Here is a 61,695-nt window from a genome sequence, read left to right on the forward strand (position 1 = left end):
CTATATAGAGAATTAAACCTATAGAAAATCTACCAATTAATAATGAAAGGAATACCATTTCTTTTGCCATATTTAATCATTCTCTCCAAATATCTGTTTGCCTCTGGCTTTAGTTGACCTGACAGTTTTTTCTCTGTGGCAACCAATGTGTCAAACACATCCTGTCTCATGCTTTTAATAAACAAATAGAATATAACGTCAGCATACATTATTTATACACAGAAGCTACCAAGTTTTAACTTCTTATTGTTTAAAGAAGTTTCTAAATCATAGGTACCCATTTTTGTATACTGATGTAATCTATATAATGGGTAATGACTTGTAAGTGATTCCAATATTTATTTGTAAAATCTCTTATAACAAAATTTGTAAACTTTATTATATAAGCTGTAGGGGCTAGAGTGTTACAGTACTAGTAGTTCTCAAATAAATACTTGTCAAGGTGTTATTCATTATAAAATGTAAAAATTCTTTTGAATATTGGAGGAATATGAAAAGGGGTGTTGTTATCATATCATTTATTTATTATAAAATATAGAAAAATCATTTTAACATTATTTTTTAAAAGGAATACACTGAAAAGGTAGGTTATATGAAACACATTGTTCTTAGTGTACAACGTCTGACCTAGAGTTGTATCCCTTTGAACAGATACTTACCTCATTTCTACATCAAATTCTGATAGTTCTTTATCAGCCTTTACACTGGCATCTCTCAGGTCCTTGTCAGATGATACATGTTGTAAGAAATCTACATTGTTTCTGTTTACTGCATACACACAATCATTGTCTGCTAAAGCCTAGGAAATCAAGGAAAAAATCTATGAAAAGAACATGTCCTGGCATACATGTATGTCAATGACACAATAACCAAATGACAAAAAATTACAAAACGTCTAGAGTTGAGAATTATCTAATGCAATAAATCTACCTTTTCCACTACATTGTCACCAAAATGAATTGGACAAAAAATAATTGCATTGATAAAAAAAATACATTAAAGGTGATCTAAGCATCACTTTTATAGAATTTCTTCATATTTTACACTTGGAATTAAACAAATCTAATGGAGGAGACTGAAATATCAAGATTTTAAAACAGATTTTAAGAATATCATTTTTTGATTAAAGAATCCTAACTTTTGAATCAGACAATAGTTTTTTCAACAATGTTGAAGAATAAATTCACATGATCTAAATAAATAATAGAAAGATAGATTCCTCCACTGCAACAAGTGTGTTATGATATTTCTCCACTCGAGACAGTTAAATTTCATTTTATAAAGCATGAGGCTTGCAGAGCTTTTTAAATTATTAAAATTTAACTGTTGAGAGTTGTGAAATAATGTAATACACAAGTTATAGTGTAGGAATCTGTTTCTCTAATGATTTTAAAATTTTCAGAAAGTTGTGTTCTGTATATTGGACGTCATAAGGCATTGTCGCCTTTTATCATGACCTTTTTTCATGAATTCGAATTCACAATAGAAAATTTGAGAAGAAATCAAGAAATTTGGAAGTCACAATCAAATTTCAACTAAACAGATATTTCACTAGTGAGGAGAAATGTTTTCTCACACCGCTCAAGAAATGTGAAAATAGCATAAAAATTAGAGAACAATTCTTTTCTATTTGAATAGTTTTTTAGAAATTTAAAAACATTTCCAATGAACTAAAACAAAATTAAATAACTAACCTTTATCACATTATCATAATTGATTTGATCTGGAGAAAGTTTTCCCACAGATTCATAAGCATGTAATGATGACTTCTTCAGATCTTCCACAGTTTTAGTAATCATGGCCTGATCAACTTTCCATGTTAATTTGTTTCCTGGGGTAGCTGCCATTGTGTCTCGTAACTACAAAAATAATTAAAATTGTTAATTTTCTAAGAAACCCAATGCAATATGCTACTTGTCTCATTATCTAAATTTCGATAATCCCAAAGCTACATGTATTGAACTTGAACATGTTGAAATCCAAATCTAATGGGCTCCTGCAGGGTCAGAATACACTTACAAATGTAACTGATCAAAGCTTATATATATATATTTCTCTAATTCTTTGCCAATTTATCCCTTTCTGCATCAATTGTATAAAAAAAATTTAATCAACATGTGGTTCATTTGATCTCAGTACTTCATTGGTTAAAATCTGATTATTACTGCAAGCCTCACATTTTAAATTTGAAAATTTAACTGTCTTGAGCTGATAAATAGTGTATTACACTTGATGCAGTGGTAGAATCTATATTTATATATGTGAGAAGGTATATAACAAATGTCAATTAAAATCATATTAAACAGTAATATCTAAGATTAAAAATCTGGTTACAATGAGTGTATTTGTTAATCTTTCATATGTTGATGATGCTGCCACAACCAAATTCTAAACAAAAATTTAAAAGGATTCAATCATTTTTTTTATGGAGTGACTGTGCATTCTTGTAGGGCAAAACCAATTTGAATAGCCTCTGGATCTGGCCAGGATACTGTAGATGTATGAGATGGTTTGTGAAGTAGGTAGGGCAATTCATGTCAATGAAATCCTCTATGGAATCTATCCTTCAACGCTTCCTTCTAGGTTTGGATGGAGTGTAGACTGTGTCCCTGTCTTGTGTCTGACAGAAGTTGTCTGCTTTTGTGGTAGGTATAGGAGAAGTAGCAGAAGCAACAGCTTTTTTGGAATCAATCCACAGGGTGAAATGCTGTGCATTTTCGTCTCCTGGTCAATGGAAGTTGCTGTTTTCTTTGCAGGCTTGCTAAGGGTTCCTGTATGTGGTGTCTGGAAACATAATTATTTGGACTTGCCCAACAGTGGCGGATCCAGAACTTTTCCTAAAGGGGGGGCCTGACTGACCTAAGGGGGGGCCCCGCTCCAGTCATGCTTCAATGACTCCCTATATAATCAACCAAATTTTTCCCATGAAAGGGGGGGGGGGGGGGCCTATGCCCACATCAAGGATTTGTATCTTGTCCAAATGTGTGGAAAATTCAAGTTATAGCATTTATCATGTTTCAATGGGGAGATAACCAAGAAATCGAATGTTAAAAAAGTTCACGAACTGGTGACATTTTGAAAAAATGCCAATTAAATACCTATTGTAATATAACTTCAGGTAAATGGGAAAATAAATTTCAGACAAGTGCCAGTGGCCAGCCGGTACCGTCCTATGTGAATTCACCTGAAAATTTAGACAGCAGTGGGATGTTACAGAAAACGAGCGATGTTGAAATTCAAAGAAGTTGCTAGGTTTAATTTTATCGACCAAATTTCCAGACAGTAATGCGGGTATTCTTTGAAAAACTTTTATCCCAGTCCAGAGAGTTTTCATGTGCACCTCTTCTGTTACTAAAGCTTAATATTTAATTACAGGGCACCAGTTTTGAGTATATGTCTAAATACCAACGAGTATATTACAGAACTATGGACTAATATTCAGCTCATTAAAAGTCATTACCTTCAAACCTTTTTTTGCTTTTCATATAAATAAATGCACATTAACTTATCAATAAATTTCTGTGAACAAAAATTAAAGTAAGTCATCCGAGGAACAAGAAAACCCTCATTTTCAATACATTCAATTTTGTCAAAACTTTAAACAAAGGAGACATTACTTATTTTATTATTTACTTGCAAATGAATAATTCGACTTCATTAAAACCGTATTCATGTGAACTTCAATTCAACCTCTAAGCTAGAGAAGGATTATGCATGAAAAAAGAGACATGTTTACCTAGTCAAAGGAAAACTGAATCACTGTGTCAACATCGAAAGTGAAACAAGGGTAAACCTTTTGATTGACTGATTCGATGTACAAAAAATCAGGTAAAATATTTATGAACACAGTGTTTTAACTTATACTATACTAGAACACACCCGCGAAATCGCGGGGAAATAGAGCGTATGTAAACTGTAAAAAAAATTAAACTGACTGGAGAATTTCAGGAGCGATATCAAAAGTCAAAGGTACTTAGGGACTGGGCACATTTTTTGCCCTCCCCCTATTTTCCAAATACCGATTTTTATACCTTCTGTTTTTCTGTACTCTATGAACATGCATATATACTTTAATTACTATACAGAGAATTTCAGGAGAGGTGTCAAAAGTCAAAGGTACTTAGGGACTGGGCCCATTTATTGCCCTCCCCCTATTTTTCAAATACCGATTTTTATACCTTCTAGATCTGTTTTTCTGTACTCTATGAACATGCATATATACTTTAATTAAATTACTATACAGAGAATTTCAGGAGAGGTATCAAAGTCAAAGGTACTTATATATATATATAACATCTACACACGCTTAAAAAACACGTGTCTCATGTCTATCTCTAGATTAGCCTTCCGTGACAAGGTAACACTACGACTATTGAAGTTATATTTTTATATAGCGGATGTGGTCGAGTGGTCTAGAGCGCTGGACATGAGGCTAAGCGATTGATGCTGTAGTGTATCAAAGGTGTGAGTTCGAATCCCGCTGAGGGACGAACAAAAAATTGTCAGTAGAAAATCTAACTCTAACACTGTTTGGAGTAATTTTCAGACTTATATAAATATGTGTATTAACCATGTATCTCTATCACTCTGAGATCCAGTGGGCATATATATTGTATGGTTTGTCACTTGTTTAGACTTGTTTGTATGATATACTTATTTCTAGTGACTGTATAATGAAATGTATCATGATCCCATATGATATATAAAAATTGTTGAGTTAGATTACTGACAAATGAAAAATACATTGTGTATAAAAATAATAATATAACATCTACACACGCTTAAAAAACACGTGTCTCATGTCTATCTCTAGATTAGCCTTCCGTGACAAGGTAACACTACGACTATTGAAGTTATATTTTTATATAGCGGATGTGGTCGAGTGGTCTAGAGCGCTGGACATGAGGCTAAGCGATTGGTGCTGTAGTGTATCAAAGGTGCGAGTTCGAATCCCGCTGAGGGACGAACAAAAAATTGTCAGTAGAAAATCTAACTCTAACACTGTTTGGAGTAATTTTCAGACTTATATATATATATATATATATATATATATATATATATACATCAGTGAACGCCATGAATAGTAAAGAGCCCCCCAAGATAACCATTGGAATTTATAGTAAATTATAACAAATACAGTTATTCATAGTAAATGTATGTATACAGAAATATATCCACAGTGACCGCCGTTGATAGTAAACCATAGGCGGATCCCAGGTGGGGGGGGGGGGGCGTTGAAAAAAATTTGTTGATTATATGGGGAATCACTGGAGCATGAGAGGAACCCCCCCCCCCCTTTTAGGTCAGTCAGTTCCCCCCCCCCCCCTTAATGAAAAGTTCTGGATCCGCCACTGTAAACTAATTGATAGTAAATAGCCAATATTATTCATTTTCGTTTTCCTCCCAAAATAACCAAAAATGAAACACGTTAAGCAAGTATGATGAATGCTAACTCAAAATGATAGCAGATAGCGAATTTATATACTTTATTCATAGTCTTTGTATGTTCAAGGTACAGAAAAGGAATTTATAGTAAATTATAACAAATACAGTTATTCATAGTAAATGTATACATGTAAGTATGTACAGAAATATATCCGCAGTGACCGCCGTTGATTATAAACCATTTTGTTGATTATATATATGGGGAATCACTGAAGCATGAGAGGAACGCCCCCCCCCTTTTAGGTCAGTCAGTGCCCCCTCCCTTATGAAAAGTTCTGGATCCACTGTAAACTAATTGATAGTAAATAGCAAATATTATTCATTTTCGTTTTCCTCCCAAAATAACCAAAACTGAAACACGTTAAGAAAGGATGATACATGCTAGAACTCAAAATGACAGCAGAAATAAAATTTATATACTTTATTCATAGTCTTTGTATGTTCAAAGTACAGAAAAACACAAACCGGAAGTCTAATCTGACTTAAAGTTTTGTCCAATGACGGGAAAATGACAGCAGAAATAAAATTTATATACTTTATTCATAGTCTTTGTATGTTCAAAGTACAGAAAAACACAAACCGGAAGTCTAATCTGACTTAAAGTTTTGTCCAATGACGGGAAAATATCCGGACGCATTCTTTTTCGTTTTTATCCCAAAATAACCCCAACTGAATGATCATAAGAATGGATGACAAATGCGACTATACATGTTACCTATAGGACACAGAGGCATGATGATTAATTTATTGTGGAAGGAGGAGAAGCGACACCCAAAATGAGGTCTTCTCGTTTAATAGTATAGATAAATTTAAAATACCCTAGAAAAACCCAATTGCACGAGTTCGCTATCTATTTTTCTGTAAATATGGCTTCAAAAAGTGTGGTATGAAAGTAATATTGATTTCAGAGTCATCCAAGAATGGTCGCATATATCATGTGGATTCTGTTTAATTGTCATGAATGACACCAATTTGTCATCTACATTGATAACCAGTATATAAATCAGAGAAAAACGTCGTAATGTAACTAAACATCAGTAAGTAAAATATATTGGGATGCTAAAATGTAAAGAATAGAGAAAGAATTGTGAGTACGATAAATGAAATCTGAGACTACTATAATATATGTGTTATAGTAGTCTCAGATGAAATGTAGAGAAAAGTAACATAACAATTTAAAGAATACAGAAATAAACAACACCCCAATCCGGACCCACATGGTATACACTAGAATCTGGATAGATGCACAGAATATAGAATAATAGACAAGGACAGTAGAGAGTGATGCATTGCTAAAAAAGAGAAAAAAAATAATAATTGCTTAAGAATACAGACATGAAACACCCTGGGTGCGAATCCGAATCCGATGTACTCATATTGGTGACAAATGCTAGACGTTTACATGCGGACAATTCAGTGCAGTTCTCCTCTGCACTTATGTAGAAAGGAACTAAACGGAATAAAATGAGTTAAAACTTAAGATAACCAAATGTAGCTGCATTCGCTCCTTTCCATTTACTTCTTTAGAATGGTTTATAAACAACAGATGATTAAGTAATAGAAGAAACGAACCAATTGGACGATGCTGACGAATTAGGGTTAAACGTCCAGTGACAAATATCATGTGCATATGAGAACGACAACACGTTATATGTATCCTGTGTTGTATTAGAAAGACACTTTCAGTCGGATTTGAGAACGTGCTACTTTGAACAGACACAAATATTAAGGCTAATTGAAAACGTTACTAGTAATAATAAATTCATGCATATTCAAGCGGCCAATCCATATCACGCTATATTGAAGTGACACACCCTTCAATAAAATGCAAAGAAAGTCAAAATAAAAATGCTCTTACTAGAAGGATACTGTTGCACCGTATTGTCATTTTTTTTTTTACTCAAGAACATCTCATTCTTACCTTTTTCAATGGGAAAATATAAAGGTAGTAAAACTAGTGTCGTGGCTAAATAACTCTTAACTGACACAATTTCAAATGTCCAACCCATTAACAGACTTTATTCCCATAATTTTTCACTAAAACGTGGTATTACTCACGCTATATTACAATTATAAAATATTTACTAATGTCAATTTATGTTTTTAGAACCAAAGTACTATTTTGTGTCCTTTAAATGACATCTAAAATTGTTTGTTTCGCCTTTTATTGAAAAAAAAATGCTATGCGTATAAGCATAATACTACATACTAATTGTCTTGCGCGACGCCTTTTAGTTTTACTGAAAACTGCGCAGACTGTGAAATGTTTTTACAGGTGGAAAATGTTCTATGATAGATATCATTTGTCAGACACTTTTCTTTTTTTGATTTCGTTCTTATAATATGCCAAAAATCTGTATCTTTAATAGAGTTTAACTTTTAATTGTTCGTTTTACTCTTAACCAACCCGATTAACAGACCAATTGCCAATATAGCCGCATACTCAATATAGATTAACCGACCAATCTCTCGGTTAGCCGAGTGTCGGCCGTGTATGCGTTATGGGCTTTGCTCATTGTTCAGTGAAGGCCGTACGTTGAGCTATAGTTGTTAATTTCTGTGTAATTTTGGTATCTTGTGGAGAGTTGTTTCATTGGCAATCATACCACATCTTCTTTTTTTTTTTTATTTGTTTAATAGAGTTTAACTTTTAATTTTTCGTTTTACTCTTAACCAACCCGATTAACAGACCAATTGTCAATATAGCCGCATACTCAATATAGATTAACCGACCAATCTCTCGGTTAGCCGAGTGTCGGCCGTGTATGCGTTATGGGCTTTGCTCATTGTTCAGTGAAGGCCGTACGATGAGCTATAGTTGTTAATTTCTGTGTAATTTTGGTATCTTGTGGAGAGTTGTCTCATTGGCAATCATACCATATCTTCTTTTTTTATATTTTTGTCGTCTATAATAATCTTTTGGAAGAAGAAGAAGAAGAAGAAGAAGAAGAAGAAGAAGAAGAAGAAGAAGAAGAAGAAGAAGAAGAAGAAGAAGAAGAAGATAGTAATGTTTTTGTTTGCCTTTATCGATGCATACCAATGGAGGCAAAAAGACCATACAATTTGCTTGAGTAGGTATAGTTTTTTGTTTTTTGTTGTTTTTGTTCAAAGAGCATGAACTTAGAAATCAATTTTCAAAGTAGTTCCATATATATATCGTAACTGTGAATCTTATAAAAGAAAAAATATACAAACCGTAAATATTTTGTTATTTATATGTTATTAAGGTGTAGCATGTAAAAAGTGTTTGATACAATTAAGGTTGCTGTTAAAATCAGAATATCGATTTTCCTTTTCCCGCTGGACGTTAAGCAACCAACAATCAATCAATCAATCAATCGATTCTCCATTCGTCATTTGTAAACAGGCTACAAACATTTATTTTACTGTTGATTCCTAAAATAATTGAAACCGTATTCGCCTTGACCAATGAGCAACCAATATCGCCAACTTCATCAAGTATCAGTATGTGCAAAATAATTACAATGTAGATCAAATTTATTTATTTGTTTATTAATCTAGCAATATCTTTTCATTTATTTATTTGTTTGTTTGTGTTAATTTACTTATTTATTTACAGTTATTTCTATGTTTCAAACGTGAGTATTTGTGTGTATAAAGAATTAGCATTTCTAAGTTACCAAACTTGATAATCTACAGAAAACTTCGTGTGTGTTTTGTATCGTTTGGTCAATCAGCTTCATCAAAGTTGTCATAAAACAAACAAGACATAAGCTTTTATTGGTTCATCAATGGATCTAAATCGAGACCACCCACGTTAATCTGATAGTCGTGTCGCTGTATATTACCTTAATTGTTTTCTAATAAAATAAGACGTCTGGTGTGTGGTTTAGTATGTTAAAGAAATGTGACAGATACAGTTTAACATAATTTCAAATAGTCTTGTTTAAATAATCAAATCAATAGTTCGCATTATTATAATTTTACAGTTGATGGCATAAAAGAACTTCTTGTTTTTTAATTTGTAATTTCAACTTTAAGATATTTATTTATATTACAGAATGTTTACGGTATACAGATCAGCCACCCAAGATCATACTTTAAATAAATAACAATTATAGATTACATGCTTGTAGTTAGACATTAGGCAAACTATCTAAAACAATCAATTACTGATAATAGTGCATTATGTTGACCTAAAGTATCGCCTGGATTATCTGAAAACTTGATTCATTAACTGCATAGTGAAAGCAATGATATTCACAGACAGCTAAAAGTTCTCTCTGAATTGTTTACTTTTTAGAACCTCTGAGATGAGTTTTATTCTAGCAATCCACCGCTTCACTTCGAAAGTTTTACGGACACCACCATATGTCGGTTGACCGTTATGAAATGTCTCTTTAACAGATAACCAGTCCACGAATATGTCATAATTGTCACAGCACCTCTCACGAGAGAAGAAGGATCGGTCACCAAAAATGCATATCGTACTGCAACTAGAAAAGCTGCTACCCAGAAGAACAAGCCAAAGACTGGTATTTCTGTACAATGTGGTTGAAAGTTTGGTCCCAGCTATCAAACCTGACAATTTTTTGATAATAAGCAAAACCAAAAGGATTATCAAGCAGAAACTATTTGTAAACTTTAAAAGCATTAATATAGTAAACAACTCGATTAAGAACAACTCATAGGCAATCGAAACAACATAGTACAAAACCGAGCACTTTAAATACTCATTATCCTTAAGACTGTGATCCATTGGAATCAACCGGAAAATAATAGAGTGTGCGCCAATCAAAGCTAGAATTGGTACCTTCGACGTAACGATACAAATACAACACAGATACAGATTTACCGAATACTTTTATACTGCCCTCCTGAGACCTGAAACAAGGGATCCATATAACCACTGAATACTTTTCTACTACTTTTTATCGTTCTGACCCAAACAAACCATGTTTACTGAATATTTTTCAACTACTCTCCACAGTACTGACACAAATTATCCATATTTAAGTTGCTCTTCACAGTTTTAACACAAGGGATCCATATATCTACTGAATACTTTATCTTCTACTCTCCACAGTTATGACATGCAGAAATGATCCTTATATCAGTACTACTTTTCTACTAATCTCCCTGTACAATCCTGACACAAGCGATCCATATATCTACTGAATACTTCATCTTCTATTTCCCATATTTTTGACACAAGTGACCCATGTATCTACTGAATAGATTCTACTATTCTCCGCAGTTATGACAAAAGTGACCCATGTATCTACTGAATAGATTCTACTATTCTGCGCAGTACTGACACTAGTGATCCATATACCTACTGAACTCGTTTCTACTGTTTCCCACAGACATGTGATCCATATATCTACCTCTTTTCAAAGTGATCCGTATATAAATAAAGCCAACAGAAGTATACCGCTGTTCGAAAGTCATAAATCGATTGAGAGAAAACAAATCCGGTTTACAAACTGAAACTGGGTACTTTATCTACTGTTCTCCACAGTTCTGACACAAGTGACCCATGTACCTACAGAATTCGACTACTCTCCACAGTTCTGCTACAAGTGATTCATATAAATACTGAAAATTGTCTACTTTTTACTATTCTCCACAGTTTTGACAGTAGTGATCCATATAATTATAGAATACTCTTCCTATATGTAATTCTTTTCATAGTTCTCAAATTAGTAATTCAGAACACTTTATCTACTGCTTCCTATACTTCTCATATAAGTGATTCAGATTTTTACAGAACACTAAAATATCCTGCTTCTCATAGTTCTCAGATAACTGATTCAGGTTCCGACAGGACACCTTATCTACTGCCTCCAATAGTTATCAGATAACCGATCCAGATTTCTACAGAACACCTTATATATCTACTGCTTATCATAGTTCTCAAATAACTGATCCAGATTTCTACAGAACCTCTTATCTACTGCTTCTCATAGTTATCAGATAACTGATCCAGGTTTCTACAGAACACTTTATCTACTGCTACCCATAGTTGTCAGATAACTGATCCTGGTTTCTACAGAACACTTTATCTACTGCTACCCATAGTTCTCAGATAACTGATCCAGGTTTCTACAGAACAATTTATCTACTGCCTCTCATAGTTCTCAGATAACCGATCCAGATTTTTACAAAACACTTTATCTACTGCTTTCCATAGTTCTCAGATAACTGATCCAGGTTTCCACAGAACACATTATCTACTGCTACCATAGTTCTCAGATAACTGATCCAGGTTTCTACAAAACACTTTATCTATACTGCTTTCCATAGTTCTCAGATAACGGATCCAGATTTCTACAGAACACCAAGTATCTACTGCTTCCAATTCTTCTGAGATAACTGATCCAGGTTTCTACAGAACACTTTATCTACTGCTTTCCATTGTTCTCAGATAACGGATCCAGGTTTCTACAGAACACCAAGTATCTACTGCGTCCCATAGTATTTAGATAAGTGATCCAGATTTCTACAGAACTAATTATCTACTGCTACCCATAGTTCTCAGATAACTGATCCAGGTTTCTACAGAACGCCAAGTATCTACTGCTTCACATTCTTCTCAGATAATTGATCCAGGTTTCTACAGAACACTTTATCTACTGCTTTCCATAGTTCTCAGATAACTGATCCAGGTTTCTACAAAACACCTTATCTACTGCTTCCCATAGTGATCAGATAACAGATCCAGATTCCTACAGAACACCTTATATATCTACTGCTTATCATAGTTCTGAGATAACTGATCCAGGTTTCTACAGATTACCTTATCTACTGTTACCTATAGTTCTCAGATAACTGATCCAGGTTTCTACAGAACACCTTATCTACTGCTACCCATAGTTCTCAGATAACTGATCCAGATTTCTACAGAACGACAAGTATCTACTGCTTCACATTCTTCTCAGATAATTGATCCAGGTTTCTACAGAACACCAAGTATCTACTGCGTCCCATAATATTTAGATAACTGATCCAGATTTCTACAGAACACCTTATCTACTGCTACCCATAGTTCTCAGATAACTGATCCAGGTTTCTACAGAACACAAAGTATCTACTGCTTCACATTCTTCTCAGATAATTGATCCAGGTTTCTACAGAACACTTTATCTACTGCTTCCCATAGTTCTCAGATAACTGATCCAGGTTTCTACAGAACACCTTATCTGCTTCCCATAGTGATCAAATAACAGATCCAGATTCCTACAGAACACCTTATATATCTACTAATTATCATAGTTCTGAGATAACTGATCCAGGTTTCTACAGAACACCTTATCTACTGCTACCCATAGTTCTCAGATAACTGATCCAGGTTTCTACAGAACGCCAAGTATCTACTGCTTCACATTCTTCTCAGATAATTGATCCAGGTTTCTACAGAACACTTTATCTACTGCCTCCCATAGTTCTCAGATAACTGATCCAGGTTTCTACAGAACGCCAAGTATCTACTGCTTCACATTCTTCTCAGATAATTGATCCAGGTTTCTACAGAACACTTTATCTACTGCTTCCCATAGTTCTCAGATAACTGATCCAGGTTTCTACAAAACACCTTATCTACTGCTTCCCATAGTGATCAGATAGCAGATCCAGATTCCTACAGAACACCTTATATATCTACTGCTACCTATAGGTCTCAAATAACTAATCCAGGTTTCTACAGAACACTTTATCTACTGCTTTCCATTCTTCTGAGATAACTGATCCAGGTTTCTACAGAACACTTTATCTACTGCTTTCCATTCTTCTGAGATAACTGATCCAGGTTTCTACAGAACACTTTATCTACTGCTACCCATAGTTCTCAGATAACTGATCAAGGTTTCTACAGAACACCTTATCTACTGCTACCTATAGTTCTCAGATAACTGATCCAGGTTTCTACAGAACATTTTATCTACTGCTTTCCATTCTTCTGAGATAACTGATCCAGGTTTCTACAAAACACTTTATCTACTGCTTTCCATAGTTCTTAGATAACTGATCCAGGTTTCTCCAAACACTTTATCTACTGCTTTCCATTCTTCTGAGATAACTTATCCAGGTTTCTACAAAACACTTTATCTACTGCTTTCCATTCTTCTGAGATAACTGATCGAGGTTTCTACAGAACACTTTATCTACTGCTTTCCATAGTTCTTAGATAACTGATCCAGGTTTCTACAAAACACTTTTTCTACTGCTTTCCATTCTTCTGGGATAACTGATCCAGGTTTCTACAAAACACTTTATCTACTGCTTTCCATTCTTCTGAGATAACTGATCCAGGTTTCTACAGAACACTTTATCTACTGCTACCCATAGTTCTCAGATAACTGACCCACGTTTCTACAGAACACCTTATCTACTGCTACCTATAGGTCTCAGATAACTGATCCAGGTTTCTACAGAACATTTTATCTACTGCTTTCCATTTTTCTGAGATAACTGATCCAGGTTTCTACAGAACACTTTATCTACTGCTACCCATAGTTCTCAGATAACTAATCCAGGTTTCTACAGAACACTTTATCTGCTGCCTCCCATAGTTATCAGATAACTGATCCAGGTTTCTACAGAACACCGTATCTGCTGCTACCCATAGTTCTCAGATACTTGATCCAGGTTTCTACAGAACACTTTATCTACGCCTCCCATAGTTCTCATATAACTGATCCAGGTTTCTAAAGAACACCAAGTATGTACTGCTTCTCCTTCTTCTGAGATAACTGATCCAGGTTTCTACAGAACACTTTATCTACTGCTACCCATAGTTCTCAGATAACTGATCCAGGTTTCTACAGAACACCTTATCTACTGCTACCTATAGGTCTCAGATAACTGATCCAGGTTTCTACAGAACATTTTATCTACTGCTTTCCATTCTTTTGAGATAACTGATCCAGGTTTCTACAGAACACCTTATCTACTGCTACCTATAGTTCTCAGATAACTGATCCAGGTTTCTACAGAACACCTTATATATCTACTAATTATCATAGTTCTGAGATAACTGATCCAGGTTTCTACAGAACACTTTATCTACTGCTACCCATAGTTCTCAGATAACTAATCCAGGTTTCTACAGAACACTTTATCTGCTGCCTCCCATAGTTATCAGATAACTGATCCAGGTTTCTACAGAACACCGTATCTGCTGCTACCCATAGTTCTCAGATACTTGATCCAGGTTTCTACAGAACACTTTATCTACGCCTCCCATAGTTCTCATATAACTGATCCAGGTTTCTAAAGAACACCAAGTATGTACTGCTTCTCCTTCTTCTGAGATAACTGATCCAGGTTTCTACAGAACACTTTATCTACTGCTACCCATAGTTCTCAGATAACTGATCCAGGTTTCTACAGAACACCTTATCTACTGCTACCTATAGGTCTCAGATAACTGATCCAGGTTTCTACAGAACATTTTATCTACTGCTTTCCATTCTTTTGAGATAACTGATCCAGGTTTCTACAGAACACCTTATCTACTGCTACCTATAGTTCTCAGATAACTGATCCAGGTTTCTACAGAACACCTTATATATCTACTAATTATCATAGTTCTGAGATAACTGATCCAGGTTTCTACAGAACACCTTATCTACTGCTACCCATAGTTCTCAGATAACTGATCCAGTTTTCTACAGAACACTTTATCTACTGCTACCCATAGTTCTTAGATAACTGATCCAGGTTTCTACAGAACACCTTATCTACTGCTACCCATAGTTCTTAGATAACTGATCCAGGTTTCTACAGAACACCTTATCTACTGCTACCCATAGTTATCATATAACTGATCCAGGTTTCTACAGAACATCTTATCTACTGCTACCCATAGTTATCATATAACTGATCCAGGTACCTACAGAACACTTTATCTACTGCTTTCCATTCTTCTGAGATAACTGATCCAGGTTTCTACAGAACACCTTATCTACTGCTACCTATAGTTCTCAGATAACTGATCCAGGTTTCTACAGAACACCTTATATATCTACTAATTATCATAGTTCTGAGATAACTGATCCAGGTTTCTACAGAACACCTTATCTACTGCTACCTATAGTTCTCAGATAACTGATCCAGGTTTCTACAGAACACCTTATCTACTGCTACCCATAGTTCTCAGATAACTGATCCAGTTTTCTACAGAACACTTTATCTACTGCTACCCATAGTTCTTAGATAACTGATCCGGGTTTCTACATAACACCTTATCTACTGCTACCCATAGTTATCATATAACTGATCCAGGTTTCTACAGAACTCTTTATCTACTGCTACCCATAGTTATCATATAACTGATCCAGGTACCTACAGAACACTTTATCTACTGCTTCTCATAGTGATCAGATAACTGATCCAGGTTTCTATAGATATATATATGACAGTTCGTTTTCCTGTTTGAATGGTTTTACACTTGTCATTTTTTAGGCCCTTTATACCTTGCTGTTCGGTGTGCGGCAAGGATTTGTTTTGATGGCGGTACTTTGACCTATAATGGGTTACTTGTACAATTGTGACTTGAATGAAGAGTTGTTTTATTGGCACTTATACCACATCTTCTTATATCAAATGAGAATAAGTTTCATAGCATTTAGCTGAGGCAAACTATTAAAAGTCCAATTTCCAGATTTAGGCATGTAAGTAAGGGCTTGCTGTGTTCCTGGACTACCAATGTACTGTATCATTATTTTAAGTATGAATTTCACTTGTATTCTTGGTCTGTTGCCTCAGTGTATTTCATGTTTTCATATCCAACATTTTCCAAAACAAATTGGCCTGTAATATCAAGATCCCACCAAAATTCACATTATCGTACTCTGACTCAGGAATCAACCAATCAAAATACTGAATTTGGTCTACTAGCACAACTTTTGTATTCTGCGTACTATGAACTTATAAAGGAGACCCCTGGGCTGTTGGCCACAAACTTGACTCAGTAATTGGAGTACAAAATTTGTTCAAAAACAGAAAAGTTGATTTCTTAGTCTGAGTAGAACAATCCTGCTTAATTAAATTATGACTGGTAGACCAGGATTTTATGTTTCTAGCACAAATTTAGTACTCTCAAGTACAAAGTAAAGTTTAATGACGGGAAACCCTGATTTATCATCTGTGTTTTGTTTTTTGCCATTTGGTTGCTGTCTCATTGATGTATAGCACACTTCTCTTTTTATTCATAGGTATGTCTAAAAAGAAAGTTGTTGTGTGTTTTAATATACTGCTAGACATACTTGATTACCTCCCAGATAAAATCTTTGACTGAGGGTTAATAAGTTCACCTGTCAATATAAATATACAATAATTTATAAATTCTATATTCTTTAAAAGTAAAAACAAAGACATTCAAATTTATTTATCTTTTATTTTCATCATTTCATGTGATAACGATTCAACCTTCGTCAGAAGATCTGAACACAAGTACTACCACATATATATATCATAATATATATAATATTTATATAAGTCGATATCGACCTATCACAGGCAATTCACCCCTCCTGAACCTCAGCACCACACCCTATGAGGTAAAAATGATTATGATTTGGTAAGGATTTGAGTGTAATGTCTCCATATAACATGACAGAATTTGAGGCCCAGGAGGGGTTGTCATAAAAAAAATAATAAACTGATACTGGCAGTGTCACCTGTTGCACCAAATATAATGTCATGATTTTACAGGTAAATGAGGTCACCAGGTGTATTTGTCTTAAATCATCTATTTATTACTGTCCAAAACTTTGCTATTGATGGATTAGGCTTGTAAATCACACATATTTAATTATTTTTAATAACAAATGTAAATGTATTCTGTTTTTTTCATTTTTAAGAAAATTCCTGATTTTTATCATTTAAAATGGAAAAAATGCAAGAAACTATATATCATCCTATGAAAGTCTGTTTTGTAGATTTAAATGCATACCTTCAATTTTTAAATCATTCATTCATTTGAAATTCTGGAAAACAGATGGAAAAATTATCCCTGATTAAAGGGATGTATGTAGTGTGGGTGAACACTAAACACACAGAAAATTTAATTGTAATATTTGTCATTTTCTTCTATTTTGCACGTTGAACAAAAAGCTTGCAATCCAAATGAAGATGTTGTGGTTAAATTCATTCTGGAACTCTATTTACCCAAATTTAGAGTAAAAAAATACTATTTCTTAATTTTCCTCTCATTAATGAATTTTAATAGTTTAAGAATAGTAATATTTGTCATTATTTACTTTAAAAAAAGAGAATTATTCACATGTTTTGCTAACTTCCACTAACAGCACCAAAACACCATTTGCACACACTTATACAAAACCCATGTACACTATCACACCACTCATACATATCCAAACTTATGATAACAATACATTTCAGTACAAATAAATATGTTTAAAGCTTTTGCACCATGGTAACTTATTGTAGCACTAAACATAAGTATGATACTGACCAATGTCATAGCACTTAATTGTATGTAAAAGTTTGACCAATATCTTAGCACTTAATTTATATGTTTGACCAGATCATATAGCACTTAATTTATAAGAAAACTTAGTTAAGTCAACAAAATTGATTTAGGATGCACACTGTGCTTTGAAAATGAATAGCAATTCAGTAATCTGAGTCAAACATTCAACCATTTTTTTATTTTAATTTGTAATATGTGATACAAATACTTTTGTATTGCCTCCCTCCCCCCGAAAATGTCTATAGATCAAATTTTACATCATCATTAAAATATTTGTTAACACAGTAAGGAGTTTACTTTAGCCATAGTTATCTTAAATTTCACTAATTAAAGCTTTTAGAGTTCTAATAATTTTTAGAAATTGAAAGTTCATATAGTGTGCATTTCAAAATATATTTTTCCGAGTTAGTAAGTGAAGGATTTAGAGAAGGATTTCATATATCTACCCTGATGGGGACTAACAATAGTGCCTGAGTTACAAATTATTTCATCTTTGGCTTTCTAACAACATGAACAAAAAAACAAAACAATGCCATGTGGAAATTATGTCATCCTTATAATTAATATTTTCTATCAATTATTTAACTGTTAATTTTGAGTAAACATTTTAAAGTAATGGACTGAATTGTTTTTTGTAAAAATATTTTTTTTTAAATACATTCATTTTAAAAACTTGTCTTCAATATCTGCTAAAGCGAATTTCTGCTCACCAACAAATTTCAATACGATTGCTATATTTGAATAGAAAATTATCTCCCCTTTAATCCTAAAGTGGAATAGGCGTCCACAGCCTTTAATTATAAAATCGAATAAGCCTTCATAGCCTTTAATATATAAGTTCAAAATAAACAAAGACTGAATATACATTTGCTTTTTGAAAAAATATAAAATATATGACAAATTTTCACATGGCATTAAATGAGCTTTGGACAACTTTGGAAATTGTTTTGACCATCATCTACAACAACAGAATATGATATGTACAATGGAAGAACATCAGGCTTTCATGGACTAACCCATCTAAAGATAAAACTTCAAAGTTCTACAAATAATGTACCCTGAGCTCATCTACAGCTTGAGGTATGGAAATAATGCTGAATAATTTCTAATACTAACGCTGTTCTTCTCCATTCAAATGATAGACAATGATATAACAATAAAATGTTACGAGATTTAATCTCATTAATGTAAATGATGGTAAACATTCAACAATCAACAGATATTCAACAATTATTTTACATCATTAACATATTTACAAATTATAATAATTAGCTAATTACAATATCTTACAAAACAAGAAATCTGTACATCAGTAACATAAAAACAATGCTTAACATTTAAATAAACAAGAGTTACTTCCCCTTGTTCAATACAAATAAATACTAAATCACAACTCGGCCCTGAAGAGGATGAAGAATAAGTCCCGTGAGAGAATACCCGTAGTCAGTCGTCCCATCTTCTGATTGATACAAACATTGTTCCTGAGTGATAACTGGCCTTTAGCCGCCATTTACAAATGTTTTGTGTCATGGATGATCAAACACTCACACACAGGCAGCCATACGCACAACCATAAAATACTGTATAAATAATAAATAGCACCATCACATTTCTAGAAGAATTTAAGTCTGAAATAAAAAGGAAAGATTTAGTTTTAGTATTACCTGTATATATTTACAATTGTTCATTACTAAAATGCAGTACTGAATACGGATTATTTAAAATAATGTGTATACTTTATTTCTTTAAATCTTTTTTAAGTGTACAAAATGTGCTTTTCTTTGTTTAAAAGATTTTAATAAATCATTAATAAATCAAACCAAAATCAAAATATACTGGATGTCTGCAATTTGAGCCAATATAGCTGGAAGTGACTGAAATAGCTTAATTGGCTATACAAAAATTATCTCCCTTAGCAGATTTTTTTTAATGAAATTTCAGTTTCTCACTAATTATTTGTAAGTGCAAGCTAAAATTTTGCAGATAAAATATCAAAGAGTATAATATTGCAATATCTTATACATTAATTGTTAAAAATATTCATGAATAAAATAAATTTTATACATAAATATTCAGCCATGTTTCTTCATTATGCCATGTTTCTTCATTGTCCATGTTTCTTCATTATGCCTGTACACTCATGGGACAAAAGTGAGTTCTCACTCAAAAAATGTTGTATCATTTCTAAAATCGATATTTTTCAAAAAATTATTACCAAATAAAAGTACGAGCGATTTTTATAAAATAGATACCAAAAGATGTAGACATGTCTGAAGTTTTATTGTTTATTTGGCAATAATTTTCACGAGTTTCGTTTTCATTATCTGATTGGTTAAACACAAATGCAATTTTTTACAAATTTAATTCGGTTAGAATATGTAGCAAACTTTTCAAGAAATATTTTTCTTTGTGTTAATCTCGTCAAAAATTAAAATGAGCATGAATAATATAATGGCCAAATAAACATTTTTTGGCTGGGAACTCACTTTTGTCTGTAAAGTTTAAAATGATATTTCTAGATTTATAATAGAATGCCTACCTGCTAGGAATTTGAACAAGAGTCTGAATCTGAACTGTCCAATTCTTTCCGCCGTTTACTTTTGTAAACATGATCATGATCTACACTTTGAACTGAACCTAAAGATGCAAAAAATAAATAAATTAGAACTACCACATAAAGTATGTAATAAAATGTCTAACTTGTTGTAAGAAATGGCTTTCAGATGAAATTGTATCATTTTGAATGGCTTTACTATGCCATATATATTTTTTCAATTCATTTGTTCTGTAATAATTTATTCGAAAGTGAATAAGCATGAAAGACAGTGGAACTTTGTTGACAAACACTACTTATCTCCCTTTGATAGTATTGTTTTATTTACCTGGAATAGGAGTATGAACTTCTACTTTAACTGTCGCATGAGCTGTTACCCTGGTAACATGTGTTGATTGAGGTGTTGATGATACAGAGGCTGTTGGTGTAGTCTGAAATTTAAAGAAATTATATTAATAAATTTTAAATATAAAACTAGGAGAATTATAACTTGTACAATTCATTGAAAAAATAGAGCTTTCACTATTTGTTTTCTTTGGATAATGTGGACTGAATATCAATAGAACGAATGCTCATTCATTAAAAGTAAATACCAACAATGTAACTAATCACCAAGTTTGTACTACTGAGCAACACAACAGGTGCCATTAGTCGAGCAGGATCTGCTACCGATTGAGAGAAACATAGATTACCTACATTTTCTGTTCAAACTTATCAGTTTTGAATGTTGTATTGGTATCTTCTGTCTTAATTGTCATGACCTTAAGGGGCCTTGTAATACCTTAAGGGGCCTTGTAATCACTGCCATACTTATACTTACATGCCTACTACTGTTACTACTGCTGTGAGTCATAGGAACTGTTGTTGTTTCTACCACTACTTCAGGTTCAACAATTATCTCATGTGATGAATACTGTGTAGGTTCTTCTGATATTGTGGTCAGAGAAATATCAGATGGTATCCTTGGATACAGTCGCCTGCTAGGTCTACTCTTTCTGGACTTTTTGATTGGTTTAGGTGAAGGTTCTGGAGATGGTGTTGGTATACGATCGCCTTCATCTTTTGGTCGAACCTATAAACAAAAGATTATGTGTGATTAATGTCAAAAATATCAAAGTGAAGAATTGAACTTTTTCCAATAGCGAGAAAAGTTTCTATGATTTTTTTTCTTTTTTTTTCTTATGTTTTCCTGTATATTCTCTACAATTCCAAATGATTTATGACATGTCTATGAAACAACATACATTTTTTTTTATTTAAAGGAACTTTTCTAGATAATTTATTTAAAAGAAAAAAGAATGAAAAAACAAAAATTGCCCATAAATTAGAATATGCAAACAGACCTATCCAAATTATTTTTTGTCTAAGCTTATGTAATCATCACTTACAATTTTAAAAGTCAAAAGATATTTGTGCTTACCTCCCCTTTTGGTCCCAAAATAGACAGCAACACAGGAAGCAGCACCAGTCCATTCAAAAGACCAATTACAACAAGACCAGCCAAAACATTGAAGAAATATCTGAAATAAAAATAATACAGTATGAAAAGTTTTGAATAATTTCATGTTAAACTGAGTAAAGCAAATCCTGTAACAACAGAAATATCAACATCAACAACCAGCTGATATTCTAACATGTACTGCATTGATATGCATATAACGAAGTTATTTCTAAATCCTTCAAATTGAAATTGATTTTAATTACATGGTACATGTTTAGAAAAAAGAGTTTTAAAAATAAAACTAATAAATTTAGTTCAAAGCAGTTTGTTTTACAACAAACTAACATTTTCAAATTCCTTCACATGTGTACACACTGACATAAATACATGACCTACTGCAAGAGAACTGGATCTGATCTTTTATGTCTTTTTCCATTTGATTTTATGTTTCCATTTGCTAAGCCAAGGTCACCAGTATAGAGTAACAGTGTACTAAGGGTTAATGTAGCGAGAACACATCAAATCTACATACAAATGTTTACAATAAACACTGGAGGCATATTCACTCAATGAAAGAGAAATTTATTACCAGCAACTAAATCATATGTTTGACAACCCCAAATTCTTATTAAATAGAAAATTAACCCATATAGTGCCTCTATTCCATCAGAATTTGAAGGCAACATTTTTAAGACATTAAAAAGTGTGTTAAGAGGTAGTTTTGACATTGATAGAGACCATGAAGGTATCTAGTATAAACAGACCACACAGTTTTCTACACAGTACAATATTAAATGCCATCCAAATCGCATCATATCATGGCACATTGCCAAACGCCCTCTATCTGATTGTTGATTAAACTGAATAATTCAACTACAGATTATGAAAATACTTATGATCAGTAGACCACCCTAGTCAATGCACTATTCAATCTAAATCACTGCAAATTACATCGCATAAATATTATCAGCTTTTACATTTTTCTTAATTTGAAGACATCTAGTGGAAACCATTTAAACAATTATGTCTATAAAAAAAAGGGGGGAATGTTGTAGGATATAAATGGCAACGCTTGTTTTCATTATCTAAGTATGACTTTTTTATGAAATAAATTTCTTTACTTATTTTTCTGCACCTGTCAGAATTTTTCGCATTTAATAAACATTATAAATCTTTATGTTGCTGTTTTTTTATTAACATATAGCAGTACTTTTATTCCTTCAGAAAATAGATAAAGAAAAAAAATCTTGCAAGTATTTAAAAACTGCAATTATAGACAGGTTAAACACTTGTGTGACATAATCATGATTTACATAAATAATTCAACTATTTGAACTTTTTATTTTCAGTTAAAAAGCTATTTTGAAAACTAGATGTTTTTTTCTGTGCAAGTTAAAAGCTTGTATATGGGTCAAGCCTGTCTCTGTCTGACAATGGGAGTAGTAGACTAAATGGCTTTTAATGCGACCATTGTAAAACAAGTGTTCTCCATAATTAATGTGAAGGATGAATATCCGGTGTGACCCTTCAGGCCACTGATCACCTGTGGACCGTCACAAAGTGACCACCTTGATTTTATGACCTTGAAGGTGAAAATGTTGAAGAGATAAAATATTAGTACTGTCATACTATGATTATCATATTTATAACGTGAACTTGTTAAAAGACCTTACATACATTCCAATGTCAAAATATATTAATGTAAGGCAAGTATGCCAGAGAAAATACTTCAGTTTCTCAATATATAACATCTATACTAGAAAGTTCACAATCCAAACTTATTAATGGGAATTGCATCAAATTAGATCTATTAGAAAGTTCAAAGAGAAATTGCAATAACAGCATCCATAATTCAAACTTTTCTAATTCTTAAAAAAATATATTCCAAATAATTTCAATTATTGAATTTAGAGAAGTCTGCATTAGCTTAATTTATCTTTTATAATAAGACCTGCTTATATTATAAATCGACATGTACTGGTTAATTTTGATAAAATTAAAAGTTGATCATCTGTACTAAGATCTACTAAACCCGACCCTACGCCAGAAACCTGGTTAATAATTGTAGTCGGCAGTAATTGAGAAAACATTAATTTAATAAAAGTTTAGACCTCCAGGTATAGGCTTATGTTCAGCAGGTAGAAACAGGATAAGCCATCACATACTTTATCATCAAAACCGTACGTGCAACTTCTGCAGATGTTGAATAAACAAATTACTTTTTAGATTTGATGAAGCTACTCCCATCTGTTTAAATGCAATGTAAATTTCTGCTAATTTCATTTCCATTTTAACCTTTCCTAACAATTTTTGTTTGTGTGTGGTCTTATTCAGTCCATATCTTAACATGGTCCAGCTAAAAACATAACTTTTTTTATATCTTCTTGATTTCCCCAATAAAAAATAAACAGTAATATTTGACTAGAAGGTAATATAAAACATTTGGTAGAAGTTTAAGTACACATAAAAATCTCAAAGTACTTACTTCAAAGGAAAAAGAAGGTTTTTTGGACAAAATAGTTTTCTTCATTGCCATCATTAAAAATAATTTTAATATTGAAAATTTATAGAAATTGACCTTGTTTTAAAGGTTCAGTTTAACTGAAAATCCACCTTTTCCAGAAGTTATAAAAAGCGATTCCCCTTTTTAAGCTTACCTTTTTTTATTTAAGGTAACACCACCACCATGAAAATTGAAGATAACTTAATATAGAACTTTTGTGAGAATACTATAGAAATCTGTTGATGAATACAGATGTATGTACATTGTACGTAATTATACTGGATTAATATTCCTCCATTCAACTTTTTTATGATTTTAATTCAATAAAAAATTAACAAGCTGAGTCATGACATATGGAGATAAGGTATTTCATACTATAGTGAAGAAAATATCAGGCGAACACTGAATTTATTATACACCATTCATGAAAGTTAACCAAATCGGGTGTTCCTATCAAATACTAGCGCCACTCAGCTTAGCATACTGACAACATATATTCATTCTTACTGTATTTCAATCAAATCTTAACTTTATTTAATAAAGTGACGAAAAAAGTATAAAATGAAAAGATGTAACATATGGATTAGGAAATTTTTGGCAGAGTTATCAGGTTAAATGGTTTAAAGTTTTATAGCTACAGAATACAGTCTATATGGTTGAGAAAGTTTGTAAAGAGGTTTTGGGTGGTCTATAAGTAATTACCACTGAGCAAAATAGCCAAGGACAAGTTTGATGTTACACGCTTGGCCGATTTTGTCACAATTGTCCCTTTGTCGAGCTATACTTCCTTCACAAATGATTAGTCCAATAGAGAAAATTTTAATTAATCACATAAGCCTTCAAACATCTTAATAAAGCTTGTATGATTTCCTAATATAAGAAACTTTAATACAAGGTGCATTACTTTTTCCTTTTCTCAGAGAGAGGGTTAAAACCGAATTCAAATAATAAGACCATATGAAAGGTGTCTTTGATCCATCAAATTACCTGTGATCATTTAACAAAGGAAAAGGTAAAATTTATCCCATCATCAAAATTTTATTACACAAAATAACCTTCTCAATTGAAATTTATTAGATTCCAATATAAAATGTCACAAAAAATCTGTTAATATGAACATGTAAAAATAAAAACTCTTTTTTAATATTAAGAATTAGGAGACCTCACATGCAGACACTGACAATATTTGTCACATATTATGAATATAAAGTGCAACCTTACATATCCTACATTTATAGAAAAGACAGAAGTGCCTTTTCACCAGAATTGGTTCCCGTGTTCTTGTTTTTCTGTTAATCAAATACTTCCAAAAATGAAAGTAAACTATCTTTGACAGCAGATCATCAAGGAACAAACTTTTATCTTACAATATATTAAAACAGGTAAACAGTTCCAAAATCACAATGCAAATATGAAAAATCTGGTTAAAAAAGACATATGTTTTTTCTTCACAAGATGGCAACCCAATGAAACAAAAACAAAGAAGACATCTAGAGGTCAAAATTTTTAACAATAAACACATGATTTATACAATATGTTAAGCTCAAAGTCATTTTGAGTCTGAAAGTTGAATAAATTAAACAGGAATTACCCAAGATTTTTGCAAATGTTCGGTATTTGTCAGTAATGTTTTTTAAGTTATCAATAAATCATTTTCATCAAAATATTAGACCATTACTCCCCATAAAACTGAAAGAAGTTTTAAAAATAGTCAGAACAGATTTATGTATTAGAATTTGATGTATGATCAATAATTAAGCTAAAATATATTTGACTTTTTATTTTCACTAATGCACTTTGATTTTTAGACAAAATAACAAAATAGATCCAGTTTTCTTAATTCTTTTTCAAGATAGCAAAGACACAATATGAAAACTAACCAATGATTATCTAACAGCCTCAAGCGTAATCCTCCAATTCTTTTGGGGAAATTAATTAACACTAATTAGAAACTGCGTAACCTTCCTGTACTGTGAATAAATTTGATATTTTATGTATCAGTTTCCATGGTTATGAGTAACTTTGTATTTCATTGAGTTCATTAATTCGCAGAAAAGAGACATTTATAGAACACCCAAGTCAGTGAAAGTTTGATGAATGATTTCAAACCGCAAAACACAAATACCATTTATTTCAGGTAAAATATGCTAAAACTTTTCCAACTATGTGATTATATGTTTTGCATACATCTAGAACATTCACATTTTCATCAATTTTTACCATTGAAGCAGCACAAATATCTTTATCCAAGTAAAAATTGTAACACCAACATTTTACATTTGATTCTGCACCACTTAATTTTTCTTTTTGTGTCATTCCATTTTGAACAAGAAGATCACAAGAAACAAACTTTCAAATCTTATTCAAATTATTTCAGCATTTCAATCTGTTTCTTTATGGCTGACCTGTTTGTATATTTGGATGATTCATTCAAATAGTTAAAACAGGGTATTCTTTTCTAAAAACTAAATTAGATAAATGAAAATGAAAACTTACTTTACAATGAATTCAAATTCTGCTCCGACAAGCATAATAATTCCCATGAAAGTAGATATAGCTCCATGTATAACTGGAGCAAGTGTGTGTTCTAAAGACATTCCCATTCGCTTGTCCCGAGATCCAATAGCAGTTAAAAATCCCTGAAAAAACACAAAATATATTATTACAGGTTTGAAAATATTTCATTCAGTACACAAAATTCAATATTTTGATACAAAACCAGATACATGTGTTCTAAAATTCAAAGATTCTCTTCTCATACTTTGATATTTCTCCTTTAATTTGATTTTATGTTTGAAATTATGATTATATATGGAAGTCACATCTAACTATAAAGGTAATTTAAAGTGATGTACAGAGAGTTCAACTTACCACAGAAATATGTACTGTAAACTCCACTCCGATTCCAGCAGCAATGATTAGAATAACAGCAGGAACAGCACTGAGTTTTATATCACATAATCCCATTAATCCAAATAATTCCACAATAATTACTGTCAGGACCACAACCTGTGTACAACCAACAATAACAAATTATTCACATTTTGTCAATTCAACAAATTTGTGATTAAACTTCATTACTTTATTTCAGAATGACCATTTCAATCTTGTCCAAAGCATTTAATTCAGCCCTCCACCCCCCCTCCCCCCCCCCCCCCAAAGCAAAAACTCCTTCCTTAAAACTCCTTTTTTTTTCTAAACATACAATAATTTTCCTCCAAAAACACAATGTTTAAATAAATAAAATAATGTTTCCCTTAAAAAAAAATATTCAACTAAATAAATAAATAAATAACAGAGAATTGTACTTACAATAATACTGGCCAGCCATGGGTTCATGAGAACAACGGTGAGTACGATGAATGTAACCACTAGGATACACAGTATAGCAAGAGAGAGGTACAGACGAAGTTTGATATACTGTTCCCAGAATGTGAAGGGTATTCCATTAGGATAGTTAGGTAATCCACGATCTGTATAAGTATCACATATTTCTCTCATTTCTTTAATTGTCTCCAGAATCGCTTCTGTTGTTGACAAGTTGCTCAAATAAAATGGGATCTGGGCATAAATCAATGGCTGAGCTTTTGGTACTGAAACAATAAAGAATAGAGTGTGAGGTTCTGTTATCTTCATAAAAATCTGTAAAATTTGATAATCTTAAATTTAAAAATCCTCCTTTAACAGTCCACTTTTGTTTATTTATATTCAAATGCAGAATGCTTGTCAAAAATAAACAAAAATTCAACAATAAATTGTTAGTGTATATTCCAACCATTGTTATCAAAAAAGTTTATACAAAAACAGTAACTCACTTTTATGATCATATATATCATAAGAATCATGGACCCACTGGGACGGTATCGGGTGGAAGTCGGCCATGGATGCAGCATATGTCATAGCATCATTAGATACCCAAGCTGTCAGATAATTATAGAATGCTTCAGTGTTGATCACACCATCATCATTCACAAGTTTGTTCTGGAACACCTATAGTCAAAATATATTTGTATTATTAAATAACTCTAACAGATATAAAAAAGAAGATGTGGTATGATTGCCAATGAGATAACTCTTAACAAGAGACCAAATGACACAGAAATTAAAAACTATAGGTTACCTTATAGCCTTCAACAATGAGTCAGTTACATTTTTTCAATATCAACTGTCGAAACTGCTCCACATTTCAAACTTTCTCAATAACTTATACTATTTTAATATGTAATAATACTCAAAAATAAAAGATTTTAAGATTTGTCTTTACTTTAAAGTTTGTATTCTGATAAATATTAAAGTAAACCAAATATAATGTTAAGGTACCTTTGTTTTATCTGTAGGACTATCTAGATCTCCTGTCTGTAACATCAGTTTGTAACCCAGTATAGCTATGTCTGAGGCATTGTAGTACCAACCATCCTCATGTATCCTTCTCTCAGACACCTCTCGCTCAAACACTACCTGAATATCTGGAAACAGATAGATATGTATTGATTGATTGGACTAACATTTTTCAATATTCAACATTTTTGGAAGAATAATAGCTTTCAATTCATAATTTGAATGTAAACAACTGTTAAAACAATTCATCACTTTAAATATATATATTTCACAACAATTCACACTGAAATAAATGATTAACCCAGTGATAATGTGAAGATATACATACCTCTAAGCCAGTCTCTGAACATATCAAGCCAGAAATCAGGCATTGAGTTGTCTTTTTTCTTGATAATATTACCAACTGTTTGGAAAGCTCGATGGTAATCTCTCAGTAGATGTTGGTTGTTTGGATAATCAAAACCATCCTGAAACAAATCATTAACAAGGTTTAAATTGGGAGTAGATTGATATTGTCATTTGACAAGATATCTAAATGTCTTCTTCAAATTAACGTGACAGAAGCACAAATGTTTTGATTCTTTAAGAAGCATAAATACAATGATGAAATAAAAGTAAATGTTAGATATTTTGCAATTTTCAAAGCTTAAATGTTCAAGTTTAAATCTTTCAAAATACTATTCGACAGTATTATACTGTCATTTAAAAAGGAATAAAAACCATACTAACCTTTGTTACCATATAAACATTGTAGAAACCAAAGTATTTAGACTGTGCTTTTAGAAATTTGTATTCATTTGTATCTTTTGGTACAACATCTGTAAGGTCCAGTCCATCCTTAACTTGTGCTGTTCCATAAATTCCAATGAATAAAAGTACCAAGAATCCAACAATTGTGAAAACCTTAAAAAAAGGAATTTCTATACATTTTTTGTCCCATATCTTTTAAAAATAACTATAAAAGTCTGCAGACAGTTGTCATAAAAAAGTATTAAAACTTTTACGTTTTGAAAAAAGCCTGGATATTTCAAAGGACTGCTTTTATACATCCAATTAAAAACTATCTATGGATAATCACAAGTTCATTTAGCAGACATAAACATAAATTAAAAGATAAAATCATGCATCAATGAATTTCACAATGAAAGTTTAATGTAAACATTTTCTAGGGTCTTCATGTTTTTACAGATTTATGTTTCTTCATAAGAAAATGTTATACCTGCACATTTGGAGTATAGATTTACAAAAAAGCACAATACCAGCACATTTAGATTTACAAAGCTACATGTTGCAAGTGGATTGGATTTCGAAGAAAATCTAATTGCCGAGAAACAATCAAGGAAAAACTTTATATTTATACACAAAGTACTGCTTTTTGTGGTTCATGAAGTTCCTATAATAGATTAGAAACGAAGGAATATTTTCTCACTCTCCATATTCATAAATTTATACAGTTTTTTGTAAGTTGCCAGTATTACACTCTAACTTAGACTGCCTGACTTTTTAACACTTACCTTGACCCATTTCTTCTGTAAAAAAGGAATATAATGTTGTTTTGCCAGTGAGGTAAAGGTTGCTGTCAGACATTTCTTCTGAGCCATGGCAAATGTTTGATGGCACGAGATCCCCTCTTCTGGAGTAAGACATTGTCTAGATGATGAACTTGTAGTATCTATAATTATATTATATATTCATGGTTAAGATTGAAATTAACCAGAACACCTCTACATGTTTACATGTAATAACTATTGTAATTATGTATATTTCATTTATTTATATTAAAAGTGCAAATCGAAATAGTGTACTTCTATGTGAAATATTAAAATAACCATAATTATAAATTGTTAATAAAACAATGGTGGTATAAATGAATCATTTCTTCTGTCATGTTAATTATATCTTGTTTGTAAGGTGCACTTTTATAACCTGACAAGTTCCAGCTGACAGTTGTACTATTAAACATTACTAGACTACACAAGTAAAGATCTCACATTTACAGGTATGCATTGATTACTAGTAAGACTGGTACGTTATAATAAGAAGACCGACAGTAAAAAGGCCAACATTTAAACATACCTGTAAAAAGTTGTCCTCTTGGTACAAAGACCCCTTCATTAGGGTACATATTGATTACTAGTTAGACAGATATTTTATAATATGGAGACCAAGGATGACAGTAAATAGGCCAAAATTTAAACATACCTGTAGCTAGCTGTCCTCTTGGTACAAAGACCCCTTCATTAGGGGCTAGACTCGTGACTGTATGTACACCATCAGGAGCAGTCTGGGTAACGGTGTTGTGAAGTGCTGATGAAGCATAACTAGGAGGAGGACTAGGACTGTACTGGGGTGGACTATAACTTGGTGGTGGACTCTGGTCCCGGGACTGGAAGTCATGCTGGGGTTGTAACTGCATCACAAGGTTTCTAGTGTCAGCAAAACTAAAATAAAAGTTTGAATTCAACAATTTGCATTTCATTTAAGTTTTTGATTAATTAATCAAAGTGAAATGTAACTGATGTTGTTTGATGAACCACAACAAAATTACTTAAACATTTTAGCATATTTTTCTTCTTTGTGTTACATTTGCAATACTGTTACATCATTTTAAATCGGTGTTAAAATTTAAGAATGATTTTAGGATGGTTAAATCAGTGAAAATCTTTTGGTCTCCTGGCTTTTTTTCCTGTACACACAGATTATAAATACTAAACTGACCTTTGAAAGCAACAGAAGATGTCTATTCTTTTGTCATCTTTTCTTTGGAGATCCATACTACATATAGCAGGGTAGACTAGAACTATTGAGGCTAAATTAAACAGGATCAAAATAGCTGCCTGAAATACAAATATTATTATAGGAAAATATTAATTTAATTTTTTTTTATAAGATAATATAAAAGTGATGGAAATCCTCATTATGTTTTGTTGGTTAAAAGAACATCAGAGCAGATTAACATACAGACATGTAAATGGCTAGGTATCTATATATTGTTCATTAATAAATCCAATGTTTTGGTGGGTTTAAAAATTATCCAGACACTGAAATAGAGTAGGAGTGATGGAATAAAATCAAATCAACTTCAAATACTTTGTTATCAGAAGTCTAATTTTTTTTATCTGTTTTAATCACTAAAACTAAGAAAGTATTTTCAATCACACATTTCTTGATAAAAAGATAAAGATTCTATAATTCAATGATATATTTCACCTACCTGTAAAGAGAATGCCCTCAAGGCAGGAATCGGTATGATAGCTGCTGTAAAGAAAGCCAGCATATTGTTGACGGAGGTCAATAAAATTGTCACACCAGTTCTTTTTAAACATTCCCCTGTTTGCTCCTACAAATAGAAATAGTTAAATGAAGCAAACTACATACTGAAACAAACCAATTCAAAGTAAAAATAATATTTCTTAAAATGCATTGTAAGGATACCTTTGAAATGAATTTTAAAGAACCACAATAAAGAATCAATAAGATAAACACTTGGTGTTAACACTCAACCACTAGTAATCACACATATCTCATACTTACACTTATAACACTCAACCATTCAACCACTAGTAATCACGCTACACATATCTCATACTTACACTTATAACACTCAACCATTCAACCACTAGTAATCACACATATCTCATACTTACACTTATAACACTCAACCATTCAACCACTAGTAATCACGCTACACATATCTCATACTTACACTTATAACACTCAACCATTCAACCACTAGTAATCACACATATCTCATACTTACACTTATAACACTCAACCATTCAACCACTAGTAATCACACATATCTCATACTTACACTTATAACACTCAACCATTCAACCACTAGTAATCACACATATCTCATACTTACACTTATAACACTCAACCATTCAACCACTAGTAATCACACATATCTCATACTTACACTTATAACACTCAACCATTCAACCACTAGTAATCACGCTACACATATCTCATACTTACACTTATAACACTCAACCATTCAACCACTAGTAATCACACATATCTCATACTTACACTTATAACACTCAACCATTCAACCACTAGTAATCACGCTACACATATCTCATACTTACACTTATAACACTCAACCATTCAACCACTAGTAATCACACATATCTCATACTTACACTTATAACACTCAACCATTCAACCACTAGTAATCACGCTACACATATCTCATACTTACACTTATAACACTCAACCATTCAACCACTAGTAATCACACATATCTCATACTTACACTTAATGGAATATTTTTCTTTTCTGAGTTTTCAGAATATGTATGAGCAATGAGGAACATATCATCCACTCCTAATCCTAAAGCTAGAAATGGTATGATCTGTGTAGTGGCTGCATTGAATGGTATCCCTAGAACACAGCAGATGCCAAGCCCAGCCGCTACAGATAAAGCAATCAACAGTACCCCTGCAATCCCTATACCACTCTGTGATTGTACAGCATTGTTCCACTTCAACAATGATACACATGCATATATAATCTGTAATATAAAACATGTTGCTGGTCAGGATATGATTAATATGTTTATAGGAAACAGACACCATACATGTCTAACAGAAATTTTAACATCCATACAGAATACATGTTTTCTTTCAATGTGTTAGGCCAAAAAAAAATATATGTCTGTTTAAGGTTACATCATCAAAATAAATAGGGTAGGTAGGTCGATATTTCAATTTTATTATTTTTTTCCATTTTAATTTTTGCGCCATGATTTTGAGTTGTGAGGTCTGTCTGGCCATGGTCCGAGTTGTCTATGGGCCGAGTTTACTCATATTTTTGATGATTGGATTATTTCCCTTTATTATTGATTGGAAAAAAATGGCAGCAAAATGTTTATTTCATCACACGAATCGCGAATTTCCTTAAAACAGCTATCATATTCATGATTATGTACATTAGGATGTATCAGGGAACACTATCTTTACTTTTAACACAAGTTCAGTTTATTTTTCACTTTACGACGGAAATTAAATGGCTCAGGGTCGGCGCTTAAAATAGGGTTGGTCGGGTAACCATAAACAGACATATATTTTTTTTTGGCCTTATGAAAAGTAATGTCGATAAAATGGAATGAAACTCTGGAAAAATATTACTCTCATGGAACCAATATTTACACGTTCCTCTGATAAAATCAGAAATGATTGACTTATACTGTTTATGAATACATTTCCTATTTGATATGATTTATTGATTAGTATTTATGCATTTTCCTGTGTATATGACTAGCTTACCATAAGTATGTAACCAAATGCCACTCTGACCACACTAATACCAGAAACTTACCATAAGTATGTAACCAAATGCCACTCAAACTACACTAATACCAGAAACTTACCATAAGTATGTAACCAAATGCCACTCTGACCACACTAATACCAGAAACTTACCATAAGTATGTAACCAAATGCCACTCAAACTACACTAATACCAGAAACTTACCATAAGTATGTAACCAAATGCCACTCTGACAACACTTATGCCAGAAAACTCTGTCATCATGTCAAGTAATGAGGTAGTAGCAAAGGCATGCACAGAATCAGAAGTGTTCTGGGCACCGGTCATTCCAGATACAACCTAAAACAAAACAAATTATACAATGTTAAGTTTTATTTTAAATTTTGGTGGAACAGCATATGTGAAAAATTATAGTACTAAAAGTCATCTACAACATATAAACTCATTGAAAATCTCATTGTATACACACAAATACAAATCAACATTTCCCATAAAGGAAGTAATGAAAGAGGAGGAATTTGAGAAACCTAATGACAAATACATAAAGTATAGTTTTGTCTTCATTCAAAATTATTACAGAAGACCAAAACTTTATCAATCCTTTAAAAAAATATCAACATACATTTTTTTCAAATTATAATTTTATTATTTAGTGGTAAACATGGCTGATTCAAGGAGTGGTACATACTTCAATGAACTTTCTTTGCCAAGTTTCCAAGACCTGCTTGGCTTTATCTTGGCTCCATTCAATGCTGTGTACTTTGTAGTCGTCCTGCCAGAACTCGTACAGAGATTTCTCTGCCATCAACTGCACAACTGACTGCATTGCTTCAGCTCTGTGACATAAATAAAATTGACAATGGAAATGGGGGATATGTCAAAGAGACAACAACCCAACCAAAGAGCAGATAACAGACAAAGGCCATATAAAGTACATATTGAAATTTGACTAAGACAACAGAGCACATTGCCTCAGCACTGCAACACAGCATAAAGTACATATTAAAATATTTATAGTTTCTCATCCAAAGAAATTATCATCAGTCAGAAGACCACTAAGTCAACATGCTTTGGTCTCATATTTTGACCTACTTTGAATTACCATGTGTATGAGATTTATTTTTTAAGTAATAAATCCATGACGGATGTATAAATGGATTATAAAACTGAATACTTTTATTTTGTGTTCATCTTTTTTATCTTTTACTCACATATAATATATGTAATACTTTCTATTCCAGTAGGATTTCTTTCAATTCATAATACTGATGAATAGTATTTTGATAAAAAGTAATAAACTGAGAGTGGGTCAATGCAAAATAATTCAGGGTATACTATAGAATGAATTTGTATAGAGAGTTGGCAAGAGTCGATTGTACTGATTACCCAATAGAGAAAACTCATCCTTTATAAAAACTGTCACCTATACAATGTGACTCGCTACAGACCATCAACCTACTGACAAACATAATCACTTAAATCATTTTCAACTTTCTGACCCGATATATAAATTTATTTTAAAAAAATTTCTTTTCAACCAAAAAATTGCACAGTGAAATATTTACATATATTTTCAGTGTAAGGGCAAAGAGACCATCAATCTAGATTGTTGATGTAAACAATGCACACTAAAATGAAACAGATATTTTCATTACATGGGTTTTCTTTTTAAAACACTTACAATTTTTGGCAAGGATATTCACTGTTTTTGTAACAACAAGTTACATTTTTTTGCCAAAATCTATAAAACTGTTGACCTCATTTATCTATCTTGACCTACCTGACAATATGGCCAGTTTTATTTTTCTTTGCCCCTCCAACTATTAAATCTTCATGCCATTGCATTAAATTTTCAGCAAATCCATTGCATCCATTTGTTAATTCAGCTCCAATGTCTGGGATCTAAAATAACATTCTTTACATTTCAATCATACCATATTTCAGTTTTATCATTAAATTGTACCACTAGGATAATTTTATTTGAGAAAAAATACATTAAGAGACCACATGAGGATTTTGTTTTGGTGATATGTTAAGCCATTTCTTTTCCATTTTTCATGGTATGACATTAAAATTAAACTTACTAAATGCACTATCAATTACCTTAGTTCATTCAAGAAACTTAGCGTGACTTGCAATTTGAAAAATATTAAAAATTATAGTTCTATTTAAAAAGTTGATATTGAGCTTATTAAAATTGACACCAAAATAAAAATCTTTTTATAAGATTATGAATTTGTCTTTCATAAAATGAGAGCTTTTCATCTAAGATTTGTTCTTTCTTTGTTCACATATCCATTGTATAGTAATTTTGATGAGTAAATTTTTTGGGTGTATGTTTCGTGATTTAACTAGGAGATAAAACATAGTGGTAGGTTTGACCATCTTAATTACACCCAGGGTAACATAATACCAGAGTCAATAACTTCTAAACATTCCAACCTTATACAATTGTTCACCCTTTAAAAAACATGGTGGGTGTTGAATGTACATAAAAAAGTCACAATGATCATCTATAAACCAAGGGTCGGTTCAATGTTCAAAGACTTTAACCATAAAAACGTGGAAATTAAAGCCCTATTGTAAAGTAGTCTCGATAACTTTGTCTAATTAACTGGAGATCCTTTACAAAGCACAAGTCCTTATTAAAGACAGAATTCAAAATTGTCTAAAATATGTTTTTGATAAATGTTTTCCTTTGCACTGCCTGTTCATCATATTACAAAGTCAAATGTCTGGTATACCTGTTCTATTCAATTCTAAATATGTCACAAGGTCATAGAGGTCATTAACTACCATCGCTTACTTTATAGTCAGTAATACTAACAAATACACATGAATGGAAATCCTCTTAGAGAATTCACTGCATAAACAAACTCTTCCATGTCAGTATATGTCTTGGTAAATCTAGTGTGAGGGTGGTATATATCTACATATGTCATGTTTGAATACATGCATTTTGTCAGACCTATTTGTGCTTGAAGGGACACAGAACATTCCTCCAGTGTAATATTTGATGAATATATTCTTAAGTATAAGTGGTTGTTCTACAATAACTGACCTTGATCAATCTTAACTGATAACTGTGAACTAGATGTGAAATAATTTGCCTTTTTTCCAATTAACTAAATAAAAAGTGTATTTACCAAGCCAGAGTGTTTGTTGGGTGCTGAATCTGGGCACTGGGTTTCTGTTGGATCTAAACATGGTCTCTCCTGGTATCCTGTGGTAATACCAGCCTGTAATAAATATTAAACCTTTTTGTTAAATCTGAAACAAAACTATTCCACTAATAACCAGTGTTTGAGGTGGATTGTATTTTAAATATCCCAAAGGGTTACTGATAAAAAAATATTGCAAATAAGATGAACTACAGATTATCTCTAACTGAAGAACTGTTGAAGATTAAACTTTTTTTGTTCATAATTTTATCTTATCTATTCTGTCATTTTTTTTTACCTTGCAGAATGTTGATTAGGGCATGCATGTAGCTTGTACTACTATTAAATGAAATCTTTGAAGTACATATGTATGAAAAAGGTGACATTAAGGTGACCACAAATTACAGTATGCAATTCTATGTGTGTGGTTGATTGATAAGTTTTCACAAGCGATTTGTCATAGCTTCCACATTATGTAACAAACTGACTTTAAATGTTGGTAATTTGTTACCCCACAGTAACATAGTATAAAAACATATCAATAATAAAATTTATTAATAAAATGCACGAATTGAGACTCTTTATTCAGATCAAACATATTAAAGAGGTAAATGACAGCATGAACGAAGATATAAGGATGTCAATATCTAATTAGCATAATATATATTAAAGTTTGTACTTGTTGTTACCTCTTTCATTATTTCCTTCATCAATTCCACCTTTGGAATCCTTTCTGCATAATTGTTCTCTATGTATTCTATAAGACTCTGAGGGTCTAAACTCTTCCATTTTAGAGGCGGAATAGGTCTGAAAAAAATATCAAGAGAAATGTATTAACTTGTAGTGTAAACTCTTCCATTTTAGAGGTGGAATAGGTCGAAAAAAAAATATCAAGGGATATCTATTAACAATCATCCATTTTAGAGGTGGAATTCCGAATAGATCTGAAAAAATTATCAAAAGAAATCTATTAACAATTAGTGTATAAAGAGTCTAAACTCTTCCATTTTAGAGGTGGAATAGGTCGAAAAAAAATATCAAGGGAAATCTATTAACAATCATCCATTTTAGAGGTGGATTTCGAATAGGTCTGAAAAAATTATCAAGAGAAATCTATTAACAATTAGTGCATAAAACCAACTTCATATGTTTTCTCCCAAATAACTGCAAAATAATCTGCAAGTAAGCTGTGTATTTGGCAAGTTTTGAAACTGGGAATTTAAATGCTATAAACAAAATTTCCTCAAATGATTTCTGGTAGAATACATCATGTAATATTTAAGCACTGCAAAAATGAGAAAATTGAATAATTTCAGCAGCAAGCCAAAATTAACACAAGTGTTTTCCTAAAAATGATTATTTGGAGTTAAGTGGTTAACTGCCATACTTAAATCATATTTTCTTGTTTCAGGGAATTTAAATATATATTACAAATCTTTACAGAAAAAGAAACTGTATTTTCTACAGTTATGATAACATACTCAGTTACCATTCAGAATTTCTTTTGCGAAATATATTGATGAAGAATGAATGATGTCTTTTGATTTTTGCCTTTTTGACTCATATATTCCTTTCTCAATTTGAGATTTTCTCACATTTATTCAAATGACAGTGCTATATCTTTCCAATACTTTTTTTTCCTTAATTAAAATTATGTCCAAAAAACTTAGCACATTGATCATTAAATCTACTGATAATGGGAAGTAGAATTTTTTTGATGAAATGCATCTCTCAAATTTTCCTGATCACCAAATGTTTGAATCTGATACATGATGATGTCACAATAGATTTCCTATTATGATTGAGCTATAATATTCCGTTTACATCATAATAGTAGTATATAACATCTGAAATAATATTTTTGTTAAATCCCTTTTGGATATTTTAGTAATCAGATAAGATATAAATTTATTTATTCAAGTTTGAAATAAAAAAAAAAAATGATTTAAATACAGATATAAGCCCTCCCATGGATTTAAATTTATGGAAAGATTTAGATTAAGTGAAATGCAATGTAAATATTAAAGTTTGCAATTATAAAAATAATGAAGTCCTTGGGTGAATCTTTGGTAGGGTAAGAAAGGCAAATTTTACAAGAGACAGAAATTCTAACAGATTAATGGCTAAATAATACTGAAATATTCTATCTTAATTTTGTATTTCTAATATGATTGAAGGCAATCTGGTTCTTTTGTCTGATTTTTTTTTAACAAAAATATTTTACATCAAATTTTAACTAAAGTAAAATCTCAGCTATCTTGTTTAGAGCTTAGAAAAGAACCTCAAAGAAGACTAAAACAGTAAAAAATGAATTCATTCTGCCATAAAGAAATAAATCTTTATTGATAAAAGTCAAAGAAATATGTGTCATAATCAGGTATTTTATTTTGAGCACAACAATAAATCACCTTCATTCAAAAAACAACAACAAATGTTTTAAGTCTGACCAAAATCACAGGTGTATATTAGACCACCCACTTTGTGTTATCAGTTATGCCTACAGCATAATACAAGATATTTCCTTCCAAAATTTTCCTAGTTTACCATGTTTCATTCATTACCTACAGTTAAATCTCTATCCCCAGAACTTTAATGGTTCTATAGAGATATAATCAAAGAACATCAAGGGAGGAAGGAAATTTACAACTGACTTCTAAAGTAAACACAAGCAGGTTGTTGTTTGTCAAAATCTAATTTAACTTTCATAATTAACTGCCTTTGTCCACATTCATCTTCTTTAAACAGATTGAAAAAAAATCATAGTTTAAATAACTTATATTGTTTCATCAATGAAGAATTTGACTTAAAAGAGGGACGAGAGATACCAAAGGGACAATCTAACTCATAAATCTAAAATAAACTGACAACGCCATGGCTAATGTGCCCAATATATACAAGCAACTTGTAAAAAAATTATAAAATTCTTTCATCTTACGAAGAAAGGATGGTCTATTTCTCTCTCTCTCTCTCTCTAATTTTAATATCAGAATATTTCAATTCTATGTAAAAACTTTTATGGTGAATCCTCATCATCTTTGTCCATTAAATACAACAAAATTACTTTTCTTGGAACAATTTGTATTCAATAACTTGTGTACCACTAAAATATAGATGCTCCTAGTGTAGAAATTTGTCTAATTCATTAGTTTGTTATGTATTTTTGTTTATGAGGTTCATTTTCAAAATTTAATATCCAAGACCTAACTAACCTTAACCTATTTAATTTTAAATGTGTTTCTTGTAGAAAGTATAAACTTATAATCAACTGGACACATTCTATGGGTAAAAAAACTGCACATTATAGAATGTAAACCTTTCTGAATCTTACAAGAATATAATGGAAAACTACTTTACTGTCATAATACACTACATATACTGCAAGTTTAATCATTTCTTTGGAAACTTGCCCTACCTGAAGTTCAATTAAAAATTCCACAAACATTTTATTTCTACCTACTAAATTAATGCTATGAAGCCTTCAATTGTTGATCACACATTTTGGAAGGCCTGTACCCCCAGATGACCACCCAGGATGGTAAATATCGTGCCAGGAATTCAGGACAGAGGAGTACCAATGTCAGATTTAATCATTCGACAGATGCCAGGAGGGATAATTAACCAAGCTTTCCTTAATGTTACATAAGGTTAACAAGCTCGCATATGTAACACAGTTTTCATCAGCAAGTGCTTTGTAAAATCATCAATCTGTAGAAGAGAATTGTTTCACAAAATATTCACAATTCACATTTGTAAACAATTGTGCAGGTGCTCCTTCAGAGAGAGAGAGAGACAGAGTAGTTCTTTATCAATAATAGGGGTGCCAAAATATATTTCAACTGATACCTAAGCTCAAACAACTGCTCAAAATGAGATTTTACTCAACACTTAGAACTGTTGTATTTATTTGTCAACAAGTTTTCTTTTACTTTGTCATATTTGTCTATTACAATAAAAGATTTTGCAGATTAAAAAAGGAAATATACAGGGAACTTTATTAACTTGTACTAACAATAAAACCTTGAAGTTAAACAAACTCAAAATCCATCTGGCTATTTTGAGCTCTGTAACAAGCCTGAAATTTGAGATGCAGGTGAACACCGACTTTATAGGTATACTTACAATGTAGTCCAGACTGAATTATGGGGACCAAGAACTTTAGCACCATCCCAGAAACAATCCAGAGGTGTTATAATCACACAAGGTGTTATCTTTTGGATGATCTGAAGAAGATAAAAATAAATATAAAAAATAAACAGGACATGAAATATGAAAAAAGTCCTTTTTGCATATATATTTGTTCTCATTTAAAAAGACTGGGGAAAATGTAAAAGTAGTTACACCCTAGTGTTATAGACAAAATACACATCACTTAGAAAACTCAAATCTATATCGACCCTTCACAAAGCTTTAAACAATATACAGTAGTTATCTTCTTTAGAATTAACAACCTCATTACAGGATTAGAAAATTTTGTACTTGACCATCCATACATATAGTCGTGCAAGTTTTGATAAATCAGGTGCTTTCTAGTTTGAGGGACTGAAATGAAAGCTTCTAATATAGGTCAGTATTCATCTATTCCTTTGGTTGTTTAAAAAAAACAAACTTGACCCCCTACAAAATCACAGCAGTTTCACATAAAACAGTGAAAAAAGCTAGAAAATTCTAAATTAAGGGAGATAACTCATGAAATAAAAAGTATAATACTTACTCCATCAATAAATGGGTCATCAAAAATAGGGAATTCAGCTAAATAACATAAATCATTAAATTTCCATGTCCTGAAAAAGATCATTTTATTTTTTTTATTATTCAAAATAATACAAAATGGTGCTATTTTTATTTTTTGAACTCACTATATGAAATTCCTAGTCTCTGCCTTATAATGAAAACTATCATTATTTTAACAGCAGTGGATAGATTATACAATCCTCCAATTAGACTGTTTGTTCTTGAAATGTTTTACAAAAATAAACATATGAATTCCATTAAATTATTTTCTTCTCAATATAAATACATGTATTTGAGGTTGTGTGTCTATGGTACATACGTTTCAAACAGGTCTACTTCTATCTCTGTAACTCTGAGTAATGTTTCTAAATGTAGCAATAAAGATTTTTGTGTTAATATATTCGATCCTTCTTTTGGTGTTTGAATAACAAGTTCGCTGGTGGTACCACTACCAACACCTACAGTGGCCTTTGTATACGCTAATTCTTCCTCTAATCTGCCACCAGCTGTAAAATAACATAGTTTGGTCAAAATTTTATATCATATAAATATCATATCAGCACTGATATATATAATGACAGACCCTTGTAACATATTATTGATTTCAAAATTTACTTATAATCCACATGCACACTAAAAATATAAGAATAAATTGTGGAATCTAGAGTGCATGCATGTTACAGTATACCAGGGGAAAGTCTCTCCCTTGACATTTCTTAATACTCCTCACATGACAAACCTAAACATTCTGACTTCAAAGAAATTCATGATCACTGAAGCAGTTTTGACAGTGGATCTAAAGTAATCATGACATATTTATTTTCAATGTTTCAAAATGATTTCTTTTCCTGACACAAAAAAAATGACTCAATTATAGGGTATGGAATAAATAATACAGTTATAAAACAAAAGTTTTGAGAGCAATACTTGTAAAAAGAAACAAAGACATTCTGAGATATCCCCCTCTACCTGGCGAGTCAGATCAATTTAATACTGATTCTATACTCACATAAACTCCTTTTTATTAGCAGGCATTCCAAAGAGAAAACAATGATTATTATATATAATTATAAGATTACCATGTAAATTGTTGTTTTAGTAAATGATCAAATTTTGCCTGTTTTTCTACAATCTGTTTGTTAACTGGTTATGATTTTACAGGAGATTTGCACTTTATTTGTATTTAGTATTTCAAATATTAGGCACAGAGAGAAATTATTTAAAAAATTGTAAATGTCATTGAATTTTGAAATATTTACTTTATAGCACAGAACCAATATTTAGTTAAGAAGGAGTAACAATAGCGGAAATATTATGACAATGACCTCGATAAAGTTTTGGATGACTGCCTTTAATATGATTGGATGACAGAACTAGCTGTGTGTGGCCCAGTGTTTGATGTAGACTAAAATGTCATATGTTTTTGTATGTACCTTGTACATAGTAAGTGCATTTTACACAAATCCTGTTTTACAACAGAAAAACAAATAGAAGTAAACCTTGGTATGTTGAATCTAGTCCAATTATAAACTTTCTTCTCCTTCACTCAGCTCATTAAATAACTTCTTATAATTTCACACTTAAATTTTTGGGAATATTCTTATATTTTTTAATCACTCTGATTTTCCAGTCAAACTAACTTAAAAAAAATAGTCAGCAAAATATTTTTTTAATCAGTGGCTCTTAGTGCAACCATTTTAAATTATTATTTGTTTTTACCCTCTTAACCTATTTATTGTATAACTTGCCCTCTTTCAACTTTCATACAAATAATAAACTTTATGTTTTTTTGGAACAAGTGATGTATGAAAACCTTCAAAAAATTTAATTAAATATTTTAACAGCAATGTTTAAATTGACATTGTCATGCAAGAAAGCTAAAGAATTATTCAAAAATACCATTTCTCAAGGAAAATTTCATTCATTGACCTCTACCAAAGTACAACCATTTACTATGACTAATTGATAGATCAATCCACATGCAAAATACATTTTATTCAAATGTGAATTTTAAAGTTCTGACAAAGAAAGTTGACAGACTTTATTGAATGGAGAAGTTGGCCGGAATGTTTGGCAGTAATTGGAGATTTGGCATGCAACACATTGATTCTGTTTAGTCAGGCAGTAAGATCTCACATCATGTTTCTGTGTACATGCTACCGTCAGGGTGGTACCCAATACAATGCTTAACATTTGTGTATTTTCTTCTTATTTTGTGGGTTTGCTATTGTGACTTTTTGTCAAAACACACACCGACTCTCAAAATCAACAAAATCAGGATGCAAAAAGGTTTGATAATTTCCCAAAATTTCTGTTTTAAAACAAATAACTCATTTTGATCTATATATATGTATATATATAATAATTTTACTTAAAATTGAGAATGGAAATGGGGAATATGTCAAAGAGACAACAACCCGACCATAGAGCAGACAACAGCCGAAGGCCACCAATGGGTCTTCAATGCAGCAAGAAACTTGCGAAAGAGCTTTATATAAACATTTTGTATTTCTTATTTTAGAAAGTTTTTACAAAGTGTTGGTGTTGTCATGTTTCATTTTGAAGTGTCAAGATTCATGTATGATACTCTTTTTTTCCTTTTTGCCATCATCTGACTAATGTCTAAGTCTCACCTATATCTACACCACAACATCATTCGTACAAGTCTCTCAAAAGCTAAAGCAATCAACTTGCCAGCATATACTCCCAAGGTATAAAAACCAACGTTTACAAAAGTATAAATTTAAAGTTTCTAAACAATGATAAGACCTACTTCTACCACAAACTTAAAGAGAAGATGAAAATTCTTTACCAAAAAAAAGGGGGGAATTTCATCCATGCATGCTATGTATCCGACATTTCACGACAAGACTTGATAGGGATGAATCAAAATCCACCACATTTGTAAACTTTTTACATGTTTTGTGTAATTATACCTGATTTCATTCTAATAGCAATAAATAACATTTATTACCCATTAATTATATTCCATCTTACTTGAGATACTAGTCGGCACAGAATCAATGGTATAATGGTTAAAAAAGATCATGGCCTTTGGCCAAAAATTGAAGAGCAAAAATAATCCTTAGCATACCACCATTCCTACTAAATGCATTGCACAAAAGTATTATCTGCAAATCTCAACAAGACAAAAGTAAGATATGAAATTACATAGGAACACCAACACAAGGGATATACAAGTTAACTGTAAATGTCTAATTGTTATCTAAATAACTAAACAATATTCATTCCTATACGGGTGGTCTGGTGTAAAATAAAAACAAATTGGTAAGATTTTAAACAGGAGAACATTAACTGGGTATATATGGTGTTTGAATGTTTGGATGGTTTTACTCTAGTCATTTTTTGGGTCTCTTTTTAGGCTTATAGCTTGCTGTTCGGTGTGAGCTGAAGACTGTACTTTGACCTACAGTATAATGGTTTACTTTTATAAAATGTGACATGGATGGAGAGTTGTTTCATTTGGCTCTCATACCTCATCTTCTTATATCTATTGTCATCATGGCTAATGTGAAATATCTGTCATACAACCAAGACAGGACAAAGGATGTGACCAGTTATACATGTTCCACTGGTCACCATGTACTGACATGCTCCACTGGTCACCATGTACTGATTCAGGGAAAATTTACAATATTTTCAATCAAATGAGAAGATATTTATTTGAGCTTCAGGTTTAAGAATTTTTACTGATTTATTTTGTCTTTTTCTTTTTGGTTAAAATTTTTATTTTTATAGCTGTTACATATATTATATATAACATTTTTTAAATATTCTCAAGTTATAAAATTAAAGCTTCATCATAATAAAGTTAACAAAAACAATAAAAATATTCTACATTTCAAAAGCATCATTCAAAATTAATTCTACATTTATCATTATTTTGATTGAGGGAGGAAAACAGAAAATAACCATTGTAACATACCTATCTGTATCAAAATAAGAAGACCGAGATCATCATGTATCCCCCCTCCAGGGTATATAAATTAATGTCTAAATGACATGCATTTGACAGTCCATTATAGGCAATTCTCCTCCACAAAAATATTAGCTTGAGATTGACTATTATCATATGTAGAATATTCAATTATTCTTAAGATATGGACATCCAGCAATTTAGACATGTTAAACTAATTCATGACACTTCAAAATATACAAAACGGATATCTTTATTTAAAATTTCCATGTTTCCAAAAAAACATCTTTCTTTTCTTTTGAAATGATTTTCAAGGACTATGAGAAAAGTTGAAAAAAGACCAAGAATCATCGGAATTTAAGATGACCTCATTTCCTAACCGAATGTATTGAAATATGAAAATGTACACAAAGGGATGAACATTTTTTTTTTACAAAATCTTCCAAATAATTGTTTGTCAGTACATTACTTAGACTGAGGATAATGTCCTATGAAATTATCATCTATAAAAAATTAAAACCTACAACAAACTTATCTATGTGGAAACTTAATGGCTAAAATAGATGTAGAACCTCTAAGTCAACGACACATGTCATGGAAGAGAAATCTAAGGACCAAATAATGTGGACAGTTCACCATAAACAACCTTGTGGCTTTCTTTTCTTTCTTTGGGAGTTGTGTTTTTTGTGTTTGTTTATGAACAGAACACTAAAAGGTACACATTTACTACCTAAGGCCATTTATGTTCAAATTTCACCTTGCTTTCAATCTAAAATTGTGAAACTTGTTATACTATGCTTTATAGGAACACTCCATTTAATGAAAAATCTCCTAATATTCATAAGAAGTGATTAAATGCTAAAACAAAGCTAAAACAAAAAAAGAGAAAAAAATAGGTTCTTTCAAAACATCAAAATTATCTCCCTTTAATATACCATATTTTTGACAGATTAACCTATTTCTGATTTACCTAGTATTGTAAACATTATTCTGTGTGTTATGCATAAACTCTACTAAATTCCAACAGAATTTAATGAAAATTGCACAGCACTTTTACTACTTATCAAAATTATCCCATTATAACTCAAGCAACGGGATATGCAGATTAAAAGAAATTTAGAAATAAAGCAAATTCTTTACAATTTTATTAATTATTAACATTGTCCAGAATTTGAATGATCTGTGGACATGTTGTAAAATTTTAATGGTAGAAGGTCATACACATAATAGTTATCTAGTAGTGTGTAAGGAGAGTTACCTCCTAATGATTATAACAAATCCATCAGATATTTTCATAGTACATTTTTTGTGAACTCAGTGTATATCTGTCTTAATGAAAAGAATGTATATACCAGAATTGAAATGTTTTTCTGTCATTTCTTAACAGAATAATCAGTAGAAACCACATAGTTGGCAATCACTTTAAACTAATGATAAAAAATTTCTCAGAAAGTAATATTAACCTTAAAGTTTGTGTTTATCATTAGAAGTAGCCCAAATAATTATCTACAAAAGCAAATCAGGATCATGTGTAGATGTATAACGGACAGAATCATCTAAAAGCAGGATTACAGGGGGGATATAGGAATTTTTGAAAGGGGGAGGGGGTGTAATTCCTGATAATTGAAGATATAAAACATTTGTGAACATTTAATAAAAAAAAATTATAGATAAATCATAAAATGAAAAAATGAGTTACAAAAATTCCTCAATGGGATAAAAAATTGTACTGATAAAAAAAAACCTACCCTTTTTGCCAATCAAGATGAATCTTCTGTAAACAGGGACAATTTTTATGTAAACAGGGACAATTTTTACTTAAATAAAATTTATATAAAATAAACTGTGTATTTAAGACACCTTTATTATGTGTAATTACGGGAAATCTTTTCCCTCCACGAGTCTATAAGCCTATTCAACACGACACACATAATATCTCCTCTTTCATTTAAAGTTAAGATTTCATCCCTTGGAAAGAAAATTGGTATTCATTATCAAAAGTTGGTCACACTATCAATGACCTAGGTAGAATACAAAGTATTTGATTCATTCAGCCATAAAAACCTCCATCAAGTGTAATACTAGTACACAAATTACATCAAATTATCAGTGGAATCCAGGTCAAACAACATTCACTATTCATATCACTTCAGATCATCTTAAAACCTGCTTTCACTTTTTAATCTGATCTTGACAGGGGAGATGGAAAAAATAATCTGGAAATGCAAAACCACAACAGAAACTCTTTTATTCATACATTTAAAATGTTTGGCTCAAAGATGTCCCCAATTTCTGGTTGATCTCCATTTTAACTGATTGATTGTTGGTGGATTAATGTCTAGAAGCAAATAGTTCATGTCTTTTCAACATGAGATTTACATATACATATAACAAAAAGCTACAATGAAGTACACAAACACTTCAATATAAACCTAATAAGGATTCATGCTAAATTAATCCGCCAAAATTACAAGCAAAATAAAAAAATGTTAATTGAATAAATGAAACCTGGAGAAAATTAAAATAATTAATATACCTCTGATAAAATGTAACATTCAAACCATACAATTCTTACCTACTCCTCTATGAGCCAACGTAATAAAATATATGCTTCAATTCAGAAATTTTATTGTAGATGATACATTATGTAAGAAATTCTGAAGTTATTTCTGATTTCTGGTGTAAAATTCATTTGTAGATGACAACATAAAAATATTTGTATTCCAACTGAAGCAGAATTTATATCTCACACATGCCCAAGCCATCAAAACTTTAATCAAAAAGATTGCAAGAACAGACTTTGTGTATAACACTAAATAATGCACTGGATATGTTGTTTACAAAGTATACTACTATATAATTATTATATGCTTTTGGCTTTATGATTTTATTATTAACTAGAAAGATGTGTTCAACATAAAACAGTTGTAAAATATTACTATCAGCAAAAAATCTTTCTTTGCATGCTGTTAAATGTTTTACAACAAAACCAGTTTTAGACTGAAAAGGTAACGACAGTCCTTCTTTCCCATTCAGTTATAGGACAAACGCCAAATTTCATCCTAAAATTTAGGAGATATCAAATTGCACAATTTATTGATGTTAATTAACCCATTCAACATATTACAACCTCTTATCAGACTCCCTGCTGGTAGAGATTAGAATCTGAGACTACTATCAGACCACTGACCATAGAGACAAATAGATCAAATCAGAAACAGTATATTGGTGTATATTTCAGAATTTGTAGAACACTATTGTATAGAAACTTATAGCGTGAAATCTGTTCCAGGAATACAACATATGTGTATATAGTATAAATATTTTTAAAAGAGTTCTTTGTATAAATATATTTGAAAGGATTTTTACAGGAATTAATTACTAAATTAATAAAGGATTTTGAAAAGGGGATGCAACAAGACACCGTTAGGAGTACCTACATTTGAATATGACCCTAATAAATTCTTGAATCAAAATTATTGGAAAACATTTTTTTATAGATATCATTACCTTATTTAGAAAATAATTCAAAATTAAGGTTTGAGAAAGGTTATTGATATTTGTTAACTTAAACCCTAGACTGTATGATCTATTTTAATATTTATTAACAAAAATAGTTCTAATCATTAGCAAAGTACAGAACAGTTCAAATAAAAACTAGACAAAATGATATCACCGCACTTCACTTGTGAAGTAACTGTATTATAACAAAGTCAATGTTGGATTTTTTTAAAAGATACTATTGTGTCTGGAAAACAAAAATGATACACCTCACAATCATTCCTAACAACAAATATAGTTGACCTCTCGATTATGTAAAGCTTTTAAGAAGTTAACTTACGCTGCCACCAGAATCACTCCGTATATCACGTTCTGCGACAAAAGCCACAGACTCGACAAAAATCAAAACCCTGACCACTTGAACATCTTCATGCACATACAGCCAGTAAAGTGAAAACTTTCTAGCATTCAAATTTATAAAAATTATGTGGAAAAGCTATATACCCATAAAGGGACAGACGGACATAAAGATGGAAGGGAGCAGGACTTACGGACCAGGAGTTAAAAACAATATGACCCCTCTCAACTTTTTTTGTTATTTCTAGATTTGGCCACTTTATTTGCAGGCTTGACAAATAGCGAATTTTAAAACTGGAACTATTAAAAATGTCAAAACTTGTGTTGGATTTTTGACACCGTTACTAAGCTTAAAAGAGAAAACATTTTCAAAGTGTGCCTGTGGTACAAGAACATTTAATTCGATAACTTCTCAAGTTTCATTCCAGTTTACAAAAAAATATTTTTCAAAATCAGTAATTTCTTATTCATATTTATATTGTAGATTTAGTTTTATGCTTAAATATAAAAAATAAAATACTGAATACAAATACTCTGTTTTCAAATGTTTGCATTGCCAAAATTTGTATCATAAAAAGGGGGGTCTTTTATAGATAAAATTCAAAAGTCATAATATTTGCCACTAGCTGATTCTGATAACAATCTATTTATGTGGAACAGTACTTTGACAGTACATAGTACACATGTGGTAATTTCTGGTCAGTCATCTAAAATATTGTGGTAATCAGAAGCTTTCCTGCTGTGACGACAATTAAACAAGTGTTTGAATAAATTATTTATCAATAATCTGTTAATTGGATAATGTTCTGGCTATTTTGCTGAAGAAACTCAAAATCTGGCGTTTGTCCTATAACTGCATTGAATAAAACACACAAAAATAAAACTGCCTTTTAGATTCTCTTATTAAAATGTTCTTAACCATGTGTGATAGACCACCAAGAATTTAATATACTGAATGACATTAAAGTTTCTTTCCAACTGCATTTATTTAAAACTTTTCCAAAACAGCCAGTTGTTTTCTATAAAGCATACCACAATCTCGGACTTCATTCAGTAAAGTATGTATGACCCTAAAGGTGACGTAAATATATCATTCAGATTTTTCTTTAGATTTCCAGATATTACTTTAAAATTGCTTAATCAAGAAAAAAAATTGTTAGCATATAAAGTTTAAAGCATACAAAAATTAGATGTACAGTTTTCCCATGCAAAATTGCTTTGGTTAGAGGTTTGCCTTAAGAACCCGTATGCAGAAGACCTCCCAAGAAAACGGTAATCTCGTTACCAAAATATCTGATTAAGATGAACTGATAATACACTATTGTTATTTTTGTAATTAATATTTGACTTTTTTGTTACCAAATCTTGTTGAAAAAGGAGTGCCAATCTGATATTACACAAATGCTCAAAAGTCAGTTTAGAGAATATTGATAATTTGCAAGGTAGATGTAATCACGTCCTTTGTTTATCGATTTTATCACAACCAATCTAATGACTTTAATGAGCGGGAATAATCAAACTTATGACCAGTGAGTGTGCGATTGTTCGACTATAACCGTCAACAATCTCTGATGATTTCAGCGTTCCTAATATAACAGACGAGACCACACACAGTCAAGATCAAATTTCTAGGTCACAAAACAAGATGGCGGCTTACTTGCTTTTATCAATTCAAGCGCTGTTTGTGAATGAATATACTGCCTCACATTATACCTAACGAATGTATAAAGATGAAAATACACATTTAACACGATTACTTACCTTCTACCCAAAGAGCTTCAACATCAGTTTCAAATTTGACCAGTTTGAATCCGATGCAACACAACGACAACAATAGTAATCCCATAAACAAAACTTTCCCACAATGTAATTGTATGAAACAACCAATACTGAACATATAATTTTGCAGATGCCATCGTACCCACAACGCACATTTATTCCCATCTGCTTTACCCTGCAAATAAAAAAAGAAAATGTAGACGTACACTTTATTGATGGTCAAATTATAACTATTGGGAAAACAAAAACATATTGAAAGTGGATGAAGATAAGCATTTTTCGGCATACAAATATGGACCATTCATGCATATGAGATAACAGTTAAAATTCTGGAACTTAGACTTATTTGCCATCAAAAAAATATGCCAAAAAGTATGGATAAATCTAACTTCATTATTATGTGATGTTGTAATAGATGACATTACCCTAAGGCTAAAACACACATCAATTCACAATGTTTTAATATACATGGAATTTCTTCTAACAAATGTAATTTTTCTCCACTAATGAACTACACAACATGTTATGTTATTACAGAAAAAGAACTCACAGAGAGTTGTGATAGAAATGAGGTCATGGAGATGCCTCGCTTCACATACCTTTTTGACTTGTTTATACGCTATCCTGGCATCCACAAAACTAGTCCTCGTTAACAAATCCTCATCAATTTGTGAATTAGTGCCCCTCCTTCGAATACTCATGATTTCCCGTTTTTGAAGGGGGAATTCACAAAATAAACTATGTCATTTGAATGCTATTCGAACCCACGTGGAATGTTGTTCGGTTTATACACTATTAATTAACATCGATGTTATTATCACACAGTTTGAAATGCATGTAAGTACATCTTTATATCAGAAAATTTCTTCATAATTCTGAAGTCCTCATAGAAGATAAAATCCAAACAAAACACTGTAAGCTCCATACATCCGATATCATTCTTTGCGAACTTCAAGACTCCCGATTTTGCGTTAAGCTCCGCCTCCTCGTAATGACTGACAAGATGATATCGTGTTTGTCTGTTATCGGATTGGCCAGATTTAAATAGGATTGCTCAAGTAACAGCAGCTTACATTAGTTGCTAAGCAACAGTTCACCACAGTGCGCGGACCACACAAGATGCGAGAACTACCACAGCGTTAAATAAACGGCATATTTTCTGAAGGAATCCCGTACTTAATTGCTGTGTAAGACCGACTACAAATGTCACAAGCCAGTGAGTTTGTCACACAAAGAGAAACTTGTAGTTTAATGAACTAAATCTTTGCTTACTGAATTATCGTGATTATCAAGCCCACCGGATATATAAAGCAAATAGATTTCTTATGAAAAGGCAGAATTTTTATTTTTAATTTTACAAATCATATCAACTATTGTGTAATTGTCTAATGTGTTACAGTTGATCTTCTAGTTCAATATTACGAATTAATTCAGAGACCTTCTATATTACATTAAAACTAATGTAATTAAAATGACAGATGCTAATAAATTACACGTCGTATTGCCGTACAACCTGGGCGGGCTGTCACGCTGACGTATCTTTAAATACCTCGTGAAAACAACAAACCCTTAGTTTTTGTAGAGATTGATTATAAAAGACCGTATAAAACTGAAGTGGTCTTGTACGAAAATCTCCAAATGTAAATACGTGAATTATTTTATTTGCTATTAAAATATTTGCTCTTTATGGACATGGGAATTGTAAGAAAATTAAGGTAAAGCACAAGTGAAAACAAAAAAGATAACCAAAATCAACTGAAGCAAGGTAGAAATGTTCAACACTTTCTAACTGATTTTTGCTTCTGTAAAAGAGAGTGGATAACTAAATAATAATTCAACACTACTGAAATCAAGGTACAAGTTTTAAGCATGTAAAATGTTATATGATTTAGGGAGATGCAACATGAACGTAAGAGAGACAACAACCCAAAATCTCAGTCTAATGAGGAAAAAAGATAAGTAAATTGTATCGAGGCTTCCGAAAATTCAATTTCTCTTAAGTTTTAAAATGAATCAAAGATTAAAAAAAATTTGCCGGTTTGCCATTTTGCCAGGAATGATTCTTAAGTTGTTCTTTTAAATATATGAAAACAATATTACATAAAATGTAAAAAGAACAAAAGTAAAATGACAAGGTTGCTATATTTTTGTGACTTATTTTTTCCTGAAAAAATGACTGGAATAATGAGAAAAATCACTCGGACGATTCCGTAAAATCAGGTGCACACCTTCAACATATGTGCCATCTTCCTGTAAAGATGCAAGGATTTGGATTGAAAACTATAGTTGATAACACACAAAACTTATTCCTTTTTCATAATTTTTTCTAAAAAAGTCTGGATGATGAGTAAAATAATACTCAAACAATTCCATTATTGCAGGTGTACAACTTCCAACACATATGAACGTCCGGAGATGTTTCAGAGAACTGGGCTGAAAACTGTAGCAGCGGGTGATTACACAAAAAATATACCCTCTTTTATTAATATTGCTGAAAAAAGCTGGTCAAATGAGATAATTTACTCAAACAATTCTATAATATCAGATGAACCCTGCAAAATATAAATAATCTCCCTGTGAAGTTTCAGAAATTTGAATTGGACACTAGCGGTATACTACTGTTGCCTTTATATAGGAGTTTATTACACTAAACTTGAACCGTCTTCTGTAATTTTTACAGAAAAAGTCAAAGTTCCCAATGTGTAAAAACGAGATACAACATTACTCAAACAATATATTAGAGTAATATAATAGCAGGTGCACATTTAAGAATATATAGGTTGATTGTTGTAGGATTTGATTTCACAAATTGGATACATACTTTCCACAGACCACGAAAAATCACCATACCTAAAGCCGGTTTTGAACCGTCCAAACCGACAAAGATTTTTCTGTAGTGAAAGATGACCACTTTCCATGAAGTTGATTTAATCAAACATTGTTACCATTGTCCTTAGTGTTTTTTCTAAAACTTTGAAAGATTCAAGTCGTATCCAATTTCCGAAGGCTGGATAAAAAGCTCAAATGAATGCACATTGCAGGTGCACATATTCAGTATGTTAGGAATCTCTTGTTGCAGTTTCAGAGAGCTGGGATGAAAACAGTAAAAGAATTGATTACACACAACGGGTACCATATTTTGTTAACTTTACAGAAACAAAATAAGTTTCAAAGTCTAGAAAAAGTGTATAGCAACAAATAGATCAGTCTCTGAAATGATTATGTTGTAGGGTTTCATTAGCAAAAAATTGTACACCATAGCAGTTTGCGGTAAAGAAAAGTGTCATGCATTCAACAAACCAGAAGGCAACTTAAAAGGAATCGTCGATGGTAATGGTCTATGTAGGTTATCCAAGTAGATCGTGCTGTAATTGCATAGAGTAAAGACAAATAAATAGAAATGAGACAAGACAGCAATCCATTACCACAAGTTGAAAAACGTACGATTTTCGACGATAAACATGTACCAAAGCCGTATTGAACCCGGTTAACTTCCATTGATATAACAACTTATTGGTGATATCGAATTATCTGCAATAAAGTAGCATGCACTTTTTATTTATTAACTAGTTGTGAAATTAAGCATTGAAAGAGTGTTTTTGTCGTAGGAAGGTGGACCATTTAGTGTCACAACGATTCAACGTTCAACATATTGATAGAATATATAAATTTCTTAACATTTAACCATGATAAATTTCACTAAATCTGCAACTACTGATACCAATATTGTAACGCAACACATTTTCTCCGAAATAAATAAATTTCAATTTTGTTATTGAACTCGTGTCTCCATCTCTAAAATACTCGACCAAGGCTACGAAATAATTTTGTTAAGCAAGGTGCAGATCCATTCACATTCGCTTGAAAAGTTTTGGCCAAGTCAAAAAGAAATAATAAAATTGAGAATGGAAATGGGGAATGTGTCAAAGAGACATCAACCCGACCAAATAAAAAACAACAGCAGAGGGTCACCAACAGGTCTTCAATGTAGCGAGAAATTCCCGCACCGGAGGCGTCCCTCAGCTGTTAATCAACAAATATATACTAGTCCAGTGATAATGAACGCCATACTAAGTCTCTTATCGATACAACTTTAAATTGAGGAAGGTGTTGTCAAACAAAGGAAACTGTAAGTATGCCAATAGAGAGACAAATTTTTTTTCAATAACAACCAATCGACTGGTCATGGCTTCCTAGAAATTGTCAATGAGATACTTCAACTTCAACTTCACCACTTGACTTGGGACCATCGGTTAACAGCAATCCTCCATCAAACAAATCATAATAAGAAATGAAAGCTCTGGAATATCGTTTCAACAGGGAGATAATTATCCTATTGCAGGCATGCAATATAGAAACGGAAAGTTCAAAATTAAAAAGCTGATAATAAAAAAAAAATGGAAAAAGATGACATGTGAAAATGTCCAATGAACTGATTATTACTAAACACTGAACATATATGGGACCAAGGTCTTACTACATATAGAGAAAGTTCCGTTGGTCAATGAACCAAGGGAAAAAAGTCAAAACATTAATGAATCCTAGCTTTCGATAATTTTACAGCCAATCTTTTTCAGAAATGAAAAGTTCTCCTTATACTGAGTCAAGGACAAGGAACAGAGTTATGGAGACGAAACAAAAAATACTTGTTTGATTACAATATATGTATTGTCACAACAGTGTTCACTGTCAGACTCAACCTATATTTGGTAACGCAACTGTATAGTACTAGAACTGGATCCTCCTTCACTATACTGGACGCCAAAATTAAATGCATGTCCTTCATACAACGTCACATTTGTTGATCTGCCAATTGTTTCACAAAACCTCTTTCAAAACTATCAACATCAATTTACTTATCAATTAAAGACAGATTTTAAAATTACCATGAAACTACCATCTCCCTGGGAAGGTGTCAATCAGAAGCTGATACTAATTCCAAGATCTATAGGATATAAAAAAGATGTGGTATGATTGCCAATGAGACAACTCTCTACAAGAAACCAAAATGACACAGAAATTAACAACTATAGGTCACCGTATGGCCTTCAACAATGAGCAAAGTCCATACCGCATAGTCAGCTATAGGAGGCCCCGAAATGACAATGTAAAACAACTCAAACGAGAAAACTAACGGCCTTATTTATGTACCGGACTCCAAGGAGTACATTTGACTTCTGTACCCTGTACACTTTTGCCATACCAAACTTCAATATTGATAATAGAAGTTTAAGACAGTATGATAACCAACTGTGTTCGTTTTTTGCCCACTTGTGTAATTGATATGAAGCAGACTTTACACACGAGCTTCATAGACAGAATAGAAAAAAGGAGCTAAGATTATTCCTTTACTTCACTTTTTGCATGATGTCTTCTAATTAAAAACTCAAAGTTGGATACCTATGTTGGATGCCTCGATACATAAAAGGAAACATAATACAGTAATAAACCGCTGTTCAATACATAAATCGATCGATAGAAAGAAAGCAAATCCGGGTTTTAAACGAGGGAAATGCATCAACTATGAGAGGAAACAACGGAACAACAGAAGCACTTGAATGCGGTACCATCGAAATTGAAATAAAGAATACCATATAAACTCAGTCTGCCTCATATCTTTAATTACATTTAGAAATCTACAACGAGGTCAGTTGAGAACAAATCTTCAGGACAAAAGGGGTGATTTTAGCTTCCTAATGATTTTTTTCCCCAATACAGCAACATTTCATCAGCGCCAGTATAACTCCGAGCTTGTTATTCAAGAACTTGCATCTCCGAACATAATACTATACTTGTGCCGACTGCTTATAAAGAAATTATTTAATCATCGGTGTGTAGTGCCAACGTTGAAGACGTTCCTTCGAAATTTAAACCGACGCCTTTTCGACTAATTGACCATTTTGGATTATCTATCCAAGGATATGTAAGGATTTGATTCCGACCTTTCCGTTTTGCATTTCCTCGGAGTCCGGTATTTTTGTAATTTTTACCTTTTTCTAATAATATATTAATACGAACAATCTAAGACATCCCCAAATTCGACATACTTAAGTATCATCGCTGTACCGATAATGAGCATATCGAGAGTTGTCACTCGTGATACGGATCTTCCTTCCATGAGATCTCAAATTTTTTTTCGCGGGATTCGTGGTGCTCAGTCTTTAATTTTTATGTAGTGTCGTGATTACTTTCGTCTGCATTCTTTTTGTGTTGGAGTTGTCAGTATCCCCTTTCGTCGCATCTAATAATGGCAACAGTAGTATACCGCTGTTCGAAACTCATAAATCGATAGAAAAAAAAAACAAATTCGGGTTACAAACTAAAAATGAGGGAAACGCATTAAATATAAGAGGAGAACAACGACACAACATTAAAATGTAACACACACAGAAACGAACTAACATTAGACCAAATCCGATAAGAATAACAAATATAACATCAAAACTAAATACCTGAATTTGTGATAGAAAAGTACCGTGACACGTCTTATAGCAATGAGAAATCACATTCAAATATCAGAGGAAACAAACGACACAATTGAAACACAACGTTAAAATGTAACACACACAGAAACGAACTATAATATAACAATGGCCATATTTCTGACTTGACAGTTCTTGTCCATTCGTTTTTGATGCGTTTTGTATTTTAATTTTGCCATGTCATTATGGACTTTCCAATTGATTTTCCTCTAAGTTCAGTATTTTTGTAATTTTACTTTTTGGTACAGTATATTAAAAAGAAAAAAATGTCGGGTTGAACCTGGTTTTGTGGCATGCCAAACCTCCCACTTTAATGGCAATGCTAAATATAACATTAAAATGACAACATACATTACAGGACTACAATACAAATAAATAGGAAAATATATTGGACAAAGAAACAAACGAATAATAGCTAACAGAAGGCAACAGGTTTAAACTTTAATACGCCAGAAGTGCGCCTCGTCCTCACAAGACCAACCAGTGACGCCCAGATATAAAAAGTTTGAAAGCCAAAACAAGCACAAAGTTGAACAGCACCGAGGACCAAAACTTAAAATTCAAAAAGGCCGCGCCCAATACGGCCAGGGTTTTCTGCTTGGGACAAGAACATCCTTATTATTAAGAATAATATATACTTTTGCAAACAGTAAATTTTATAAAATGACTATAAGATAGATATACATGATAAAACTGTATTAACTAACTACAGAAAAAAACCCGGTCACATTACATAAACCAACACAAAAAAATACACACACGAGTTAGCTAAAGCCTCAACGCAAAAAGTAACGCCACATTTGAAATTATAAAAAAAGCACAAAAAATGACGTCACATTTGAAATTCTAAAACAGCACATAAAATAACATCACATTTGAATGACTTACTTTTTTTTTTAAATAAGATAGTATAAGAATAAAGTGAGGCGAATATACTAACTTGACTTAATCCTCTTCGTTCCTTGTGCAACATAGGGCTGCTACAGTCGCTTTTCACCTTACTCTATTTTGGGCTATCCTTTTTGCTTCGCTCCAGGTATATCCAATTTCCTCGAGCTCCTTGTGCCTCGGTCTTCCCCAGCTGTGAAATGGTCTTCCCGGTCTCCAATGTTCCTTAGGTTCCATTCTAATACCTGTCTAGTGATGGTACCTACAAGTTTCCGCATAGTGTGCCCAATCCATTGCCAAGTTCTCCGCTTTAGCTGTTTAGTTGCTGGTTCCTGGCCACTAAAATTTACAAATTTGGCGCAGGCATTTGTTGATAAAAATCTGGATTTGATGTTGTACCCCTGCTGTAAGTGTCCAGGTCTCTTCACCATAAAAGGGACTGCTTTACTGATTACAGAAACTATTACAGTCGAATGATTAAACTTGACAGTAAAAAAAACCTGACAATGCACTAACAAAAATAAATGACCCAAAGACAAACAACAGTATGTAAAACACATTATAGAAAACTAAAACTGAGTAACACGAATCCTACCCAAAACCAGTGGTTATCCCAGGTGCTCTTGAGATCCTACACCTGTGGCACCAGTCTAAAATGTACATCGACACCATAACAGATATAACGAATAGTGATGCTTCGGTCTTAGTTGTTGAACTTGTTTGCAAAACTCCTTTTTTTCCATCATGTGTTACATATTTGTTTTACATTTGTCATTTCAGGGCCTTTCATGGCTGACTTTACAGGTATGGACTTTGCTCATTGTTGAAGGCTGCACAGTAACTTATAGTTGTTAGTTTCTGTGCCATTTAGTCTTGTAAAGAGTTTTCTCATTGGCAATCATACCACATCTTTTTTTTTTTTTTTTAATTAGACACTTCAGTAGCAAATAAACTCATCATAGATAACAGGATAAAATTTTGTATTTAGGCCAGACGCATCTTTCGTCCACAAAAGACTCATCAGTGACGCTCGAATCCTAAAAAGTTAAAAAGGCCAAATAATGTACGAAGTTGAAGAGCATTGAGAACCAAAGTTCCTAAAAGTTTTGCCAAATACAGCTAATATAATCTATTCCTGATGTAGAAAAGCCTTAGTATTTCAAAAGTTCAAAAGTTTTGTTAACAGTTTAATTATTAATATGACCATATCAATGATAACTTATGTCAGCACAAAAGTGCTGACTTCTGGGCTGATGATACCCTCGGGGAATTAAAACTCCACCAGCAGTTGCTTCGAACAAGTGGTTGTAAATAAATGATTAGATGGCTTAAGCTTTCTAATAAAATAAATTGCAAATCTGATGTCCCAACTGTAGCAAATGCCTTTAAATGTGAATGTACCAGACAATATAAAGATTAATTCATTTAGAATATATAATAAAGGTCAAGACAACGCCGAGGAATGGCACAGACAGCCCCTTCATACAGAAGCACTAATAACCATAGTATCAATAACATTTGTATCAACCGTTGTAAAATCAACAAATATTGCTTAGTCAGGGTTAAATTTACCACGAACATATATGTCTCTCCACAAGTGTCATCCGCAAAGAACACTATGATTTTGTCATAAGAAACGTTGTTCAAATATTATCGTTGTAACAAGTCACAGGCAAACAGCAATCCTCTTTCAAAGAATTCATGATATGAAACAAAGAACCTGGAATATCGTGTCACCTGTAAGATATATACTCCATATTCAGATATTTTTTTTAACGAAAACAAAAATGTTTATTAAAGTATTTCCCAATATATATTTACATACGTAGCACATGCTGCATACTTTTGTATACCATATCAAATACTGCTGAGAAATCGAATGTTCAAACTAGAAATAGTTTAGCTCTAACTGTAAATTTCTAGATACAAGTAAACATTGATGGAAACCTATAACTGTATATATGCTGTATACTTAACATTAAGTTAAATGGGACAACAGCGCACAACATGATATCACAAGTTACACAGTAATCGTTATGTCAGTAAATTTGAAGCCCCATATTTAATTACTGGTCACGTTTATGTCGCATTATGTCCAGAGCATATTGTGTAACGATTGATTGTTGGTTGCTTTACTCAAAAAGGCTATATCGCGGCGATATATTGTGTAACGAAGCTTACTCATCGGTTATCTAGTATGGATAATTAAAACGTAGTTGTAAGCCTGGACATCACAATTCCAACACAACATACAATTATTAAAGGGAGAAAGGGAGTATCTAAGACCTGTTTTTGTCTACAAGCATGAAACAATTTAAAATATGTATGTTTACCGGGCAACAGTAGTATTTTATTTCAGGACCAATCAATTTTGTTTATTTTAAATAAACTACGCCCACTGACCATGTAATTAAAATAAATTACACACACTGACTGTAAAATTTAAATAAACTACACCCACTGACCGTGTATTTATAATGATTACACCCATTTACTGTATTTAAAATAAACTACGCCTACTGACCGTGTATTTACAATAAACTATATACATAGATACACCCACTGACCGTGTATTTATAATGATTACACCCACTCACTGTATTTAAAATAAACTACGCCCACTGACCGTGTATTTACAATAAACTATATACATAGATACGCCCATTGATCGTGTATTTACAATAAACTATATATATAGCTACATGTAGGGCCACTGACCGTGTATTTAAAATAAACTAATCCCACCGACCGTGTTTTTACAATAAACACGCCCACGGGACCTTATTTAAATATACACGGTTTCCAATTGCTTACTATTGCAAAATGATATTTCTAGAAATGAAT

General features: G+C 32.0%; 2 protein-coding genes across 2 annotated transcripts in view; both read right to left on the reverse strand.

Moving 5' to 3' along the window:
* Window positions 1-3,367, reverse strand: part of LOC143058475 (thimet oligopeptidase-like) — a 21,763-nt gene extending 18,396 nt beyond the window's left edge. Inside the window, exons 1-4 of the mRNA XM_076231957.1 lie at window positions 3,185-3,367; window positions 1,695-1,859; window positions 660-799; window positions 56-171 (exon numbers count right to left, since the gene is read on the reverse strand). Of these exons, the coding sequence (XP_076088072.1) occupies window positions 56-171; window positions 660-799; window positions 1,695-1,859; window positions 3,185-3,334 (571 nt within the window). The 5' untranslated portion in view covers window positions 3,335-3,367. The remainder of the gene's footprint in view (window positions 1-55; window positions 172-659; window positions 800-1,694; window positions 1,860-3,184) is intronic.
* A 13,417-nt stretch (window positions 3,368-16,784) lies between these two features.
* LOC143058483 (protein patched homolog 1-like) lies at window positions 16,785-52,627 on the reverse strand. Its single transcript, XM_076231969.1, has 27 exons — window positions 52,081-52,627; window positions 51,464-51,656; window positions 42,227-42,413; window positions 41,888-41,957; window positions 41,296-41,396; window positions 37,866-37,983; window positions 37,162-37,254; window positions 35,796-35,917; window positions 34,704-34,851; window positions 34,220-34,354; window positions 33,000-33,257; window positions 31,953-32,078; window positions 31,457-31,575; window positions 30,941-31,179; window positions 30,253-30,410; window positions 29,468-29,641; window positions 29,067-29,205; window positions 28,721-28,866; window positions 28,216-28,390; window positions 27,713-27,993; window positions 27,272-27,409; window positions 26,897-27,039; window positions 21,877-21,976; window positions 21,277-21,528; window positions 20,785-20,887; window positions 20,442-20,539; window positions 16,785-19,530 (listed from the first exon to the last, which is right to left on the reverse strand). The coding sequence occupies exons 1-26, from the start codon at window positions 52,180-52,182 to the stop codon at window positions 20,445-20,447; spliced, it is 3,915 nt and encodes a 1,304-aa protein (XP_076088084.1). The 5' UTR covers window positions 52,183-52,627; the 3' UTR covers window positions 16,785-19,530; window positions 20,442-20,444.
* Between the last annotated feature and the right edge of the window lie 9,068 nt (window positions 52,628-61,695).

Source organism: Mytilus galloprovincialis, chromosome 1, assembly GCF_965363235.1.
Source record: "Mytilus galloprovincialis chromosome 1, xbMytGall1.hap1.1, whole genome shotgun sequence".
NCBI lineage: Eukaryota > Metazoa > Mollusca > Bivalvia > Mytilida > Mytilidae > Mytilus > Mytilus galloprovincialis.

What these genes read in the sequence shown, in the direction of transcription:
- LOC143058483 (XM_076231969.1), bottom strand. Translation starts at nt 52,182, where the DNA reads ATGAGTATTCGAAGGAGGGGCACTAATTCACAAATTGATGAGGATTTG. An exon ending in TGATATATATGATCATAAAA is followed by an intron (nt 27,994 to 28,215) that starts GTGAGTTACTGT and finishes TTATTGTTTCAG; the next exon opens with TACCAAAAGCTCAGCCATTG. An exon ending in AGTTCATACTCCTATTCCAG is followed by an intron (nt 20,540 to 20,784) that starts GTAAATAAAACA and finishes TTGCATCTTTAG; the next exon opens with GTTCAGTTCAAAGTGTAGAT.